Source organism: Melanotaenia boesemani, chromosome 14 (genome assembly GCF_017639745.1).
Source record: "Melanotaenia boesemani isolate fMelBoe1 chromosome 14, fMelBoe1.pri, whole genome shotgun sequence".
Classification (NCBI taxonomy): Eukaryota; Metazoa; Chordata; class Actinopteri; order Atheriniformes; family Melanotaeniidae; genus Melanotaenia; species Melanotaenia boesemani.
This window is the reverse complement of record NC_055695.1, coordinates 15,394,223-15,465,200: the sequence shown is the minus strand read 5'-3', so window position 1 is coordinate 15,465,200 and position 70,978 is coordinate 15,394,223. Positions and strand designations below refer to the sequence as shown.

Below are 70,978 nucleotides of genomic sequence, written 5' to 3'. Positions count from 1 at the left end.
ATATTATATAGATCAATACCGGATTTTGTTGTTCTTATTATTAAACAAAAGATTATTTTCGATTCATTGACAAAGCAAAAGCAAGTGCAACAGCCAGTGTTGTCAGGCTGATGTGTCAAAATATAGACTGAGCTTCCAGCAGGAAAGAAGACTGGATGCATGTCAAGGACAATTAGTGGACACAAACAAAAGCTTGAGACTGAGAATGATTGTTAACCTCCCAAACTGTTGATGTAAATTTTACTATTTAAAATAGCAACATCCTCTTTTACTGTAGAGCTGCATACAGCTTATTTATCGAGGCTGCATCTGTTGTATCTGCTCAGTCCCTAAATTAACCCAAGAAACAGATGTTTTGTGTGTTGAAGATTAAAATTACTCAAATTTTTACCTGTTGATGAAGAATTAGTTTATCTTTGAGCTAATAGTGTTCAGCTTTTAAGAGTCGGTGTTTATGTGACTCTATTGCTCGAACGGTGCACCCGGTATTATACAAAACACAGCTTGCTACAACTTTTCAGTTTGGATTTAGACCAGCTGCCTCCTCAACTTTGTTGAGCTTTGTGCTTGGCTGTTTGTGTTGTTGCTTGTTACTCAGTGCTGCAGAGTTTTGGTGGTGCAGGAGGACACTATTATTCTAAAAAGACACATGGGAAGAGATGAGCAAGTCAATGAATGGCATCCTGTTGCAACTCCATAGATTATCATCTATTCATGTCATTATTTTTTCCATTGAATAGAAGGTGTGACTGCTACACACACATCCCTCCATCTTTTTGTTCTCGTTGTACATTGAAGCTGCAAAGTTGTTGCTTTGTTATTAAATAGAGAAATCTTAATATTTAATTTCTTAAATATTAATCATGTTCTACACTGACTGAAATTATGCCAGCAATGAAGGAACACAGTGTTTTTTTTTTTTTCTTAAGCAGATTTTCTTTAAAGATAATATTTTTGCTGCATTTGTCACATTGGAAGGCAACAGAACATATGAATCAGCTAATGTTCACATTTCCTTTCTCAGTGTGGCACTGATTAAAACTTCATGTGCTTTTAGTATCACATTGCAGTTGACTATCTGTCCAAACAATCAGTACAAACGGATCCAGTCTCAGAAATCATTCAGCTACATCATATTGTCTGTAGCTTTTTTTTCGTCTTCTTTGCAGAATAATTCCAGTAAAAACTTTTCTTGGCTTTTGCTGATAAACAGGCTCATTCAGCTCATGCTGCTCTGCAGAAACATTTAGAACTCTGAAGCCATGCTACAAGAATAAACCAGGAATGTTGATCTTGTGGTAGAGATGAGCTGACTCCTGTTCTGCCAAACTTGTACTGCTTGTGTCCTTGCTCTCACCTTATTTGTAGAGAAGATTTTTAGAGAAGAAAATGTGTAGAGAAACTATAGGATCTGTTCAGCTTACACTGCATGCTTTCTGCTGAGTGACATTTGAAGCATGCTTGCACTAAATCAGCTGTGAGATTTCCTTTTTTCCCCCTACAAACCTGTATATTTTGAAGAGAAATGATCTTGTAGGATTTATTATTATTATTATTTTCTTAAATTCTATGAACACTTGACCTAACTGTGTCTTACAACATTGAATGTTGCTTTGCTATAATAAATTGTGTCATCTGATCTGTTGGGAAACAAAACATTGTCACTGTCCATTGGCGGTTTTTTGTCCTTGACACACCTACAGATTATTCTTGATCAACTTCCAATACAAAAAGAAAACTAAATTTAAAATTTTCCAAGGAATTTGGCTGGTGGATGAAAAGGGTTTCTGCACCTTGTATTGGTTTTTTCTCTCAAGTGTTTGAATTCTTTACATGTGTCTTCTAGATGCTGACATAAAGCGCAGTGTAAGCTCCAGTGGCAGATCTTTTCTCAGCTCAGAGTCAATGTAAGTAACATTTTTATCATCTACATCCTGCTTGCTAGAATCTCTTTCTTTGTTATCCTGGTAGCTAAATATTAAAATGAATGTGTCTTTTTTGCTGACATGGCTTTTCTAAATCTTGTTATTAATAGTTATAATCTCAGAAGAAAGGATAATCCTTAGGTCAAAGAACCCAAGGACTTTACCAGGAAGTTTCTTCTACTTCGGCTTTACTAATTTTGTACAGTTGTATACACCAGGTTGAGGATTTTGTGCTGGTTCTGTTAATTAGTACCAAGAAAAAAAACTTTAAAATAAAACAAGTTCTTGTGATTTCAAAGTCTCCCTTTTTTTCCCCCTCTGTTTTAAGCTCACCCACCTACCTCCACTCTAACTCAGCTGAGTCAGTAGCGATGGGTTTGCTCAGGCAGTTTGAGGGCATGCAGCTTCCTGCAGCCTCTGAGCTCGACTGGCTGGTCCCAGAACACGATGCTCCACAGAAGGTACGCTATCACAGCAGAATTTCATCTATCCACAGCTCAACACCCAGAAGATTAAACTAATTAAACATTAACTGATAACATGTTCAGCATAGAGACCAAGCCTAAACTTTGATCTTGCTGTCATGTAGCTTCTGCCCATTCCTGACTCTTTGCCGATCTCACCCGATGACGGGGAACACGCCGACATCTACAAGTTGAGGATCCGAGTCCGAGGCAACCTCGAGTGGGCACCGCCTCGACCGCAGATTATCTTCAACATTCACCCTGCCCCCAAGTGAGTGACGACCTGTCCTGTGTTTGTTTTGTTTGGTTTTGCTGCCCATTGGTTTCTGATTTTGTAATTGCCTTTTATGTGTTGATGCATCATCAATATAAATAAAATTATTTGCTAAGAATTTGCAAATGAAAACAGAATTGTAGATATAATTGATTAGGATAAAGTGTAAGATGCTAAACAAGACACAGCTTAGAGGAAACCGCCATACTTTGAATATACTATAAAGCTTAGTTATATTAGAAAAAGACACAAAACAGTGCCAACATTACCATCATCTCTGAGTTTAATTCTTAATTATTAATCGTAGTCATCCTTTATCGTCATGCCTCTTTTAAAGATGCTTTTCCACAAACTCCATCTGAGCCGTCTCTTCCCCGTTACTCCCCTAAAGTGTGTTTGTGTGCAGATGTGCACACTCCTGTGTGTGATGTGCTGCAGATCATGTCCTGATACTTTGGACTGCTGTCTATGATCAATACTGAGACACATGACCCAGTCAAAAGGGTCTGGTGACATCAGTACATTAATTTATTGCATCTGTGTGCAGAATTAAACAACATTTAAAGCCAATGACAAATATGATTCTTATATGTTTGGAGTTTAGACAAATAAGTTTTCTGTCTTTTTTATGTTTTCTGCAATTATCTGTGTTTTATTTCTGTTTTTAGGAGAAAGCTGTTTTGTTTAGAGTTACTGAGCAGATTGGTTCTGTTATTTATATGTTGATTTCCCTTTCAGGAGAAAGATAATTGTAGCTAAGCAGAATTATCGCTGCGCTGGCTGTGGTACCCGCATTGACCCAGGTAAGATCAGCAACCATAGAAACACTGCTTTAAATGGTGGAAAAATGTACAAAATAATCCCACTTCAACTTGATCTTTTGTCCTTTCCTCTCATGCCTGCAAATGCTGAGTGATTATTTGTATTTCTCTTGCAGATATAGTTCTATTCGTCCTCTTCTCTGTGTTTCCTGTCCACACAGATTATATCAAGCGACTGCGCTACTGTGAATACCTCGGCCGTTACTTCTGTCAGTGCTGCCATGAAAATGCTCAGGCTGTTGTTCCCGGCCGCGTGTTGAGGAAGTGGGATTTCAGCAAGTATTATGTCAGCAACTTTGCCCGGGACCTGCTGAGCAAGATCGCTGGAGATCCGCTGTTTAACCCCAGCGACATCAACAGCAGTCTTTACAAGAAGATCAAAGCTCTGGAGTCTGTCAGGGTGAGTTCAGACATAGCAACAAGATAAAGACTGTTTTCTGCATGTTTACTTATAAGTACCAGAGTCAGAGGACGCTGTGTACCAAGATTAGCTGATAGCAGTGGATTAAAAAACACCCACAATGCATAAAAACCCTACAGTGATGTGCTGAATGTGAGGTACCCTTAACTGTAAATAGCAAACTTGTGACCAGTTTGGTGGGAAGTCAAAATGAATAGAGACATTCAAGCCTTTAACAACTACCATGAACGCCTCTGTGTTGCTGTCTGGAGCTCCAAAAATTTAACTTTTATATAAAATAAAGTTGTTCTCGTTCACATATTTTTCTGTTTCTTTGGTCAAACAGTAAATGTGTTAGAAGGAAAAGAGTGGAAAACGAGGGTGAAGTGACAAAAAAGGAGACAAATATACACCACATAGAAAGCAACAGAAACAACTGCTCAATCAAAACAGAAAAAACAGATCTGTAAAAATAACAAATGATTTATGGCCTAGGAAATACAAAGCTAACAATCATCGGGAGCACCTACAGAAAGACAGACAAAAAAACAAAAAAAAAAACAGTGGTTGTGATGTGTGTGAAATTCTGACTAAAAAGCAACCCATTCCTGTCTTCTCATGATCCTTAAAGTCCTCTTTTATTCATGCTAATGTAATCTCATATGCATTTTAGGTTTTGAGGGTGCAGCTGTTCCACATGAAAAATCTCTTCAAGACCTGTCGCTTTGCTAAAGAGTAAGATTCTTGCAGTTTTTATTTATTTTTTCACTTTTAGTTATACAGTATTTGTGGGTAAAATAATGCGCCTCGCAAAGAAATCCATCATTGTTTGCTTCTGTGTTTTTTTCCTCAGGGTGTTGGACCAGTTCGACAGCCTGCCAGGTCACCTGACAGAAGACCTTCACCTCTTCTCTCTCAGTGACCTCACTGCTGTGCGCAACGGAGAACTGGCTCCCCGAATGAAAGCGCTGCTTAAGCTTGGTACCATGCATGTGGCTGGCTGTGTGGTAAGATGACCCCCATAGTTCTGGTATTTTCCTCCACTGTGGAGTTTATTAAATCGTATCAGGAGCTGTTTTGGTGCGCTACTTTAAACTCCGCTCACAACTTTCCATCTTTCTTTTCCCCAGCTGTGCCAGGCAAAGGGCTTTGTGTGTGAGTTCTGTGGCAACGATAAAGACATCATCTTTCCCTTCCAGCTGAGCAAGTGCCAGCGCTGTGAAGGTGAGCCCCCTCCAAGAGCCTCCTCATCCCGCATTTCCTTTCCACTTACCTGGAAAGACTGGATGATCCCCAATTCTCGTAGACTGGCAAAGGTCCTCTCCAAAGACAGGAGAGAGGGGGAGGGTGGAGAGGAAGAAGAGGGGGATGAAAAAGGAGTAGAGTCAAGGGATGTTGGTGAAGTGAGACATGATAGTGGAGGAAAAATTCGAGCTTTTGCTTCTTGGATACTGGTCAAGGCTATTTCCAAGAGTAAGGATAATAGGGAGGAACAGGACATGCCAGGGAGTGCAGAGTCAGAAAGGGAGGAGGTGGGGAGAGGAAATGGCCAACATAAACACAGTGAAGAGAGAGATGAACATGCAGGGAGAGAAAAAATGAACTTATTAAAAGTTTTACAAATAGACAAATTAAAGAAGAGCATCTCAAAACGAGATTTAAGAAGCAGCGACAACGAAATTTTCAGCAGTATGGAAAGTTTAGATGAAGCAGGACAAGAGAGGAAAAGGAGTAAGAAGCTGTCAGGATTAGCAAGTCGAGTCAGAAATTTCTCAAAAAGAGGGATAGATGATGAAAAAGAAGCAGAACTGAAAGAGGAAGATGGAAATGGAGAGTTTATAAAAAGATCATCGGGGAGAATAGAAGGAACAGAGGAGGAAGGAAACGTTTGGACAGAGGACAAAGCTGAGGCAGCAAAAACAGAGAAATTTACAGTCATGAAATTACTGAAGCCCCATCACCTAACTAATGTCTCCAGAGCGAGAAGCAAGGGAGATGAGGATAGAGGCAGTGGTGAAAGTGATGGGAAAAGAGAGGTGAATGCTGAGGAGGAGGAAGGCTGTAAAGATGCAGGAGCTGCAGTACAGACTAACTGGAGAGGTAACAAAACCCGCAAAGCCAGGAGAGTAACCAAAGGCAGGAAGGTGAAAGAGAGCGCTGGAGGAGATGAGAGCGCAGACAGAGACGACAGAGATGATAGTACTGACAGGTGGAGGAAAAACTGACAAATGTGTGTGAAGGTTCAAACAGTAAGAACATTTAGAATAGTTTGTCCAAGTTACCAAATTATTTGTATGGTACTCTGGTTTTATTTTCCACACACCTCTGCATTTTTTTTACTGGTGTTTTTGTTTTTTATTTTTACTATTTTAGCACTACATAATTATTATAATTAATTAGAAATTCTTGTCTGTTCAGTGAAATGCCACAGCCTGCTGCTGGGTAACATGCAACGTTTAGTTAGTTAAATCCAAACATCCTGAACTAAAATTTGAGGTTTTATGGGGGATTATAGAGGACTTTCCTAAATACCGTTTGTCAGTCTCACTCTTTTAACCATCTAGTGGTGTGACTCACTTTTACACTTCTTCCTTTCACTCCATTGATTTCCTTGCACTACAGTGGGATTGGTTTTGACTCTTTGCAGTTGCACAGTTGGTGGAGGGTAGATGTTTGGGCAGCTATCTGGTGGTGGATGTCTTTTAGTTTTGGCTCTGTGGTGCTTTCAGCACTTTGTTTCGGTTCTCTTCCAGTCTTGGCTGCTGTCTGTCACCTGAGAGGAATTGCTGCTAAATGATGTTACTGAAGTGTTGCATCACCCATTAATGTTTACGTTATAGTGTGCGTTGGTTACAAATTTCAGTTTAGGCAATTTTCTAATTTTGCTGCACATGTTAAACCTGAGCCAGTGGAGGTTTTCCACAGTTTAATTTCACACTAGTTCAACTCTGAAGTCAACAGAAATGTAGTTGTGTCAGTGTGGACTCTCCCTCCAGCTTAGGGGAAAGCCTCAAACTTGTTATGCTGTCTCAACTTTTCATGTTTTTATACATTCAAATTGATTGTCACTGTGCAGAGGTTTGTCAATGTTTGTATTTTATACCTTTTAGTTGTTGCTGTCCTGCCTTTTGTTTAGTTATGGTCCAATTTCACGTCGGCATGAAATAAACGTTATTTTTGAATTTGCGTTGCCTGTCATTTCATCAATCAGTTTCCACCTTCACTGTCTTTTTTTTCCCAATATGGAAAAGGTGTTTTCCACTTGATAAAACCTCTGAATTGAAGGACTGCAGAGTTGTGAAAGTCTGCTGGTCTGGTAGAGCCTGGCAGGTCTGGACAGGTTTACTTTGTGGTTTATGCCTCCCAGAATATGAGCAGATTCAGAACTGCTCCCTCCTTTCTGTCTCGCTGCCTTTGAACTCTGTGCCTTTTATACCACCACCTCTCATCACTCCTCCCTCGGGTCTCCTTGTGATTGGGTGCCCTGCTTGTGGATCATATCTTATTGTCAGCAAACTGGTTAAACTAGTTGACTGCTGTACTGTTAGCTGTCCTCTTCCTGTTACAGTGTGCTGTGAATGTGCTGAACAGTTTAATGATTCGACTCTTTTATTTTTACCCTCCTCAGAGTGCCACGCGTGTTACCATCGCAACTGCTGTCGAACAGGTAAAGACTGCCCTCGATGTCGGCGGCTGGCAGAGCGCAGAGAGAGGATGGCACGTAAAAACATGGAGGAACAAGAGGATGAGGGAGGCGGGACTTAGCGTCGGTAACAAAGGAAAGAAGAGCACAATGCGACCATGATTGTAGTCACTGGCTATTTCAGTTTCTGTTCCAGTCTTCTCAGACCTTCATGATGATACCTACTTAAAAAAAACAAACAAAAAAAAAACAACATTTTTTTAATCAGATTGCAAGGTGTGAAAGTTTTAACTACATAACTCATCAAGAGGAGCATGGCTTCTGTTGATTTCTGAGAATAATATTTTCTCTAAGCCCCTTTCAGACATGCACTTTAACTTTGCGACTGTGTCCTGCTTGAGGAATATTGTGTGATCACTGCATAAAAATCTGATTATGTTTATTTCCATGATGCGGAAATAATTTTACTGGATTTATTTGTTAAAATATATCTTTAAAAAGTATGTAATATTGGCTCACATGCATATTCTTGCTACTTAATTTGATCTAATTTTTCTGGAATAAGAAAACATTACTAAGTGTGACTTCCTGTCATTACCACTGAAAGAAATGGCTGCTAAAAGCAATCCCTTTCTTTTCTAAAAAAAATTATCTTTCAAACTGAACCGTTAGTTTTGCATATTCTCACCTGTTTTTCCTTCCAAATTTCTTCAGCTGAGCTGAATCATTTCTTTACAAATAGAGCGGCTGTGTTTGGTCAAAGCTGCTGCCTTATACCGTTATTCAGTGCTATCCATTTTGCAGCTTCATGTGCAACAAGAACCAAAGACTGTCTTAACTCATCAGCACTTGTGTATCGTGGTGTTTGTAGTAAAATCTAAACTATCCATAATCCAAAACAAGTATTTGGTCTGACGGTTCCCGAGTCTGATGCTTCTCCTTCCCTACAACCGCTGGAAAATGCTTGGTGGATTTTTATTAACTTGACTAAAGTTTGTTTTTGTGATCTAAAATAACAGATTGAGACTAGAAAATTAAAAATTTAGACCTTTTATGATGTGATTGATACTGTATTAAAATCATCCTGTTAGCTCAGTTTTTTAAATCTGAATATTCTAAAAATATTTAACTTGATGTTTCTTTTCTTTAGTCCTTATGTTCCTCTTTAAGCTCTTTTAGCCACGTTGTGTGTGCCTCTGGGACCAATGATCTTAGATTGACAGGAGTTTCACAGGAAAGCTGAATTTGCAGGACTGGACTTGTCTTAGTCAATGGTGCAAATATTTTAAATGAAACTGCAAACGCTTCTTTTTTGTGCTACCCTGTGTGAGTGTGGTTACTAATCTACACTGTGTGGTGATGAGTGTGTGTGTGCGCGAGCTCATGTCTACCTGCTGTGCTTGCAGCCATGCACAAATGGTTTGCACTAGTCTAATCAGCACTTGGCTGTTTGTCCGGTGAGTTGCACTGATCCTGTGGGTTTTTGTTGGGGGGGGGGGGTGGAGTTTGGATGTCACGCTAGGGAGTTTTCAGATGTTCGTTTTATGAACATTAACTGTCACTATTTCTGTGATGAAGTTCTTGTCATCTGGGTTTCAGTCCAAGATTATATTTGAATTAGTTTTTTTTTTCTCTAAAATTTTTAATTAGATTCAGCTGCTGTTGTAAAGTGGTTTCCAGCATTTTTGATTGTTATTGCTTCAATTTATTGCACAATATTTTTAATGTTGTCATCATTCTGTGACTTTGTGTAACACACATGGAGTTTAGGTGACTCAGTTCTACAAAAAGTAAAGGGGGGGGGGGGGGGGGGGGATCATATTTGGTAAACACTGTTTTTTTTGCTGCACAGAATAATCTCATGTGGAAACTGCTGGTCCACTCAATCTTTTTTTATTTTTTTTATTTTTTATTTTTTTTGTGGTTGATTCTAGGACCTCAGATCTAGTCAAATCGGTGGTTTTGTTTTTGTTATTTAAGTGAAATAAAAAAAAAAATCTATGGGAAAACAATGGTGTAAAATCCAGATTAGAAAATTAGTCATAGACTTTAATCCTACATACAAGTCCATGTACAAACACAAGCAGTGCATCTTCATAAACATACTGCTGAATGTAGGGAAACCTCATGAGATGAACCTTTGTCACAGTCATATACTGAGTTCTCACAAGTTGTAAGTCCTGCCCATGTTTTAAGTTTCTTTTAAACAACAGAACAAAATGATCAACCAACTCTGAAAAACCTCCTGAGCTCCTGTCCTTGGACTGCCTTTAATGTGGAGGAGTGATAAGGTTTTAGGTGCACTACAGATTTAAATGTCCATTATTAAAATATGTTTATTATTATTATGGTTTTCATGTCTTAATTTGCTTTGACTTTGTAATTGTGTTGATAATAAATGACTGGCAAGACTGTTAACAAGTGTCTGAATCAATGAGGCCATTTGTTCTATAGTAGGAGGAAAGTCGCTCACTCAGCTTTCTAGATCTCAGTGAGATTTAAGTAGCATAAAACATGAGATTTAGTTCAGTTAATGTGAGAGGAGGTAAAAACAGCATTCCTTTATTTGTATCCCAGTCTACCAAGTCTTTAGAAAATTGAGGCTTGAAAGTTTTCCATTAAGACACTTTTTAGCTGTTATTATCAGGTCACTGACATACTGGAAGTTTCTGCATTTTAATCAGCAGGGAAAAGAAACGTAGACAATAAAAGCTGTTTTTATAATGTATAAATATGTTTTTCCAGCCTGTTGTATAGATGACCTACTGTGCTTAAGTTTGAAGAGAAACACGACGCACTGCATTATAATGAAAGTGCAACCAGGTTACACATTCTGTGGACTTTTGTGACATCTAGTGGTGATATAATGAATTTTTAAAAAAGATTTTTATTTAGTTTTTTTTTTTTTTTTGTAGAGCCTCATATTTATAAACTAAAATCAGAGTAGCTGGGGAAGTCCAGGGAACAGAGAGTTTCAGAATTCTTTTTTTATCTGTACAGCTGCCACACTTCATCGAAGGTCAAAGATCAACCTTATTTACTTACTGAATATCCTGACTGTACACCGTCGCACAGCTCCAACCTCCTCATCAAGTTTGCAGATGACCCGACTTGGTGTGTCTCATCAACAATGACGTTGAGACTATAGGATTGGGGTGAACCGCCTGGTCTTGTGGTGTGAACGCAGCAATCTCTCTCTGAACGTGGAGAAGACGAAGGACATTGTTGTAGACTTAGGAGAATGCACCCCCAGCATGCACCTCTGGCTATTAATGGTGCTACCGTGGAGAGAGTGAGCAGCACCAAGTTCCTGGGTGTGCATTCACCGGGGACCACTCCTGGACCACATCACTGGCCAAGAAAGCCAACCAGCGTCCCTACTACTTCTGCAAACTGAGAAAAGCTAGAGCCCCAGCCCCTTTCATGTGCACCTTCTACAGAGCCATCAAGAGCATCCTGACACGAAGCATCACCGTGTGGTAGGACATCTGCTCCACATCCTACAGGAAGACCCTCCAAAGCATCGTGAGAGCAGCTGAGAAGCTCGTCTGTGCCTCTCTCCCCTCCCTGCAAAACATCTACACCCCTCTCCTCACTCGCAAAGCCCTCTCCATCACGAAACACCCCACCCACCCGTCACACAGCTTCTTCAGCTTGCTGCCGTCAGGAAGGAGACTTGAGTATTGTGATAGGTGGTGGGAAATGTTTAAATGTGACGCTGCTTTGGACTGCTATTAGATGCTCATATTGACAGATTTCAGTGCTTGACTTGGCACATGGTAGTAGCTGACAAATGAGACTTATGTACAGACACAAGCAGGACTTCAACATTTTTATTCCAAACTTTAGTCTTTCACATGAACTCATCAAGAATAGCTAATATTTTAATTTGGAAGACTTTTCCAGGAATGTATCAATCACTATTCCCTCACGTAGATCGTCATTTCAATATACACAGCAAGTTACTGATACAAGAAACAAGGATGATTCCAGTAATGTTTTAAACCCTGTACCCATAAATCAAGCTCTGTATTTATTATTCCATATCCAGATACTAATGATGGTGATGAAGCTCGCAACAATGAAGAGGATGTACAAGCCAAACAACAGACGGTCTATCACCATGCCAATCATTTGCCATTCCTGTGTGGTGTTGGATCCATGGAAGTATTTGTCCACCTGAAGACGGATGGCTGTGAGATCTCTGCTCAGCTTCTTCAGTTCGTCCAGGCTTGGCTCAGGTGGGGCTGCAGTGAAAGGAGGGGTCTTTATCGGATCATTTGAGATCCTCTGGTGCTGACCTCCTGAGATGTTGATCGAGTTGGTCTCCTTTGTAGGATCTGTCAAATACAAAGTGTAACCGTAAAGTTTATTATCCTTTTTGCTTTTTTACATTTAATCCATAAAATGTGATTTGATTAACTTTCTTGTTTATGTTGCTTCTGCATTAGAAATAACCGTATACCTTTAAAGGGTGGGTTGAAGAAGACAGTGACTCGATTGCTCTTCTTCTTTGGAGGGATACATACAACAACAGCTAAATAACGCAACACAAGGACACTGAGCCAGTGAGGCACTGCGCTGTACCGGCCGGAGCTGAACTGGATGTTAGTGATGAAGATAGTCTCCAGCAGGCTCGCCACCATCAGAGCCAGGCTGATGGAGAAAAATACATCTGCAGCAAACAACAACAAGGAGGATTCAGTACACTGCTCTCAGCATCATCCAGTACTCATACTTCTGATTTTAAGTATCCTGGTTTTCAGTTTCATCTTCATTTAATCCTCATCCGGAAAGGATGTTTACATTGTAACCGGAGAAACCGGCTGCTCATCTCCCTGTGATCATGTGTCTGTTATTTAAAACAGAGCATGAAAAAGTAAACATGCTGAATCAGTTTTCTAAAGAGTGGAGTCCAGCAGTAGCTTGGGATTTACAGTGAGTTGCAAATCTTAGGTTAATAAAACAAAACAAACAAAACAAACAAAAAAACAGAGTTTTTTATAGTCTTTAATTCAGCTTTTCCATTCAGTGGTCACCACAGTGAATCATCTGTCTCCTTCTAACCTCTGCATCGTCTTCTCTAACCACTAACTTCATGACTTCTTTTAATACATCCAAAAGTTTCCTCTTTGGCTTTCCTTACAGGTCTCCTGCCTGGTAGTTTACCATTATAACAATATATTCATCATTCCTCCTTTGCACATGGCCAAAACATCTATTATGTGCTGTCCCGCTGATTCTATCTGTCCTTGTCATTATCTCCAAACCCTACAACATCACTGGTATCACATCTTTTACACCCTTTCTATGATTTTTGCTGATACTGTTTCACACGTCACACTTTTCTCCACCCTGTTTGTACACAGTCTCTTCTCCTCTTTTCCAACACTCTCATTTGCCCTTGACTGTTGACAGAAAGGATTTATAATCCTCCACTTTCTTTATCTCAACTCAGAGTGCAGAAAATTAAAGAGCTGCTTCACAGAGTTGTGAGTTGTACTTTTCCCTTCTCGGGAAACCTACACTCTATAGTTTTGGTTACGTTTATTTTGAGGCTTCTGTAGTTTACTGAACAGCATCATATTTCAATCTTTCCTTTTGTTTGTTTACACTAGTTTTTCTGACATCACTTTTAGTCTCTTTCTGGTAATGCCGGTCTTTGCTGTCATTTAACATGGAGTGTCATCGTAGTTGTGCTACATCTCTTTGCAGCCAGTTTCCATGATGTTCCTTTCATCTGGTTTTATCTGTTTCCACCTGTTTTCATGGCTAAATCTGTTGCTTTTGCTTTGTTTTGAATCTCTGGTAATTTGTGTCTCTGCAATAATTTTCCTTTCACGTCTGACTGTCCTTGTCTTTGCTAAATTCCTTTTGTGGTGGATTTCTTTTATGTTTTATTTTTTGTGCTTCCTTGCTGTTTTAACCCTGGTTTTGCTGCTTTGGTGTTGTTTTCTGTGTCTAGGTGGTTGTTTCATTGTCTTGCCTTCATTGTTCACCATCACCATAACTGCTTTGGATGAGGGGTCTCAGACTCTTTGGACCCCTGAACCCCAAAGGCAGAAATTCATGAGTTTTCATCCTCTACTCTGGAGCTGTGACTCATCATGATTATTCACGTTAACCTTCTTTGGAAAAGATTCACAGGTGTCACTCACTGATAAGTGGCGTTGTCTCTCCAGTGACGGGCAGCAGGTCGTTCATGATGAGCAGGAAGACGGTGTAGCCCAGGATGAGGGTCATCTTAAAGGAGGATCTGTCCACACTTGCTGGAGGAAGAAGGAAGCTGAGGAGGTCCACGGCAATGAGGAAGCAGCTGGGGATCAAGAGGTTCACCACGTACAGGGTTGGTCTGCGTCGCAGGGTGAACTGAAGAAGAAACACAAACACTTAGGATTTCTTCCTTTCTTTCTTCCTTTGGTTGAGTTTAGTTTCCTGCTTTTCTTTCCCACTGGACCTTTAGTTTGCTGATTGCTGCTCTTTGGATGTTGAAGACTGAGATGTTGTCATCACCTTCTGATTTACACGTATTGTCACAGCAAACATTAAAAAGATTTGTGTGTGATGTCAACTTCATGCAGCTATCGATTAGCACTTGAGATAAAAAAAGAGAGTAAATAATCAGGAGTGTTTAAACTTACAAAGTATGTTATTTCAGAGTAGTTTCCCACATTTAATTCCAGTCCGGAAGGATCAACGTCGATGGTTACGAGCTCCCACTCCCCGTTGGTCCTCAACACAACTTTGGATTCCTGCAGTATTTGTTCTTTTGTGGTGCCTTGAACCATCTTTATATCAGAAGCTTGGATAACATTTATTTTTACAGTTTAATTAGTTGACAAAAGCATTTTATTCCCTTTTCTTTCTTTATTTTTCTTTTTATTCAATCATATCCACTCAAGAATGTTGTGTTTTAACAGTAAAAAACAAAAAAAAAAAAAAACAGACTTTGTTAAATGTTGGTAACAATAAACAAATTATCACACAGTTCAAATATCAATTTGACTTACCAAAGTGTAGATATGAGCCAAAGGTCAGCGAACAATTTTGGATATCAAAGGGAAAAGTGTAGATTCCTAACTGGCATGAGGTGACCACCTTGATTGGCCTGTCGTCATATACATGACCTGTGTTGTTTAAATAGACATACGGAGTTTGGGAAGACCTGTCCCCATCTACGCTGGAATCAAAAAGAAAAAAAAAAAGACAAAGCAATACAATTAGTCAGTTACTGATTTACTGTTTTAATTTAATGTTCCATTTTTTTAAATAAATTATTAAATATGATTTAATATATTTAGTTTTAGCAGATAATCATATAAAACTAACTCAATTAGGATACTTTGAAGATCTATAGTAAAAAGTGTCCATAATAAGTGTCATGTTGGTTTTCTGATTTTGGACAAAATCCCACAGAAAACATTATCATGATTTGAACTTACAGCTCTGAGATGTAGATGTCTGGAACCCAAAGGTTTTCCCGAGGAACAGAGACTCTATTAGTTCCACACTCCTTTTCATCCCAGCTCAGTCCTGCTATTTTCCACTCCTACGTTATGACAAACAAAACCAAAGAGATGTGCAGCCCAGATAAACCTTCACCAGCATGTTCACTTAAGTCAGCAAAGAAATGCTACACGATAAATATTAAAGATGAATCAGCATTAGCGCTTAATATTTTCAGACATAACACAATAAATAATATTTACAACTATATAATTATTCATCTAATAACAGTAACTGTACTCAGGATTGGTTTTACATGCTTATTGTTATTGGACAATCACATGTTTCCACATTGTACTGTAGAGCATACCAGGACCTGCCATAAAACGGTAGTCAGGGTTTGGGTCTTTTCATCCTGTAAATGTGAGAAATTTTAAATGAATTAATTTCAGATTAATTCAAATATTCATAATATATTAAATAAAGATTTTAAACAGAAAACAGAGGAAGTCACTGATTCTGAAACAAGGAGCAATAAAAAAAAATTTTTTAATTGCAATATAGTGACTACATCCCCTGCAAGTTAAAAACGTTAAAAATTTAGACTGTGTAGACTCACCACTCCTAAAATTCCCACCACAATGATAGAGATGGTGACGTCAATTGGACTTGAAAAGTTGGTTACAGGGCGGAACAGATTTTTTGGGAATAAGTTATTTGCAAGTTCCTTAAACAGGGAGTCAGGAGTTGGGCTTGTGCAGTTAAAAGCCCCCAAAAAACCTTCAGTTGAAAAAAGAAAAATCATACTGACAACATATTTCAAATATTTGCACAAACATGTTTGCCCTTACCAAGAGATGATGGGATGGATTTAATTCAAATTAAATAAAATATCAGTTCCCAAGAAGTTCCCAAGTTGTAGTTAAAAATAATCCAATTAAATACCAGTTTACTATCTTCTTGTAAGTAATATTAAATGTAATAGTTTGAATATATATATTTTTATTGTTGTGTAAAACAACATGTAACACATGTTAAGAAATGGAGAAATCAGAGCAGACATGTTATATAATAACACCTCAGTTACAAATCTTAATACTTCAGATAACCTGTAATTTCAAAGAATAAATGTTTAAAGTATTTGTTGTCTTACCCTGAAGAAGCATGAAGGAGACGATGAAGAGCTCAACATGTTTTAATTCTGCCATTTTTAGTTTCAAGTCATCCGTCTGCCCCCATCAAATGAAGATGTTCTGCTGATGTCACACGATTTCATCAGGATGTATTAACTCCTCCAGAGCTAATATTGACTTAGCAATGTAAACCATTGGACCGCATGACTTCAGTAACTTCTAATTCATCTGTAGGTTGCGTGCAAAGATTCCCACATCTGTTCACTGTTTTTATAACAAATGTTTGGTTTCACGACATGTTTTTAAAAAGGCTTTAGGTGTATTCTTGTTATGTAAATCAACAAGTAAAGACGATACTGTACTTTTGGTGGAAATGTTTTGTTTAGTCATTAATGCTGTGACCAACTTATTTAGTTTCTTTATGTGGTGACAAAAATATTAAAGACTGTTTGAGGGGAACCTCATTTAAAAACAAAAACAAAACAAAACAAACAAAAAAAAACATACAGTCCTTTAAGGACTAGTTAAATTCGGTTAACCAAGCTTAATTCCAGGCACATAAATTGGACTGTGTGATTCTGCTTGATGGTTCTGTACTGGGGCTCCAGGGGGCGGTTGCTCAAAAAATTTAATCCGGATTTATCCGGATTTGGGAATCCCATTTTATTAGGATGGTGGATCACGTAATCCGGCTTACTTTTATCCCGGTTGTTCAAAGCAGCACTGGATTGGATCACCCTGAGCCAGAATCCTGTTTTTCAGGATCACCAAATCTGGATTTCCAGCATGTAAAACAATGTGGTCTTCCAGCTATGTGAAGAACAACAGGTAGATGAACCGGTATGGGGTTACTTAGCGACAACACACAGCAAACATGAACATCCACTTCTATGTATTATTGTATGGCTTCCTATCGGAGCCACAACAAATATAAAACTAATTCATTAACAACTACATTGTGGATATTCTGGAAACATCTTCACAAAGGTGCAATATCCCTCTTTGTGACAAGGTTACTTATGCACCTGAGCCCCATGGTGAGGAACCGGACCGACCTCTGGCATTCTGTCAGAACAAGGGACTGACTGGACGTGTAGTAAGGGATGCAATTTTAGATATTATTTTTGAGCAGCGCTGACTGACGGGAAAATCTCTTATTTTATGTGTGTTTGTTATAGAACTTGTTTGGGGGTGTATTTTGTGGGGTACAAGATGATGTTATGTTTTATTCTTGCTTTACTATGCTGAAAGGCTTAATAGGTGGCCTATGCCTATTTTAACCACTTTATCCCTATAACGGTTAAACAAGTCAGATGCAACATATAAATATTAGCATATGTACTGACTACAAAGATACTATTGATTGTTCAAATCTGAGGTTTCACTGCATTTTCCTCCTGAAATCCGCCTTGTAATCATACCCTCTGTTGGGATCAGGGTAATCCTGTTTTCTTGGATCAAAGTTATCTGGATCCTACTCAAAAGTTTTGAACAACCCAAACTGAGGATTTTATCCAGATAACAACTAGGATTGGATTACCTGATCCAAGCCGATTTTGGAATCTGGCTCTCTCTTTTGAACAACCCATTTTGATCCTATCAGATAACCAAAATCCGATCGGATTATGATTGAACAATTGGGCCCAGATGATCATTGGCAGTTAACAGGTAGTGTTTACCATATTAGCATGTTAGCATTTTGTTTAAATGTATTGAAAATATGGTAAACTGAGGCAGATGGTGATAATTTTGGAGGTATGTAGTGATGTGTTGCATGTTTTAATTCTTGGTAAACGCATTGAAAGTTACGTTTTAAAAAGTTTTCCATTACAAACGAATTGTTTAAAGAAATGTATACATCCACACAAAACCAGTGAAAATGCTGTAGTATATCTGCTAAGGCCTGGTACCCACACACGGATTTTTTAAACTCTGATGAGATTTTTTTTATCTGTTCGAGACACATGAAGAAAAAAAAAATAAATCCAGCATTTAACTGTTTTTATCATACTGTGTGTTGTGTGCTCCGATAATCTGAGCACATGACAACACACACATAACAACTCTGTACCGCAACTGATCTAGAATCTAACAAAAACAAAGAAGAAAAACCATGGCAACAACCAGCAAAACGATGAAGAAGAACCATGGCAACAACTGGAAAACATGACACCCAGCATGGAAGAGGATATACAACACGAGGGAATGATGGTGGTCTTGGGACTATTGTTAACAAAAAATCCAGAACTGAAAAAAATAACAGACTGAAGACAGTGTGAACACAGACTTTATATCCTACCTTGATCCCCAGCCAGCTCGCTCTCTGATTGGCTACATTTTGTTCGACGTCACAATCCACACAGACACAACTCAGGAGTCGTCGGCTTTCCTCACGCGTCAAGAGTTTTGGTCATAAATATTGAACACGCTCATTACTTCGGATTATCGACTACAACCCATTTCGGAGCCAATTATCGGGACGAATTCGATCTTAACACACCTCAGACCAAATGATCATTTTAGAGAAAATTTTATAATACTCAAGATAATTGGGCGTTTGCCATCCTTGGTCAGGAAGGGGCAAAATCAGGACAAAACAGCCCAATAATCTTTATACGTGTTTATAGCTTAAGCCTGTAAGTGGCTCCAGAAAAGGCTGGTTCCATGTAGACAAAACATCCAAACAATAAAAACTTTACTGGGTACACCTAAACTCGTGTCCCTGTGGACATGGCCACAGTCTGGAGGTGTGCTTTTGGTCCACAGAGGTGACAAATGGTTTTTGGCCCAGCAACACAAAAGAATTCCAATTGGCTTTTGGAAAAACGCTAAGTCAACAAGAATGGTGCTTTCAATCCATCCGTCAATCCATCCATCCATCAATCCATCCATCCATGGAAAAAATGAAAGCATCAAATGACGACAGAAACATAATTTATTAATGTATCATTTATCTCTAGTTAATCCAGTTTGATCTCTGAATTCTAATAAAGATAAACAGACATTTAAGAGCTTCCTACTGTATGATACCAGCTTAATAGTACATATTATCTATTGTTTAATTTTTTAGAGCATTATTATGTAAAAGCATTGCATTTAATTTACTTTGTTTATTCACTAAGGCTTGTGCAGTTATGAAGGGCTGATCCAGATGCACCACATAATGATGATAACCAGAGCGTAACAGGTGATAAGCAGCAGGTAGACACGGAAGAGCAAGTAGTCAAGGACGTATCCTACATGGCACCACTGGTCCTGCAGCTCACTCTCCTTCTGCAGGGAGGTAAGGTGAGCACGTAGATCCCTCAGATACTGACAGATCTGCTGCAGCTCAGGCAGAGACACTGCCCCTTCTGAATGGCCATGTTGAAAAGAAAAAACACTTGATTAAATGGGTGAGTTCAAACTTGTTACACATCTTATCTGGTAAAAAAAATTAAAAACTCTAAAAAAAAAACACAAAAACATTGATGTTAAACTTAACTAAAGTAACAGCAACAGATAGTATTTTTTAAGGTCAGGCCAGTTAGGAGCTAAAGTTGGTGAAAAACATAAACTTTTCTTTCCTGACTGATTACCTTCATTGTTGGTGTGCCTGTCAGGTGTTTGGCTGACTGGCTGGTTGACTGGTTGAATGATCCATGGGCCTGAGCTGCCATTTGAGCTTTCAGGTTTATCTTCTTGCACTTTAGAAGGTGGTGGAACATGTTCTGGCCAGCGGTAACAGATGAGATTTGCTATATGTTTGAGGATAACCACTCTAACCCAGTTTGGTACTTCCTGATACTTCATGGAGCTATGATGGAGGACATTTGTAATGATAACTGTCTCCAGCAGACTGATGACCATGAGAGCCAAACACACAGAGAAATAGATACCTAAAATGGAGAACAGATTGACAAACTTGTACATAATAAAGCTTTAATTAGACTGAAACAGTTGTTGGTCTGTTAGTAGTATTTTTTTAAAGCACTGAGATTTTTAGTTTCTGTTTGTTTTTTTTCATATTTCCCTTCCAAAAACCATCAGATTTTATTATTATTATTATTCCTAACTCATTTCATATGAATGAGCGCATTACATGATCATCTCTGACCTATGATTGGAGTGCCGTTTGCCGTGCTGGGTAGCAGGTCGTTCATGATGAGCAGGAAGACAGTGTAGCCCAGGATGAGGGTCATTTTAAAGGAGGCGCGGTCGACGCTGTGGGGGGGCAGGTAGAAGGACAAGATGTCAATAAGCATGAGGAAAGAGCTGGGGATCAGCAGGTTGACCACGTAAAGCACTGGACTCCGCTTTATCACCACCTAGTGAACGAGAGAAATACATACAGAGGATGTGTTTACTATCTTTATCTGTACAAGTTTTATTCATTTTTGCAAGTTGTACTTTCAGTTAAAAGCACATGACGTAACTTTCTGACCTTAAAACTTCGTGTTTAAGACTTGCCTGAAGGCAAAATGCCATCTATTATTTGCATTTCTGGAGCCATGACTGTCCAGCATTGGCCCGAGGCTGAGACACCGCAATATACAACTTTTTCTCCTCTGACGCTGTGTGACGTTGCAGCCGAGATTCGCTTTATGCACAATGGCACATGCTAGCAAAAGGATACAGTATAACCACACTGCCCATTTTGATTGTGCACCATAGCTGACTCAGCAAAGTAATGCAAGAAGATATTTTCAGAAGAAGAGAAGAAAAGAAAGAGAAGAGATAAGACAAGAGTCAAGACAAGGCGGTCTTTAACTTGGTGGTGGAGCTAACAGTACAGGTAGGATGCAAGATGGATGCCGAATTAGCCGTCGATAGGGGAGCGTCTCTGAGAAAATTGCAAAAGTTCTGTAGTGCGTCTTTAAAGTAGGGTTTCTTCTGACCCAGAAAGTTATGACGTCCCATTCATCGATCCCAAACTGCAGAATTGAGGTTTCACCCAGTATGTCCACCAGTTCCCACTCTCCACTGGCTTCAAGGTAACGCTTTGAGTTTCCAGACATCTCTTTGAAGGTCAGAGCTGGACTCACTCTCACGTCACGTACTGTCAAAGAGAAAAACAATGAGAGGGAAAACAACATTTTTGTTCTCTTTCTTCTTTTATATTTATCATACCTACTATGTTTATAGTTAGCATTGAGTTCAGTTTGTCTAAGCTAGTTGAAAACCTCATGTTTGTGTCAATGCTAAAGTTTTTCTTACTGGTGTGCATGTAGGAGCCAAATGTGAAGGTGCAATTCTGCACGTCAAATGGAAAACTAAAGATCTCCAGGTTGCAGGCTGAGACAAGCCGCAGCATCCTGTCCCAGCGGATATGACCTGTGTGGTTCACATAGACGTAAGGACACGCCTGGGAAACATCATCATCCACACTTGGGTGGGGTGGAGGTGGAGGAATCAGGTAGGAAGAGAAGCACAATGATTACTCAACGTAGACAGTAGAAGAAGTAAAATCAATGTTCTGAAATTTTAATAATGAAAGCAGTAATTAGAAATATTAAAAGTCTGTCTGAGCAAGAACTTTTGCTAATAATCTCATCTTTGTTGTACTGTCTGGTTCTCATGAAAATGCATTCAAAACAGAGTTGACTGCATGAGACTGCAGTCTGTTTGCACAATTTAGAGCATTTGCAGATTTTTCTGCAAGAAGTTTGAGCTGGTCGTATTGAGTTTAGGGTCCATTCACGACAAGCAACCCCCTCTGGTGTTGCCTTGGAGACTGATGAATATGCTGGGATGTCAGTGAGCAATAACGCAGCTGGTTCACAAGCCCAGGACACATTATTTGTCATTTTATTAGTGCTCCAGGTTGTTCTCCTAATTTAGGAGGGACCTTCAGGTCTTTGAATGGTCCCTGGCCTGTTAGTATCCCTGACTCTCTTTTCTTCCAGATCTATATCACCTGTTAGTTAGTCTACAAATGGTGTGAAACATGAATTAAGTTTTTATTTTTTTAAATTTTTTAAGGATCAAACTGCTTTTTCATTGTAAATGCATCTATCTCTCTTCTGCTGTTTGGCTTGTGGTACTGTTATACTGCATGCACCACCAGAAGTCTCACATTTACATTGTGTGCTTAGGACCATCATTTATAAAAGATATTTTACAGTTAAAGAACTTACAACTCATATACAATGATATCCGGAGACCACAGCTCTTTCACGGGGAGAGAAATCCTGGTGATACCATCGCACTCATCGGGGTTCCAAACCAGGAACTCGTTGTGCCAAAACTGCAGCAAGTTAACCAGAAATAATACAGTTCAAACATATCTGAGAGCCTTTTTTGTTTAAAAAGTCTTATTTTGTGTTACATTTCATGATAGTGTATTGTGTGTGTTAGTATTACTCACAATTCTTAACCACAAGAATGTAGTGAGTATCTGGGCTTTTTCATTCTGAAAAACAGTAAACAGAAAATAACTCTCAGCTGATGAAGACTTCAGCCCCTCAAACATGTTGAAGCTAAATCAATGTCTAGTAATACATTTTGCTAAAGACACTCACCACCCCAAGGACTGCATACAAGGTGAAGGAGATGTTGGCAATAGTCGGGTTGCTGAGGTTTACTGCCGGTCTGAAGGGTTGAAGGTCAAATACAGCCTGAATGGACTCATAAGTTGGACCTCCACTGTGGCCTTCTTTACAAGTCAGGATGCTACGACATACAGACACTGAGCACAAACATAAATCTAGTAAATTATTTATTTTTACCCCAACTTTAATTTCAGTTGAATTGATCAGTTTTCTTGTGCTCAAGTTTCTTTTTTCCAGCAAGAACAAAAATCTTTCCACAAACTTTTACAAATTAATGTTACTTTAAAGGAAAATGAGCTTTGAATAATTCCTTCAGCAATTAAACAGAATAATGATAATTAAATTAGTTAAAAGATTACTTGCATTTTAAATCAGAACTAAACAAAACATGTTAAGCTTACAAAATCAACTTTTATTACAACAGTTTCAACCTGGAACAGGAAGTATGATCTATGCTGCAATGAAGCACAACCCTGCTCAACATGAAAGTTGGATTAGAGTTGTTGTTGGAAAATCATTTAAAAACGTGAATGCATAACATAAAACAGGTTAACAATACCTGACAGTAGGAGTAATATTGTGATGAAGCCAAAACTCTGCTGAGACTGCATCATGTTGGAAGATTCTTACAGATGGAATATCGTCCACAAGCACAAATCTAATAGTGTCAAAGAAAAAAGCTCCTCTTAACCATGTCTGCTACCTCAAGGGACATAATCATTTATTAAGTCCCTGTGGACATTAATTCCTCTGGGAATTAACTGTACCTTAACTACAAGCCTAATCCTGGCACATAGCACAATCCTAACCAAAACCTCAACTTTTATCAATTTAAAGGTAAATCACTGAATTTAGTTTGTCTTGTAGAAATCTGTGATTTTAAAGGGTTAGGTCTGTTTTTGTGTCATATTCGGTCATATACAATGTTGACAATTTACTCAAAGATTAATATGCATCCACTTCCCAACATTTATGTTACAAACTGAGTCAGGTGGGCTATTATAAACAGTGTGAGTACATGTAGGCCACATGAACAGAAATAAACAGAAACAAGAAAACTCAAATGAAAAACAACCCTAGGGCATCACAGAACTTGTTGTTTAACACCTTCGGTGATCATTCAGCCATTTTATTTTTCAACACCTCTTCCTGTGGGAAGTGCAGTTTGTTCCATTACCCAGTTTTATTTATTCTGTCACACTTTTCTCATTAAAGAACCAAGCATGTCACCAAAACCTGCCCTCAAACAAAGACTTTGATTATTAATATCAAATACTTTGACCTCAATGGGCGATTTACAGAGGTTCATTACAACTAGTGTTGTGGAATTTTATTATCAAAGATCACACACTAAGTGAGAATCAAACAAAGTATTTTTATTAAGAGCTGATCAGCAATGAGAGTCACACAGTCAAACAGCTTTGGCTGAGCGAGTCCGCAGGAACACACATGGGCTTGGTTAATATAGACTCGCATGACGTGATGGCATCAAGGTCGTTGGTTGAAAATCTTCAGTACATTGTCTGCACCTGGTACAATGTTTTCTAAAGACTGTTATCAGCATCTGTGCTGGGGAGGAGAGCTCACTAAATATTATCTGGGTACAAGTCGCTCTCTTCCTCAGTGAAGCATAAGTCAAGGTTGTTAATAATACAAAGAGTAAATTATAGAGTATAAGGGCTATGTGTATAAATTTTCCATTACAATCCACCCCTTTGATTAAAATGAACCATATTAATCACACATAAAGAGAAAATTTACTCAAAGAACTCCAAATCACCAGAATCAACATCATAGTAGGGAGAGGAATCCACTGGAGCATAATGATGAACATGGAAATTGAACTTTCTATTAATGAAAACTGTCTAATAGGGTATGGCATGTGGCACCAGTCCACAAACATAGCAGCTGCCATTTGTCAATTTATGAGCTGACATGTTTGCAACCTGCCACCAAAGATTATCGGTGTGGTCATGATGATCAGGGTGTGGTCGTCTCGGCGGTGCCTCCTTAAGGAGGGTGCTTCTGTCCCCTGCAGTCGTCTGGCGGGTTGGGACGGAGCTGGGGTGCGTTGTGTTGGGCGAGGACCGGTTGGATCCAGGTACCAGAAGAGGAGTGTGATGAGAAGGATGGTGCACTTCATGTCGCCACGTGGGGGTAGACTACCTCACACGGGGCTGACCTCAGGGATTATTCTGCCCTGTGGTTGAGAGGTCAGCTGGTGGAGCTGGGGTTGGTGGATCTTGGAACCTCCTACAGTGGGATGCATGGATCCACGTGGACCTTTCAGCAACCTTCACCACTGTGTGAGTGACCAACAGGACCTGGAAGGGACCCAGCCACCTTTTAGACCGCATGTGCTTCCTCCTCGTCTCTCTGACCAGGACCCAGTCCGCAGGAACCAGGGAATGGAAGGACCCGATGCTGGGCATGGCAGGCCTTCCTTAACCACAGTGTACCTGTGAGAGCTTCTGAAGGGGTCAGTTATTTGGAGTGACTGCGTTAGTTTCTCCTTTTGCAGGTCTCCATTAGCATAGTAAACAAAGATAAACCAACAATGTTATTTGTGGGTCCTTATTTGCTGTAAAGAGGATCTCTTCTAAGTTTAAAATCTTCTACTTTCCTCAGTCCTTCATCAGTTACTTCGAAGTAGGTTTGTCACTCTAAGGTTAAGTGCATCATTTCCTGGGGTAAAACAGCACTTTGTTCATTTTTACTTACATATATCATGCTGCACAACCAATATGCATAACCAATATAAAAAAAAACATATGCAGTGAATTTATTTCATATTTTATCCATCATCCCCCTTGTTGAGACATGGCAAGGCCCATGGCTCAATATTGCTGACATTTGTGACCATCGTAAAAAAAGAAAGTTAAGTAGTGCTATAGGATGAAATTGGCAGCTAACTTTGTGAAAAAGGAGGAGGTTCAGATGAAGGAGGCTGTAAACCTGGGCTGCCGTGGGAACCTGCTGGGGGAGGATAGAGCACTGCGTTCAGATCAAGGTCATCCTCCTGTTCCTTGATCATGAATTCCATTTCTCCCTTATTCTTTGTCTGTTGCCTTTACTTTAATGTCTATAATCAACAGGTGCATAATGGAATACGTAATTTATCAACAAAAAGACCCTATGTATGAATATCTTATATTATCCCAGGAAAGAGTAAAATTATTCATAAAACATTAAAATTCTTGTATGTTTGAATCCTGAAGTTGCCTGTTTCTGGCTTCCCCCTGTAAAAACAATCCTCATCAGCACAAGTACATGTGTACATGGTGATAATTTTCTCCACCTGTAAGAGTTTATCCCAAAATGTCATAAGGGACAATATCATGTTTGATTATAAAATGCACATACACATAATTTACAAAAGAGATTCAGTGTAGACGTCTCCTCCTCCTGTAAACAGATTATCAGTCCTGCTTTTCATGAAAATAAATGTGTGTAACTGTTAATGGCAGCAGAATTAACAACGTTATAAAACACAGCAATCAGCCTTTTGTGGAAGCAATCCTGGATAAAATCCTGCTGGAAGAAAAGTTCATTTAATATCAGTCCATCAGTTGTCTGTCTTCAGGTCAGAGTCAGAAAACTTTGTCAAAGTCACGTCAGTAGTGCTGCGCAGAAAGACCGAATCAGAGCAGGTCAATTTTCCTGCATTCATGAGGATCCTTTAAAGTTCATTCTAAAATTGTTTGGAAAACATTAATTGTTTTGGAGATGTTTATTAATGCTTCCAACTCCAAGATGATATGGACGGAAACCCAATTTAAATGTCTTTTAATGTGTCCAGCATCAGCCAAATTTGCTCGAGCAGTGCTTTTCTCTTTTAGTCTTTTACAAACCCCTTTTTTCATTATTATTATTTTTATAAGAGAATCAGTTTAAAATATCCATGGATATCAGGCCAATATGAAATAGGTTTTATTGTCTTCCGTTATCTCAGTATTCATTTTATAGTACATTTTCTTGTTGTAATGTAGAGCTAACAATGACCTAAAAGTAATTTTATATGCCTCAACATTTGTTGTTTTAGTTTTTTAAGGTTTTCTTTGTTTTACTGAAAGTAATTTGCGCACAGTTAGGTGTGATGACAGTTAAAACAGGAGCTCCTTTAATTTCATTTAAATTTCATTTATACAGCTGCATTTTCTTTAGGTCTTAGGAAGTTCCCTCTAAGCAATTTATTTATTGATTCATCTGTTTTCAGACAGATGTCAGATTCTTAGTTTGCTTGACTGGAAAATAAATCTATTATGCCTTCAGTTTGTATCTTTAAAACTCTTTCAGATTCAGTTCTTGCTCAATATAAATTATAGATACAGTACCAAGAGTGTTAAAACCTTAACTTAAGCCATTTGTATATAAAAAAAAAGTTAGAACCCAGAGACACACGAACAGTTTTGGTGCAAATCACGCACACACTTAAAGTTCTCAGGAAATCAGGGGACTTGCAGTTTGCATCACCACAGAGAACAAACAGGGAAACTGCTGTTCGGTATTTACAGAAATGCACATAAGGATCAGTATTTTGGCATTTCCACCTCTGGCAGGAAGGTTTTACTCACTCTCACTGCTTCAGCTGCAGGAATGAGAGAGATACCATCTTATCAGATCCTGGGTCAACGGTTAGACGGGTAATCTGGAGGAAATATAAATTCATGTGTCAGTGAGTAACAATTAGGATGCGTCTGAAGGGATTAAATAAATAAAACATTATTTTCATCTGGTTTTACTCATTTCTCTTTCTTTTTAAAAACAATGAGTTGATCAGTGTTGGATAACTGAGGAAAGGTTGTTGCCACCAGCTCACTAAACATCTTCTGTTCTTTTTAAATCATGAAAACAAAACAAGACAGGGTTAGTAGCTCATCATGTCATGTTGTCATGTCGTCAGTAGCAAGCAGGTACTTCATTGCAGTGAGCGTGCGTGTGTTTGTTCATGTAAATGTGTGTGTACATGTATGTGTCTCTTGTTCCAGCAGTGAACTCGTCTTATGTGTATGAAATGTCTAGAAATGAAGCTTACTTCTGTTTACTCTTTAGCACTTTCTTTCCATAAAAAGATGTAGATCTGTTTAACTGCAATGTAGGATTTTGAATGAAATCATTAATTATTTGTGATATGAAATCAGAACAATCTCACCATCATTATGTTAACTGGTCACATGACTGCTTCCATCCCTGAGTCAGCTCTGCCGTGGACCAGTCAGGTGGCAAACCGCCTTTTGATTTTTATGGCCAATGACCCTTCTCACCACATGGATGTTCTCTCTCTGGTCAGTAGAACCGGATGGTTTTCCAACCTCGGGCCCCCAGCACCCACCTCTCTGTTCGCCCCTCAGAGCCCAGCGGCCACGCCACCTCGGAGCTGGTTGAAGAGCTCTTGTCCTGGTTTGTCCTCTGAATAAACGCATGATCAGGAGCATTGTGGAGGATGGTGTTCTACCATCCAAAAGCAGATGTTTACACGTCCATCAAACATCTGGTTTCAGTCTCTTTGAAACTCGAAGCAGAGGAAATGCTGGAGTATCTTCTGTCTTTGTTTCTTGAATCATATAGAGCATCAGGTGGAGCTGGTAGGGGTGGGCATCAGTGTCAGTTCGTAGGACATGGTGGTGATAGAAAGTTATATATATATATATATCTATATATATATATCAGTGGGTCTCTGCTGACTTTTATCCTGGCGGAAGAACTGAGTCGGGTCAGGTATGCAGCCTGTGAGCTTCAGGAGAGGGTGTCTCCGACAGAGACGGAGGGAGGGGGAAAAGAAGAAAAAGGAAAATAGGGTTAATATTTATCCTACACAGTGTGTGTGTTTGTGTCTGAGGAAAATTGCAAATGTTTTCTCTCAGAGATTTGATTGTGCTAAAAATAAATTCTCCCATGTATGTGTGTGTATAAGCAAAAGCATTCTTCATTGTAAGCAAAGTGTCGTTCGGATTTAACAGATCTCATTTCCTTTAAGGTAAAAATTGTTCATGTTTGACAAGTTTAAAAGAACACACAAAATAAGTAGAAAGAAAGCAATAAAATTAAAGTATTGCAATGAAGGTGTCCATAAGAAAAGAATGAGATTCTTATAAAAATATTTTATAATGCAAATACAAGTCAGCTGAGACTCAAAAAACTATAGTTTTTCAGATAAACTTATGGATAAAATGTTCTAGTTTTCTTTCCAAACAGACAACCAGCTTTTACAACCCGAAAGTGTCCTTGTGTGTATTAAGTATTCTGGAGCAGAGCAAAACATTTCCTCAGCCTGATCAGATCATTTTACATTATCTGGATCTTTTCCAGGCGTAATTTTAGCATCTCCTTCTAATTTAGTTTTTACTGTTAAAAGTACCCATTTTATTTCTTCATGAGATTTCTCAATCCTACTTAAACTGTTAGACAGAGCTTCATTATTACCAGCAACGTGTCCTCTCTCTCCGCTGCTTCGGAATGTGAGAGAATCTCCAGCCACACACACACACACTCACACACTCTCTGCTTTGACCCTTTTTTTTTTTTTTGCTATCTTCTTATTTGGTTTCATTATTCTTTCCTTTTATGCTTCAGCTATACAATTATTTTATTTATTATATAAAATATCACAATGCTTTATGCAAAATCACCTCCTTCTGAGCTGCTGCTGTCCGGTTCTAGAATAGGACAGCGGAGTAAGCTTGAGGGTTAATCCTACACTTTCAGGTTCTCTACACACAATTTTTATATATATTTTCTTCCCACAATTATTGTTGTAATTATATATTTATATTAATGTTTATATTTATATTTATAAATTATTATTCATAAGACATTAGACAAACATAAAACATACAACGGGGTACCCCAAAAGTAGAAAGGGACTCGAACTCTTTTTTTTTACTCACAGGAGGACTCCAACCTCCTGCGGTGACGACTTTAACCTCACTATCAAAGGGGACTCAAACCCCAATATCTCACAAGAGGACTCTAACCTCCTGCGGTGAGGACTGGCACCTCACTTTTCCAGGGACTGGAACCCTGTTACTTGTAGGGGACTGGCACCCCTATCCTTAAAGGGACTGAAAACCCTTTTATGTATTTATTTATTTATTTATTTATTTTTCCTTGTTACATATTGGGGAGTCCCATTCACCCTCCTTCTCCTTCACAGCTGTGTTTCCCATTGCAGCTAGGACGTCTCCCGCTGGATTTTTCTTCTTTGAGCAGCCCAAACTCAGGCACAAAAATTGACTAAAACGCCTATTATTACCACCGAAGTTTTCACTTCAGTGCCGGACTAACCCTACCCTACCGCAGCAGAGTAGATCTACCTTGCCTTCACAAGATAGTGGGACCACTACCCTATTTTCATAAGATAGTGAGAAAAGGGTGGTAAATGGGAGCCCGATATGAAAACTTCTCACCGTGTGTGATTGTGGGTGCTGCTCCACACGCAGGCTTCGTTCTGGATATCAGTGGTGTCTGAACGGAGTCCCTCCGCCGTCCCCTGACGGTTAAGGCTGACCCAGGGGCTGAAGTATCCTTCAGGATGCGCAGTCACGGGTTCTGGTCCTCCGGTCAGTCACTCAAGATATCCTGTTCGTGACGCCAAGATTGTTGTGGAATTTTATTATCAAAGATCACACACTAAGTGAGAATCAAACAAAGTATTTTTATTAAGAGCTGATCAGCAATGAGAGTCACACAGTCAAACAGCTTTGGCTGAGCGAGTCCGCAGGAACACACATGGGCTTGGTTAATATAGACTCGCATGACGTGATGGCATCAAGGTCGTTGGTTGAAAATCTTCAGTACATTGTCTGCACCTGGTACAATGTTTTCTAAAGACTGTTATCAGCATCTGTGCTGGGGAGGAGAGCTCACTAAATATTATCTGGGTACAAGTCGCTCTCTTCCTCAGTGAAGCATAAGTCAAGGTTGTTAATAATACAAAGAGTAAATTATAGAGTATAAGGGCTATGTGTATAAATTTTCCATTACACTAGCCGAGGTGGTTCAGGCATCGGATAAGGATCTCGGACTGTTCTAACTTTCCTCATCAGAGAGAACTTAACCATCTCCTCAGAGTATTTAAAAAAAGAAAGACTTTTGTCACTTCATAACCATTATAATCATATATAAATACACACACACACACACACACACACACCCACACACACACACACACACACACACACACACACACACACACACACACATATATATATATATATATATATATATATAATATGTATGTAATATGTATATGTATATATATAATTTTAATTTAAATTTTTTTTACCTAGGGTGCCACTGTACACCTGACTAACAGGTCTACAGATGAAAACTAGCTTTTGGCTAATTCTGGCATATTCCAGGTTTGCTGTTGTTAATATGTACTGTCCTGGTAAGTAAGAAAGTAAGTACATAAGCAAGTAAATAAATAGATAAATAGATAAATAAATAAATAAATAAATAAACAAATAAATAAATAAATAAATAAATAAATGAATAAATAAATACACTGAATGCCATTTATCCTTTGTTAACAATTCAGTTATTTTGGTTTTTGATACATCTCTGGGTGGTCATACATTAGTAGACACAACAACTGAATAAACTGAATAAATTATTCAAGTTATCCGTAGATATAGAAAGATTATTACTTTGCTTTAAGCCATTATAATAGTGTGGTGAAAATCTCTCATTGCGACAGCCCTTGCTTTCTGTCTGAGTGGATAATTTATCTTTTTGTGACTGACTAAAATAAAGTCACACATCTTCCTTCTCAGTTATTTGCAGGTTTGATTTGTTTGTTATTACATTAGCTTTGAAAACTGAACTCAAACTAAATTAACAATATGCTTATTTGTAGTTTCTGTTTGTGTGTCCTGGTCAAATATTATAAGCACACATCCTCAGTGAGCTTAAATAAGTTTGTTTAAACATTAAACACAATGAACAAATGTGATGGAAAACTTTATTGTCTGTTAATTTAAACGAAATATTGATACATGGAAATCTTTCCAATGTCTAATTAGAAGTTTTTAAACCATGCTCTTTTTTTTATCATCATCCATTTAAATAAATGCAATAATTTATATTAAATTAACACACAAGAGACTATTTCCATAGAAGCAATGGCATGTTTGTTTGGTCGCTTAAATAACATTACATTTCTACACAACCAATTGAACATACTACATGCTAAGAGACTCTGAACTGGGATTCACTGTTTATAAGCTGTGTTCTCGTAGAAGTCTAACTACAGCATTAGCTTGTTGTTATTTACTGCATATAACTGGGTGGTTCACATAACTTACAAATTACTCAAAAAGTAACTGGCAAACAGCATCAGTACCAAAATAACAAAGCATAACATCATATAGGAGGCCCTTAACAATATATTTGAATTTACGTGTCTTCACCTAAGCGGCTAAAAAAAAAAACATGTTTTATGGCCTTTTTCCTTATTTGACCTTAATTAAGATATAAGGTAACTTGTAACATGCATGACAGGTGTTGTCCTGCTAGACATCTCCAGGACAGGGTTCAGCTGTTATTTGTTAAAGAACGTTAAAGAAAAAACTTTTGTTACTTAATTAAATCTTTAGTTTTTTACCCATACCGGTGTAAACATTTTAAAACAGGACAGAAAATAACCACCAAAACATGAAATGAAAGTGAAGATGGATGGAAGGTGTTGCATGACAGACTCAAAATAATATCACTGTTTGTGGTAGGAGTTCACCCAGATAAAAATGATGGTGATGAAGCTGACTACAAGGAAGAAGATGTAAAAGATGAATAGTAGGCGGTCTATGATAAAACCGATCTGGATCCATTCGTCTGAGCTGGAGCTTCCTTTCAGCTGCTGGACCACCTGAAGGTGGATGGCTTGAAGATCCGTGTTCAGGTTCCTCAGCACCTGCAGGGTCTTGTCCTCATTCAGCAGCTCCATCTGCTCTGGAGTCTCGTTGTCTTTGGCTGTTAAAGAGGAATCCTTCATTTCTGTTGCAGAGTAAACAAAACTTGAGGTAATCAAATATTTAAGGGTTTTTATCAATTTAAAGGTAGCTGCTGAACAAAAGTCAAATCTTTGGTATGTACCGTATTTTACCTTGTGCATCAGGATTTTCAATCACAATGTCTTCTTTTCTTGGCTCTGGAGGAAGTCGTACAAGTCGGCCCAAAACATGAAGAACAAACACTCTGATCCAGCGAGGAGGTGGATCATAATGAGCAGAGCCGCACAGGAGGTTGGTAATGAAGATGGTCTCCAGTAGACTGGCAACCATCATAATCAGGCAGAGAGACAGGAACACATCTAGAAAAAAGAGGTATAAAAAAAAATCCAAGAATGTCAAGGTATTATAATTCATTATGCAAAGAAAACAATTCATTAAAAATAAAGAAATACAGAAAACAGCAAGCTATTCAGCTGCATTGGGCATGAACAGAGTTTAGCTCTTGGGTTTGGTATCTAGGTTAGCGGAGCCCAGTTTCCCCAGAATGTCCACATGTAGAAAATATAACAGTTCTACAATCCATGGTTATAAATTGTCAGGTGGAATTATATTTCGAGCATCCACTTGATGTGATGAAAACCTCAAACCATCCATCTATATACTATTTCCTGCTTATTCCCATGTAGCCAAATGAATGGTGCTGAATGCCATCAAGCAAACCGAAGCTGAGCATATGAAAGTCTATATTCTCAGACTTTTATCATATAATTAGAATGTTATGGACAAAGATGTGACATGTTCTCATGAGGCTGAGCAAAAACTAAAACTGACTTATGAGCGGTATGGTGTTTCCAGTTATGGGCAGCAGGTTGTTTGTACTGAGCAGGAAGACAGTGTAGCCCAGGACGAGCGTCATCTTGAAAATGGACCGGTCAATGTCTTGGGGGGGCAATATGAAGCTGAAGAGATCCACTGTGATTAGGAAACCGCTCGGGATCAGGAGGTTCACCACATACAACATAGCATGGCGGCGAACAGAGATCTGTAGCAGAGTTGAGACATTTACAGCACATAGTAAACCTTTATTTATTTATAGTTTATTTATTTATAACAATTTAAATGGTCATTATGTAAAATAATGGTATTAAACTTTCAATGTCTTACAAAGAAACGAATCTCATCATATCCGTCTCCATCTAACGTGGGTATGACAGATTTCTTTGCATTAATTCCAATCAGTTCCCATTCACCCATAGTTGACATTACGTCTATAGATGCCTGAAATATGTCTTCTGGAGTACTGTCGAGCGCCAGCTGTATGGCACTGGCTGAAAGAGATAAAGTCAACATTTTGGGTTAGACAAACCTGCTCGTTACAGTTACATCAAATTACAGTAAAAACTGGATTCCCCCGTTTATTGGAGGGATGAAAATCAAAGGCTCATTTCATCTTTTACTTACAAGGGTGTATGTAAGAGTTAAAGCTCAATGAGCAGTTCTGAGTATCAAATGGAAACAAGTAGATTTCAAGACTGCAGGAGCTGACAACTCTGACAGGCTTTTCATCATAAACAAAGCCGTCACAGTTAAGGTAGGTATATGGAACGGATGGAGCAGAGTTTTTCTCCATGCTGCAGGATGATAAGAGACAAATAGTACAATAAGTTTAATGATCACATGGTCCCTTGTAACGTAAAATATATAACCATCTCTACAAAATGTCAAACTCCAGGGTTGCTGACAAACAGCAGCAGAAAAGAACTTCAACCTTTTTAACTGTTATTTAGATTTTGGAGGAGTTCGGGGGTTAATCACCTGACATGGTCACTTTTTTGTGGCAGGGAACTTTTGTTTTCTTGTTTTTTAATCTGTGAGAATGATTGCTTTCTAACCATCTAACCAAATATCCAACTCACCCCTTTCAGTGGTTACCATATCTACTGTATCTTGATGCATCTTGGTTGGTTTGTATTTGTTGTGTTTCATGTTTGCGCTGTCTAAATACTTCTTGTTAGATGTTATTACACTGATAAAAGCCAGAAAAAACAAAACATACTTGCCAAGTTTTTTTTTTTTATTGTGTTATTAAGATGCTAGATGAGTTTTTACTGGATTAATAACTGTTAAAGTTGGACTGTAAACATTATGAGAGGAGCACAAAAAGCATTAAGCATGTTAATATTTTTTTCTTTGTGTAGATGGAATAAAGAGCCAAAAACAGTGACAGACCACAGATTTTTTTTACATCAGCATGAGCGGTGTTAAAGATCGCACAAATGGTTACTGTAATGAAACGTAGTATGTTTCATGGTGCTGTTACTCTTTCACCACTGGAGCCTTCAAACTATAGTAAGTAGATGGTCAAAGAAGACGACTTACAATTCATTGATGACTATATCTGGTACCCAGAGATTGTTTCGTGGAACTGCAATCCATACCGAACCACACTCTTCTGGTGTCCACACAGAAAATTCATTTTTCCATGACTGCCCACAACACACAGAAACATCAGCAACTCTTTTTTGTTTTCAGCATTTAATGCTTTTTTCTTATTTGCCTGATTTCTTAGACTTCATAGTGATGGATATTGTAAAGTAGACAGTAAAAATGGACTTACTAGCGCTTGCCAGATATATGTGGTTAAGACCTGAGCCTTCTCATCCTGAACAAGACAAAAAAAACAAAAAAAGAAAAAGAAAAAAGAATGAAACCTATCATTACAGATATATTAATGGCTTAATAAATAGAAAACTTTAATCACACATTTTCTTACCACGCCCAAAATGCCAAACAAGACGAAGGACAAGCTGACAACAGTCGGGGTTGACATATTCACAACTGGTCGAATAGAGCTCAGGTTGAAGACTGTTTGGAGACCACCCAAGAGTGAAGGTGGGTTAGGTTGAGAGCAGCTCAGCCTGGCAGAACTGAATGGGGCTAAAGATGAAAGAAGAAAAAAAATCCAATGACTTCTTTTTTTTTTTGCAAAACAGACATTTGCTGCAACACTTAACACTAAATAATTTTTTTTCCCCAACTGTAATTATATCCACAACAGAGTCTTTGCAGACATATAAGTATCCTGCATTGCATCAGCATCATGGAGAGAAAATTTGTAATAATGGCTCATCAGTGTTTATAAGTAAATCTGTGTATTTTCATCCTTCATAGAGGACCCAGAATGAATTAGGAATAGGAATTAGGTTTGTGACCTGGGGATGTTAACAGGATTTCAAACTGAAAAAGATAAAAAAAAAAAGCACTGATCAAATATTTTACCATGTTTTCTGCTTTGCTGTTAATAAGACTAGACAGGCGATCAAATTTTTAAAAAAATCTTCAGTTTGAATGGCTAAATTAAAAAGATCAGATTGACAGTTAGGAGAAAAATTCTAAAGCTTTAGGTTTAGTTGCACATGCAGGAATCTCTTAGCCTATAACTCTTATAACAGGAATGTGAAAACATACTCTTAAAAATAAAAAAGTAGGATATGCATTAAATACTGTAAGAGAAATGGCATCCTATAGCAGTTATACTTACCACTGATGAGCAGAGAGGTGAGGATGAATAGAAGTTTAGAAGACTTGACTTTCATCGGGCAGCACTAAAAACATTAACATGGATCAACAGTGGTTGTAGTTTGAGAGGTGTTCAAGTGGTGAAGGCTGTCTTGTAAAGTTCACACAGATTTGAGATTGTACTTTCTCATTTCACGATAGAAACAATTGCATTTTAAGTCTTTAGAAATCCAGAGGAAGACTTAGTGCTGCTGTCCAGCAGCACAGATGTGGAAGTTGTCACCTGTGTTTCTTTTTCTTAAAACCTCAAAGTACGATCCATCACAAGCCATCACCCACTTTGTAACATGTTTAGAAAATGCCAAATAATGTCATTATTATTATTGATTAGAGTGGGAAAAAAATCCACTTTAATGAAAAAAAAATTAATCTTAAGATTTAAGATTCAAGAGAAATATTCAGCTAATTAATAAACATGAGTTTAGATAAAAATGATTTAACTTGTAATAAGTGGATGAAATCTTAATGGAAAAAACATTTTAATGATGCAGCATAAGATAATATTTTAGATAAAGCTGACTGGGAGTGTTGTCTTTTTTCCAAACACCAGTACCTGACCTCTCTGATACTGCTGTGTTTCACTGGGAAAACAGAAGCATTGGTGTGTTAGATGCCCACTGGAGTGTCGGTTATAATAACTGCATTTTTAACACGCAAAGTTGCATTCACACAAGTAAACATGTTCAGTTAAATAAATTTCAGGGAAAAGCTGAATGAAATTTTACAAGTAATTTTATTTTCGATACAGTGGTTTCCTCCATTTAAAATGGCACAATATAACACAATACTGATCCTAAACAAAGCTAAAACTCTAATAAGAATCTATTTCACAATTATTTTGGCTCCAAGAAAGCAGGATTTGAAATATTTTCAACTTATTACAACATGCTGGTCAAATTCGAACAAATCTTTGAATTACTAGTTTCATAGATAGAGCCCCTCCAAACACACACACACATCATTTGTCTACTTATTGTATGAATTCACCCAGAGCACGATGATGGTAATGAAGCTGACTGATATGAAGAGGATGTAGAGGCCAAACAGCAGGCGGTCTATGATGAAACCCACCTGGATCCAGTCCTCTGAGCTTTGGGTCCCTTTCTGCTTCTGCTCCACCTCATCACGGATAGCACTGAGGACCGTACTCAGACTCTTCAGCTCCTGCAGGGCCTTGTCATCCCCAGCTGGATCCTTGTTCTCCAGAGGACCCTCATCAGATTTGTCCTTTGTCTTCACAGAGCTGGTCCCTGGTTCTGTTTATAAGTGACAAAGGGAAGAATATTAGTAAACAGTCATGAGAAAGAAAAAGGAGAAAATGTACTTTTTGTGGCTTAAGTATTGGATTTTAAATGTTCAGTCTCATGTTTTTCTGCAGGCTGGAAGGGTTGTGTCCTACATGTACTGCAGCAACCTTTCTAGTGAGTTTAACTTCACCACTTTGGCCTGCAGCCTCAATGCTATTTTTGCTTTAAACATATTCTATGAGCACAACATAACCTCAGATGAATCATTGCACATACAACACCAACTGCAAGCGAAGAGGGAGGCTGGAATTGACTTGAATTGCATTAAGGACAATAACAATCACAACCTCAACTCTGTAAGGAAACACCAAACAGGACGGTTTGCAGCCTTTTGGCAGCTGAACTTATACCTCTGTATAGCACTTTTGATGACAGCATATGGATCCTTTAACTGCATACCTTGGTGTGTTGGCTTTCTAGTTGTTTTTGGCATACAAACAAGAAAGCCCAACATTTTCAGGACAAGTACTTGGATCCATCGAGGGACGGGAGAGAAGTTAGCCGAGCGGCACAACAGGTTGGTGATGAGGATTGTCTCCAGTAGACTGGCCACCATCAGAGCCAGACAGAGAGAGAAGAACACATCTGGTAGAAAGAGATGAGAGATCCACAATGAATGAAGTCTTACAAAGTCAGAATGTGGATAATTCATATGTCAACACCTTAAATCTACTAAATGCAGCATTAATGTTAACTTATATTAATTCTTGTCATGATGGCTCTTCATGGACAGAAAGATCAAGACGTAATAGAGTTTACTTTTCATAATAGATGCACAACATATCAATGTGTTTAGTTTATATGCCAGTCGTACAGGCTAATAATAAACTTAAAAGTGAGATGAATAAAGAGAGTTTAAACAAGCTCATATTTATTCTTCAGTGTTCTGTACTTTGCTATTAACTTGGTCTTCTCAGTGACTTAACTGATTTGCATGCAGTAATAAAGTGCTGAAGGAGAAACGTATTAAATGCAAAACTTCAAAGAGGCACTGTGCTTAGATCTTTGTAAGACGGGAAAGTTACGCTTTCATGGGAATCTTTGAACAGGCCGTATTCCCTGTGTCTCATACTGACTTATGAGAGGTATGGTGCTTCCAGTGACGGGCAGCAGGTCATTCATGATGAGCAGGAAGACGGAGTAGCCCAGGATGAGGGTCATCTTGAAGGAAGATCGGTCAATAGTCTGTGGAGGAAGCAGGAAGCTGAAGAGGTCCACCATGATGAGGAAGCAGCTGGGGATCAGCAGGTTCACCACATACATGGTGGCCCGACGCCTCACTCTGATCTGAACAGAAAAGGTCAGGTACTGTTACGTTGTTTGATATTGTTGTCATAAATCAGCCATGTAACTTTACTACAACTGCTCAAATAATTAAGATGAATTAACAACATAACAAGTGTACCCAGTAAATGTTTAAATTTTGTGCATTAATTGCACTATACAGCATTTTCACTGCAATTTCTAAAGATCACAGTCAACTTACAGTAAATACAAGCTTGTCCGTGTAAAGAAGTGTGGTGTCATTATTGAAACGTTTGTGGGCGGTGATGTCTACCAGTTCCCATTCACCCATAGTGGTCATCACGTTCTTTGAGAGCTCTGTGGTTTCATTTGCGGGTCTTCCAAGTAAAATCCTTATATCCAGCGCTGTGGGGAGAAGGTCAAAAGAGCTGAGCGCAGGAGCCCACATCTACTTCAAGGTGACACAGTCAAAGTTTTCTAGGGTTTTCTAATCTTCTTCAAAGTAGACAATAAAAACAACTTTAAACTGCATGAAGGTTGTGTTATTGCAGATTGCGTTCATGGTGTATCAGCCCTTATAATCTGGCAAATATGTGAAACCAGTCGTTTTCTGTTATTTTGATATTCTTGTTCGAAGCTATACTCACCATAGTAGATGTAGGAGTTGAAAGTCAAAGTGCACTCTTGTACGTCAAATGGGAAGGTGTAGATATTGAGGTTACATGAGCTCACAACTCTGACAGGCTGAGAGTCATACACCGTACCATCACTATACAAGTACACGTATGGAACAGATGGTGCTTTGTTTTCTTCCATACTGCAAAAGCAAAGTGAGCAGATGTGTTAAAGCTGCACAGCACCCCCAATAAAAGCATCTGATTTGTAAGTTCAAAACAAAGCTACTGTAAATAAATTGCATTTATAATTTGATATTCCACATATTATTGGAGACTAGTACATTTCTATCAGTGGTCACATAGTTTGCTTTGTTTACACTGGATTTAAATGGAAAACAGCATATTAAACCACAAATTTAAAGCTTTTCAGGGTTTGGGTTCACATACACCCAAATGGACAAATTCAAGTTTTTTTTTTAAAGATTTTATTGAACAAAAATGTTTTCTAACAGTGTCTCCAGATAATTGCATACTGGGCTGTGTGTATAGCTTGTGTGTGCATGTTTTGAGATGAAACTCACAACTCGTTGATCACAATATCTGGAAGCCAAAACTTCTCCTTGGGAAGAGAAATCTTGTCGGTACCACACTGGATTGGGTCCCAGCTGATAAACTCATTCAACCAATACTACAACAACAAAACTGGTGTCAGTGTTGGAGTGGAAGTGCCATCTTCACTGATTGTAATCACAAAATATAATATTACAGCTAATTCTAAAAAGAAATTGAAATGAATGATTTAAATACATACGTAGCTTTGCCAAATGTAAGTCATCAGGAGCTGAGCCTTTTCATCCTAGAACACAAGACAAATGACTGACAAACTTGGATATTACTGTAAAAGAAAGTGAAATCTTTCTTTTCATCGACTGACAGCTGAACATACCACTCCAAGTATCCCGTACAAAGTGAAGTACACGCTGATGTTGGTGTACGTCATTGGGTCGAGGACCGGCCGTATGGCATTGAGGTCAAACACAGGGGTCAGAGCACTCAGCAAGCTGGGCTGTTCTGGCCGGGAGCAGTTGATCTTCATGGTGCTGCACGCTGGAGCTGATGAGAGGATTTAAAGTCTTACAATATTCAACATACAGCAGATCCTTTTGCAGCTTGTCTTTTTGTCACTACTGGTATCCTGCTGGTGAAAGAAACTCACAACATGCATGTTGTAAAAGTAAAAAGCTTACCCGGCATGAAAATAATGAACAGAACCAGCGTGGGCACCACTGACAGAAGAAGCCACTAGAATTTAAAAAAGTATATGTGATGGAGTTATTAAAAATTATAGAGATGAATTTTCATAGATAATGCTCAATTCCAACTGAGGAATATCTTTTCATGACATGCTGATTGAGCAGCAGGATAAGATACTTACCTTCACGGATTTATCCGTCGATGCCATGATGTGAGTGAAATAGTTGTATTTCTATTGTTGTCAGGTGATCAGTTTCTCATGGCTAAGGACCATAGAATAAGTATCTTCATCAAAACATTGCTTCATTTACAACTTGAACAGAACAACCTTCAAAACAAATAGCAATACTGGACAGAGAGCATACCTGTGACTTACCTGGCCCTCCTACTCTTGTAAGACTAAAGTCACCCTTCATGGTCCAGATATACATACACAGTATAACCAGAGCGTGATGTGGACAACTCGCTTGCAAATGATGTGGCAGATGCAAAAGGCCAGGCAGAGCAGTTGCTTTCCTTCTATTTGTTTTCATATGAGGTGAATACAAACCACAGTTTATGTCATGTATCTCAGTGTGTGACTTCCAGGGGGTTGAAGACAGACCACAGTGGTATCACAGTCACACCTGCTGGTCGTAGGCAAATCAACAGTGGAGGTCATGTGAGACACAGGCGTCCTTCGGTTTCAGCCCCAAACCCCTGCCAGCCAACCTTTTTGCATTTTATGTAACATGTTTTTCAGAATCTGTCCAGCCAGTTGTACCAGTGTTACCCTACAAAACTAAATGTGAACTAAAATTATTTTCAATTTATACTCCATTTAAATTGTGAACTATTCGTTGAATGTTGGACCATTTGTGACTTCATATATTTATTTTTGCTTAGAAAAACTGTGTAGGCAGTAACTAATGTTGTACCATTACTTTTACATATAAATATGCTAACAAAAAAAGAAATCATTAAGCAATAATTAGTTAAAAAATTATCCAAGTGACTTCCATTCATTACTATATCTTATTTAAAGGTCACTTTAATGACAACTGTGGACCTTCATCCTCTTATTTAGTGATGTACCAATACAAGAAAGTAGCCAGATTCACTTTTATATTTTATTCATTTGCAAATATCAAAAACAGCAGCAATGCCTTCAGCCAAACATGAAAACTTATATCAAAGAAGAGGAAAACTGTAAGAGGAAACAGAAAGTCAGGAGGAAACATCTGCTTTGCTAATAAGATCATTCAAGCTAACCTATACATATAAGCTGATAAAAGCCTGACTTAAAAGCAAAACAAGATCACTTTTTTCTACAGAGTCCTAGCTTACAGCCCTGACAGTGATCTGGCTGATGGGGATTGTTGCCATCGTAGCTTCTGAAATGCCTTTTTTTCCCACCAGTGTTTTCATGGTAGCAGTTTTCTCTTATTTTCTCCATCAAGTTGTCCATGAGGACGGCGATGCTGTCAGATTCGATGTTGGGCTTCTCCATTGGAGCATCGCTGCAGTTCTTGCACTTCTGATAGAGGGGCCTCATCTTGACGATACCGTTCCCATTCATCAGCCGCATGTGGAAGAGCACCATCACTCGGTTGGAACTCCAACCTCTGCCACAGCTGCTGCATCTGAACCTAGAAAATGACAGAAATGATTGTTTTCTGTAAATAACGCACATCCATGGTAAAGCAGTAATGTGGGTTTTATACATAGTTCAAAGAAAAGTCTGAAAACCCATCGACCTGTGAAGTGAGTGAAAATGGAAAAGAGATGAAGAGGAGCTATGGGAGCCGCCCCACCACACACACACACACACACACACACGCACGCACACACACACACACACACACACACACACACACACACACACACACACACACACACACACACACACACACACACACAAACACACCCCTTTCCTGTTTACATCAAGCCAATTACTTTTTTCACCATTAAAGTTTTGAGTGTCTAAAAGTTATTTAATTATTTATTTGTGTGTGTGCTAACGCATTAAGTTTTCTGTGGGGTGTGTATGACACAAAAAGCTCTTCATTCTAATACAATTTAATTAGTAAAACATTGGGACATACATCTTAATAGACAAAATGCAACTATAGTTGATATGATCGTTAAATGTAGTCCTGATCATACAAACCAGCTGCTGTAACTGTATCCAAAATACTCACCTTGCACATGTGTTATTGACGCACTGCCTCCAGCCAAAGTGCGGACGGTTTGGCACAATATGTTCATCAAACTCCAAATTCCAAGAGTGTTTCAGCTGCTTCGCTTTATTCTGAAAAATATTTGTCCACTTTGACGATTCCATCCTTTCGAGGTCGGAGGTGATGTTGGTTGAGGGCGAAACAGAACAGCTGATCAGTACTGTTGACAAACAGCTTGTGAGACTGATCAGCAGTAATGTGGGTTTTATACATAGTTCAAAGGGGTGTGGGACTGACTGAGGCGTTTTTTATAATATCAGAAAATCAAAACTTAACACTGTGCACCGGGTTTCCTTAAGTTTCGATTTACTTTTGCACTGAGATTAGGAAAGTGAAGCAGAAGATTGGAGGAGAAATGAAACTGCAACACGCTCCGAGGGAAGCTGTATGCAACACTGACACCTGCTGGTCACAAACTCGTCCTCGCTCGTAATTTTTGTGTTAAATTCTAATTATTTTGATAAATAAGTGAAAGACCCAGTATGGTTTATTTGACAAGACATTTTAACCAAAAGGACCTTATGACAGTGTATCCCCTCTGGCAAATGTTTTTAAAGGAAAAACAGACCAAACACACAACAGAGATTTATGTTTGTTTTTCCTTTCGATTTAGTTTATTTATTTATTTTTTCTCTATTTCCGTTTAACATAGTTTCGTTTTTTGCTCGGAAGTACAGAATATTAATGTTTGAAACAATGGTGGTTTACAGTAAGATACATCAGTTACTTAAGCAAGCTGCTATTTTCTACAGAACCTGGGTTATGAGTATTTTTTTACATGCACTAATACATGAGACCGTAACAGAACACGTCATTCTCAATTATTAAGTGCAAAAATGGTATTTCCATTTTGTGCAATTATTACAGAAACTTGTGCAATATTAATGAGAATTCGTGACTTTCAACTGCATGATTGCACATATTTGTCCCGAATACCTACCAAATATATTAGGCAGACTGTACAACAAGACAGGGCAGAGGATACAATTTGAACTTGACAAATGCAGGTGACTAGATTGATTAGTACTATAACAATAATATTGATTTAAAGAACACCAGTGATAGACAGTAATGATATGTTTTGTGTGTATTGTTAGCCTTGTAAGGTTCATTTATTCAAAGAGACACTATTTTTATTGTTAGGTGACCTTGCTGTTGACTCTTGGTGGAGGGTATCATCTGTGTTGTGATGCATACCGTTACAGACAACTGTGTGTTGAGTTTATGAGAGACTCCACACCAACCCTATAGGTAAAGTTTCCTTCATCCAACATAACTCCAACTTTGACTGTGGTTCTAAGAACGCATTATTTGTAATGAAAGAAGAAACATATCCCTCATGTATGATGCCAGTGTCATGTTTGCTGCTCTGCTGGGCCTCCAGTCCCTCATCAAGCTCATCTGCTCCACCTGTGGCACCCTTCATTATCACACTACATGCCCCTGTGCTCTGCCCTACCTAAACCCTCTCCCATTCATGCGTTCCTGCCAGATGGTCAGCACTCTTGCCTTGTTGATATCCAGCGCTTTCTCGTTTCCAGATTCCAGTGTTCGACCCTACTACAGCCCTCGGACTTTTTGTGCCTTATCCCCTGTCGGGCTGTTCCTGCCTCTCCTGGATTTTGACCTGCTTCTTGCCTCTTTGTGTATGACCCTTGGCTTTATAATCGCTACACCTTTGGATTGTGGATCTCCCCTGACGGAGCCTTTGCCCTGCATCACCTAAGGAACTCCCTGCTGGACTGCACCCTGCGCCTCTCCTCCATTCCCCGGTTTCAATAAATGATATTGTATTCAAATCTTAATCACTGAGTGTGTGGCTGAATTTCCGGGTCTCTGGGGAGACCTCCATTACAGCCAGTAAGTAATATTTTACAATATCTTACTGCTTCCATGTTAATTTCACAAACACAACTTTTACTGGGATTCAAGCAAATAAAAGGAATGACTTAGTAATACACAAAAAGACAAACTTTAAATTTCTCCCAGGAGAATGGTGCATGTTGGAAATTTAAAAAAAGGAATCGACTCATTTAACTCAGTAATTCAGTTACAGCAATATGTTATTTGTACCTAACCCTAACCAATGACCTGCTGATGAAGATGATTGGTAATGAATGTGATCACATCATGTGTAACTATTAGTCTCAGTAATAGCATGCAAATACTTTCCCCTCCCCCTTTGGGATATCTTTTAGATTCACCCTTCACAAACAGTAATCACCCTTCTGGGTTACTGACACAGTTCCAAACAATATGGAATTTAGCATGAGAAAATGTCGTATTGTGCATATTATATTTCATCATTAGGTTTGTATTTATTATGACTGATGTAGTCTCCATAGCTCAGTGCTGGATCTCTTGGAATAATTCTAATATTTGCAGTTTATGCAGCGTTTGAACTGTGTAGACTACATCAGTCAAAACAAACACAAAGATAACAGTTTAAATTGCATATAAAGATATTTGCTCATGTAGAATATTAAATAATTCCAAGAGTTTAAGTTTGTATGTTTCATTAAATACATCTGTAAATTATTTCTAGTAATAAGCGGAGACATTATGAAGACTTTTTAGGAACACAGTGTGGAGAATTTAATAATTTTCCAATATAATCTATAAAGACAAAGTTGTTTGAATACATTTAATTTAATTAAACAATGTGTATGAGGAGAGTAATTCGGTGGAAATTTGAGGTAGAGAATTTAAATACTTTTTTTGAAAACAGCAGCCTACACTTACTACTGGAAACTACTTCAAATTTATCCTGTTAAGAAAACTCTTGAGAGATTCAAGATAAAGATAAATTTATTTTTCCATTGTTTTCATACCAAACAATTTGGTCAGATATGGAAAGCTTTTTATGTGCCAAACTAAGGGTTAATGTCCAAATTTTATTTCTTTGATGTTATGTTATATTGTATAGTGAATGGATTATCAAATGATGTGAATTATATTATTCAACTATTAATTATATTCGTCAAATTTCATATTCACAAATGTAAATGGGCTGGATATAAACCCCTCTTTTAGTTGTTTATTGTGGATCTAAAAACCTATGCCATCTCAACTGAAAATGTAAAGAACCAAAAAGCAACTAGAACCCTTGATATCTTGAAGGAACTGTACATTGTTTATGTTTATATTGGGAAAAAATAAAACCTCCCTCTTTGTAACTATTATCATCTATCCTTTGTTTTGTTCATTGTATGTTATTCATGTTCTTCATTGTATGTATCATTTTGTCTGTGATTTAAAAAAAAAAAAAAAAAAAAAAAAAAAAAAAAACTTACTACCGGAAACCGGAAACCCTCATTTCCGGTTCCGGTAGTTAAAAAAAAGTTGCTAAGGCTAAAAAGACGTTGCTAAGGTAACGGATATAACTGTATACAACAACAAGACTAGCTTGTTAGCAACTATCTGCCTTTTTTCTTTTACCTATATCTCACACTCACACGCCATGGAGGAGTCAGATACATACTTAATACGACCTAACTACCAGCACAAGTGAGTTGGCCAAATTAAGCATTTCGTTTCGCAAAGTTCAAGCCTGGCACATTTATCGCTAACGATAGCTTCTAACTTTTTAGGGGGTGTTCAAAATTGATCTTGCATTTTTGTTGTTGTCCAGTAACAAAATTATATAATGATACTGCTTCAAGATGATCCTTATTATTGGACTCAGTCTTTATAAATGCAATTACAAATTTAACGACAATATGCGAGTGTAATTAATTAATCGGTTTATTATCTGCAAGAATTGCGGGAATATATTCGGTGGAAATGTAAACATCAAGATTTTTTTCGTTGGCTACTTAAGTTGGTTATCAAAACATGTTGAAGTTAAAGTTATATTGCAAAAGTAGCCTTTCCGTGCAGGGTAATGTGTGTGAATTAAAGCTCTTTAGTAAGCCTCTAATATCTTAAGTTTTCATCTGTTTGTGGGTCTTTTTGCCTTTAGTTTCGTCTCGAGCAAGTCAAATGAAACTAGCAGAATTTAGACTCAACAACTGAATTAACCATTGCAGAATATTCTGCAGCCATGCGATGGTTCGGCGACCCGTCCAGGTTGTACCCTGCCTCTCGTCTAGCTGGGCCTGGGATAAGCTCCAAAGACCCCCGCATTGGAATAAGCGGGTATAGACAATGGATAGATAGAGAATATTACATTGTTTTATAACGTCCAAACATTGTTCAAACAACTTCGCTCCATTTTAATATGAAGTCCGCAGACATATTCCTATACATTTATATGAATTTATAGGTCTACATCTATATTTTGTCATCAATAAACATTGTCATCCATTCCCATACCAACTGCCAATGTTGTCTTTTGTGTTTGGCCACACATTTTAGTGCTGCTCACCATTACTTTTTTCTTTTTCAAAATGAACCAAATTGTTGATTTGGCTACTCTTTGCTATTACAGATTTAGTTATTCTGGTCTCTTTACTTTCATTTGACTCCTTTGACTGAGAGAAGCAACTTAATGCAAACACCCCGCTTCAGCTGTAGACCTGTCCTTTTGATGTTAAAATAATATAACTGTCCTTAAAACAACTTTGCTTCTAAATATTAAAGAACTGTAATTCCTTCCTGCCTTTGGGTTCAATTTAAAGACAAGAGTTTGCACTTTGAGCTGATAATTTGCATATATCTGCAACTTGAATATAAGGAGTATACATGTAAGCTATAGTCTACTGTATTTAAAATAAATATAGTCGAATATTTTGTGTCATTAATAAAAACGTTTAAAAAATTCTTTTAAAGATTTTAATGTTCCTTGATGCAATTCAGAGGGAAGCTGATGATTTGTGGGATCTTCTGTCACTGAAGTTAATTTTTCTATTCTTGCTCATCATTGTTCAAACTTCCAGGTTTAAGACAGCTATTGTAAAGGAATATATTCGGGAAATAGTGAGAGATCGGCTCTCTGGAGTTCAGTATGACCCACAGGAAGTGGCCAAGCTGTCCTCTTCACTGGCAGACTGCATTAAGGACAAAGTGAAGAGTGAGTGATGTTTGCTCTCTCATTTTTGCTTCTTTCTGAGGAAATTTAACATCTTGTCCAAAATTAATACACAACAAAAAAGCATTCACCAACAAGAAAATAAAATTCAAATTTTAGATTTTTTTTACATTTATGCTTTAAATAGTCAAGACTGGAAGTACAGAACCAGAATTATGATAATAAAAATGAATCATAAAAATGATAATAGAAGAATAAAGCTGACAGTATTAATTTCTGTTTTTTTCCCTTTACAGCTCTAAACTTCAGTTAAACATCTTATTGAATTAGATTAATTTCTTACAATTATAGTTTTACAATATTTGAATAATTTATAGTAAATATAGCATATTTTCTTCTTTTAACTTGTTTCTCTTTGTGCTCAGATGCAGGATTTGACAGATATAAACTTGTTGTGCAAGTAGTCATTGGAGAGCAACGGGGTCAAGGAGTCAAGTAAGTTAGCATTAAACTTTGGTTAACTCAAAATAGATGTTATTATTTATTACTTTATTGTTTTGTTTTCATTTAAACAAAGTTGTTTCTTGTGCTGTTCAACACTACGAGGTAACCAAATATGGAAAAACTGAATTTTTGCAAAAAACACATCACTACAGAAGATTACATGGATGATTTAGTGTATAGTGCATATTGTGAACTGTCCAGGTCAAATAAAAGCCAAAAGACCAATGACAATAGGCCTCATCATCCAATATCTTCTAATGAATCTTCTTATAATCTTTTTTAAGTTATACATAAGAAGTTTTTTTTACATAATCCCTCTGTCAGATTTGTGAATGTGTTCATAGACTGACAAAAATCTTAGTATATTTCTTTTTAGACTGATGAATTCCAATCTCTTGTAAGTTAAAAGGACAGACCAGCTGCCCTTCTTTGCATAAATAAATGGCCGCAAACCCATAAAAGGCCAAGATGTATGTAAAAAATAGCTGGTCAGTGATGTTAGTAACCAGATGACCAGGGCATAACTCAGATTTCCTGATAAAACTAATCATTATAATAAGGAAACATTCATGTAGCAAATTATTAAATAATGCATTTAGCAGGTCGATCTGGGAGTCACTGGTGACTTGGACATTTATGGAGGGATTTTTATTGCAGTTGAGAGAAAGGATCTTGTGTGTGTGCAGACTGTTGGAACCAATGGTTTTAGGAAGACCAGCAGTAGAATAACTATGTCTTGTCTGCGACTTGTTCTTCAATGAATGGAAAAATAGTTTAATTTTCCACTGAGGGAAATTTTAATGTTAGGACCCAATTTGCAATTTCTTGTAATTTATTTTGACTTAACAAAATGCTCAGTAAAATACCCAAAAGTTCATTTAAAAATCTGGCAGAACATTACTGTAGTTTCATTATTGTATTTTATGAGCAGAACAGCAGAAAACAAAATAAATGCTGACTTTAGTCAAACATGTCAGCACTCAAATGTCCGTAAGAATGCTCCTGAGGGTTCATATAAGAAGATTTGTGTAAATGCCTAAATCTTCATAAAAAGTGTATAAGTGGGATTTAAGAACAAATTTGTTTGTAAGAGGTGAATGACTCTGTTTCTGATAGTTTTTTCTAGCAGTACTAGCATAGCTCATTAAGATAGCAAATGAAAATTTTTAACATTAATCCTGAAGACATTTAAAAAAATAACCAGAAATTCAGCGCGATTTTACACAGTGACTGACACTGAGTATGTTTCTCGATATTTCCTTAATCATTCTTGCCGAGTGATTATGGTTTTCCTTTAGTCTCATTCAGGCAGTTTTTCAGTTGCAGCATCCATTATACTCTTAAACCATCACATCAGGGTTTACCGCAATGCAATGAGATGTACTCTATTTTTTAGTCAGTAAATACTTCTAAGTTGAGATTTTGATGTAAAATGTATTGAAGAAAGTATCAGGCAGACTGGAAGTTGATTCCAGGGTGTTTGATAATATTTCATCTTCTAGTTTTGTAAAAAGTCTGTATATTTGTCTTCATTAGTTCTCTTATTGTTTACTAAGCTCCATTGCTTTAATTTAGATTTAATCTGTTTAGGGAAAGGAAGTGCAAAAACTCCTAGCATCATTGGGGATTAAAAGGCAGGCAAGCAACCACACTGTTGTTTTCTACTAAAAAAAAATTATATATATATATATATATATATATATATATATATATATATATATATATCAAAGGATGCATTTGTGCATAGCGCCTGACACAAACTCACCAGGTGCAACTTTTGTGTGTTTCCAGCATGTCCTCCAGGTGTTTTTGGGATGCTGACACCGACAGCTATGCAGAAGATGTTTTCATGAACGTAAGTCTGCAGTCATATGGGAGGGTGTGGGCAGTCTTGTATGAGACCCATTTTAAAGCCATTGTGTTTCACTCCACAGGACAGCTTGTTCTGTGTGGCAGCAGTTTTTGGAAGCTATTACTACTGAGGACTAAAGTATGGATGGAAGAGAAATCACTCATGAAGTTATGTGAGGGGAACATTTGGGAGACAGCCTGCTGTTAGCTTTTCTTTTTCTGAGGTATTTAAGAATGTAACAGCTTCATTGTTAAGAGATATTTATCACTTCTTCTCTGAATGGCATCTGAGCTGCTGAAGAATCTCTGTGGGAGTAGAAGACTTGACAAGATGGTTATTCTTGAATCAGACCTCCTATTATGGTGTGGCTAATTTGGGTATTACCTGAAAAAAATATGGCTTTTTTCAGGTCTGAACCAGTCAACACTAAAAATTGTTAAAAAGTCTTTTCATAAAATGGGATTACTGAACAAGCCACCTGACTCAATCTAGTAAAACGTCACCTGCATTAGTAGTTATTAGGGATTAAATGCACAACAGCTCAGGGACAAAACCCTTCAGTGTCTTTGGTTAGACACTGAAGCTACAGCAGAGGTCAGTATTTGTCCAATTGTCTGCATCACTTATTCATTCAGTTTTTAAACAAATATTTATCACAGTCAGAGCTTGACATGTCTTAGGGAAAATCTTTTGCATGCCAGTTTGATATTTATTTATTTTTCCTTGAAAGTAACTGGCTGTAATAATAAAAAAAACTTATTTCATTGTTCATAGCATTTTATTATATATATGTTCCAAGCTGAAATGTTGAGTATTTGCAGATCTTTTCTGAATAAACTAAATGTATACTGAAAACTTCTTGAAATTGGTAATTTAAATCAAATTCCTATTTAGGGAATTATGCCTGGCTTAAAAAGAAGACTGATAACTGAAGAGAATTGACAACAGAAATTCAATAGAAATGTTTCTTTTTAAGTATAACTGTCACAGTTTTTCCATAATTTTGTGATAGCTTAAGCTGATCTTGGTTATATCTTCATGCACCTGTATGAAAGCAGTAGAAGAAACAGAAATGTCACGTGCCCACTGATAGAATTGGCTTTCTGAGTTTATATCCTTTTAATGGCATCATCTCACTGTGTACCTGTCCCTACCTGTTTATGCCATGTCTGCAAGACTGTCATCCTTCATACCAGTGAATTGTAAAATGATTATTCTCATACTGTAAAGTAACTGTTGCTGGAATCACTGACTTCAGTTTTTTGTATGACAATCATCAACTAAAACTCAGAATTACAGCAACCCAGTTTTAGAGTTTTTTTTTTCCTCTGAAACATTTAGCAGGAACTGTTTATATCATTATAATTCATTGTTTTCCCCATCTGAAGCAAAGATACACCAGCAACTATGCTTCAGACATGCTTATCCAAAAAAAAGTGTAAATGAGTCGTTCCTAAAAACAAAGCCGATAGAGTCATATTATAGCTGCAAGGTGCATTTCTGCACAGGTCATTCTGGAGGAAGTAGCTGCCTGTTATTACTGATCAGCTGACTCCCTTCTGCCATCACCTCTGCAGTCAGTGTGTGTTGTCAGTGTGTAATCTGGTTTCTCTTAACTTTTAGTGAGAGATTGATCTGCAAATTGTGTTAGCCACTGACAGCTAATGAGCTGGTGTCAACACAACATCTGCTGGCTGTAACACAATGCTGTCTTTGCTCATGGTCATGCCCCTGGCTAAAACTGGCTGCCTGGCCTATGGTCAAGCATGTGAATGAAATCTTTGTTAGTATATATCTTACAAAACACCGAAATGAGTCTTTATCCATGGGTAGGTGATGGGTGTGGTGGGCTGCTATTTTTCTGGTGCACAGGGAAATTAAAAATTCTCTTGTTACAAGCTTGTAAATCAAAACAGACGAGGAAGCTTGGCCCAGATAATGTAATCAAAGTTGCTGGAAAATATAGAAGTGATAGATACTTGTCAAATATGAGGAGTGCATCTGGCTCCTTACTGTCAGCACATACTGTCTGTGATGGAACATGTTTATCTGCAGTCTTTCATTTGTTTTTCATGTGCTTTAGTGCAGCAGAAATTTGGTGGAAGTCAAAGTCAAATGTTAAATGTGTTATGTGTTGGGATTTAATTTCCCAGTCTGTTTTCATAACAGTAAATCAGTTTTGTTTGATCTGATCTGGAGTAAAGGGGAAGGTACTGCTGTACCTATTTGCTTAGTGAAATACAGGTGGCGACTTCTTTTGGGGTGGGCAGTGGTACATATTGTTGCTCTGATGGATTGAGTTTTGATGACTGTGGCGGCCAGTGTGGAGTTAGATTACAGTTATTTCATTGTCATGAAAAACAAAAAAACCATTTCAGGTAATTTTAGCTTTGTGATGTAGTCAATTTTCCGGCTGGAAGCATCCATCAGAAGATGGGTACACTGTGGTCATAAAGGAATGGACATGGTCACCAACAATACTCAGGTAGGCTGCGGAGTTTAAACAATGCCATGTTTATAACAAGGGGGCCAAAGTGTACCAACAAAATATCTCCTACATCATTACACCACTAGCAGCAGAATGAACTATTGATACAAGGCAGGATGAAGCCATGCTTTCACGTTTGAATGTTGAATCTAAAATTGAGAATCAACAGACCCGGCAACATTTTTTTCTTTCTTCCGTTGACCAATTTAATCTTTTCATTAGCTTTTGAATTGAAGTCTCAATTTCCTGTTCTTAGCTGATAAGAGTGGCACCCAGTGTGGTCTTTTGCTGCTGTAGCCCATCTGCTTCAAGGTGGGCTGTGTGATACCGTACCGTGGTTGGAATGAATAGCTATTTAAGTTGATGTTGCCTTTCTTTTATCTCCAACCAGTCTGCACATTCTCCTCTGACATCAATAAGGTGTATTGGTCCAGAAAACTGCTGCTCACTAGATATTTTCTCTCTTTCAGAGCATTCTCTGTAAACTCTGCCTTTGAGCGGAAATGAGTAGGTGAGGTGATGAAATTAGCTGAATCAATTAGTCAAATGACTCCTAAGATGATTACTTGTACATACACACCACAGAGTTTTGCAGCTGTTTCCGGTTCTAAAGCTAAGCGGAGTGGTGATTAAATCTTTAGAAACTTGCAAATATTCTTTGACAATGGTAAATCCTAAAAATGTGCCATTATTATACGTGTAGCAAATAGCGGTTCTAACGATACTAATCTTTTATAAAACCCCGATCTCATGGATTGCACTATGGAGTGCATTTTCTGTGCATGCAGCTCATCTACACAGAGGAAAATAAATATTTCCTACAAAAGTGTAATCTACAAAATATTTTGTTTGTTAGTCAGATTTAGGGAAATGTTTCTAAAACTATGCATCAATCAGTTTAATTACTCCTTTTCTATTCTGTAAATGTGATAGATGTTACTGTGCTTAATATCAGCCTAAAGAAAAACAATGTGGGATGTATTTTCATCTCTTATCACAATGTCAACTGAAAGAAGAAATTAGATGAGTCATTCCTCCCATTTGTTAAATCAAATTGGCATTTCACTGCAGGATTAATTGTCTAGAGACCAAGTCAGACAGCAAGACAAAGAATGCAATATTTTAAGTAGAAAGTCATAAAATTGTAATAAATACACATTAAATTTGTATTTTTTTTAATTAAATAATTGCTATTTCTATTTTAGATGAAAAATGTATTAAAAACCACACCAAAAATACAGCAAGTACATACAATTTTTATTGCATACGGAAATGTGTGAACGAGTATTCGTAAAATTCTATACAAACAAATACATACTGGACAGAATATTAATCTATTTTTAACATCTGTAGTTTCATACTAATTCATCCTTATCTTAGACTCCTAGAAGTAGGTCCATATTTCTGTCTATCCTGCTGAGTATCCCAAAATCCTCCATGGGAACATTTTTCAATGGAGGATGTTGCCATCACCACATAGGAATGCTGCACAGTCCCTGGCTTCCATGCAGACCTTGACCCCAAAAGTTCAATCAGTACTTCAGAACCATAGGATTTTGTCCTTTTGCAAACTGTTATCTTTTAGTGACTGTCATGTCACTCTGACCCACAGGCCTGACAGCTAAACAAAACAAAATAAGCAACATAAACACACATACAGAAAAGCTTTAGCCAGCATGGAACCATCATGCTGCAAAGTGAAAGTGTTTACCTCTTTACTATTTTGCTGCCCTGCAGAAATCCACTATGCACTTAATATCTACTGATACTACTGATAAATAATGATTAGATTCTCCACCATGGGAACTTCTCTTCCCATTTCCCCTTCATTTTGTATGATAGTGATCTAATCTTCACCAGGCAACAGAGATTAAAATATGTTTTGTATTGAGCCTGATAAAACTTTGAAAGACTTTTTCTTAACAGAAAAAAAAAAATGTTTGGTCACAATGTGATGCAGGATGCTTTGTGTTGTTTTGTCTTCCAGCAGTCAATAAAAAACTCACTTGAATAGTCTAAAGTGTCTAAATTATTTCAGAATCTGTTTGTGCAGTCTCTTTCACAGCTGCTCTTTATAATTTAAGCAGCTGTTTTGATGTTGTTTCTCCTTGTGAATTCACGATTACAGATGCTGACAGCTGGATGTTTGTCTCTCAGGGGGTTCACCACAGTCATGGAAGTGCCTGCATATCCTCCATGATATCCTGCTCTGCCCTTCCTGTACTTAGTTGGCTTGGATGCATTATTAGCAGGTATCAGAGGACAGGGGGCTGTGACTGATTTGATGAGCAGAAGTAACTTAAATACATAAAATGCCTTACCCAAAGCCAAAATAAAGCCATTGCTTTTACAAACTTATTGCTCTTACCAACTGAATGAGCAGGGATTTTACTGTAAAATCCAGCTCTTAAACAGATTGCTGCATATCAACTCAAGCCTTTCAATTTATTCACCTAATTTAAAAAAAGGGCGCTGGTAACAAAATGGATGTAAAAAATGAAGAGGCTGCTAATTACCATGGACTAACCTGCCTGTGTGAGAATTGTTCCTCTGATTTGGATCTATTTTCTGAGCAGTAACAACCCAATTACAGCATCAAAACCAACTATGCATTTATCTTATTAATGAATATTTTATATGAAGCCAAAGTCTAATCTAAGTGATTTCTTTGTGACACAAGTAATGCATTGTCTTATTACAGGGAACATGGACTCCAACCCACGCACATCACTCATCAAATCCACAGTGGAAAACAGTCCCCAACAAATATTTTATTCATTCCTGCTTGAATAATGCTTTTTAAACATCACTGCAATGCCCTTTTAAGCAATAATTTATTATTATTTTCTTGTGTTTTAGTGAATCATTACTTTGAACCATTGTTAAAAATTCAAACCTTGACTGACACGGTTGAGCATTGAGCATGACAGGAGAGGAAGTTGGAGGCTGGTGTGAACTGGTCTTCTGTTTTTCATGGGATTTGTTCACAACAGCTATGAAACATCATCAGTCTGATCTTTTGGAAGGTAAAATTCTCCTTATTATTCCTTGTTTAAAGTATTTTAGTCAACCAGAAATAAATATATTATTACAGAATGAACCAACTGAACCTCTTTATGGGTCAGAAGTTCGAATATTATACAGTCTTAGATTAGTAAAATGCCCAAAACACCATAAAACTTACTGCCACGTGTGACATGTGATTACTAAAATGCTTGGTTGCCAGTTGTTTTTACTGTTTACCTTTCTCACAGTTAATGTCATCATGTGTTATTTAAACCGTCCACTTAAGCTCTTCTTAAGTGTATTGCCTATTTCCCATAAGTGTGTGATTAAGCAGGTTGATTGATTTTCCTGATTAAAACTTGCCTCTTGAGACAAAGTTGTTTTTCTGCTGTAAAGCCAACATGAATATCTGCCTTTCAACCAAATATGTTCGTAAACAAGAAGATGAATAACGTTGGATGGATAATCACCATGAAGGTTAAAATGAATGGACCTACTGCTTGAGAGTTAATAAACCTGGTCGATGTATATTTTAGCTTTTATCCTTTTTTAAACATCTCACTCTTGTGCACCAGGATCACATTGATATTGTTTGGTCTTGTTCAGATGGATTGCTAATTGGTGTAATTTTCACAGTCAACACAGGTTAGACTTAATGATTTTAGTTTTGTCCTGTTCAGATCTGGTTTGGGCTGATTGTTGATTACTGGCTCAAATATAAAGACATTTTATGATTCATTAACAAAGTTTTTCAGTTCAGCATCATGATTTTCTTTTTTTTTGTCTCCACTTCTTCAAAATATTACAAAATGTCTGCAGCTGCAAAGAAAATAATTGATTTGATTTATCAGTTGACAATGTTAACATTCTTATTAAGGTAACTTCTTTTCTAGGCCAATAGTAATGAATGTTGTTTTGTCAAAGTCTGTAAATGTAATGCATGATGAGTGGGGCTGCTGGGGTCAGCATTGTGATTAGTTTTTTTAATATTCTCATGGTTGACTCTGTAGCCAGGCCATTTTGATGAGCCAATATACAAGTTTTCCTTCCATAATTCTACATGTCTATTAAATTGCCTAAAATTACATGAACAATTTATTTTTCATTTTATAATGGGATGAGGAGCACCCATGTATTCAGGTGGTCTGATTATGAGCCTCCGCTGACACGGATCAGAAACAGAAGTGAAAATGGAGTGAACGCTGTTTCTTTGATTCAGAAATATTCATTTCACTCTGCAAATTGCACATTATCATTTAATTAGCTTGAAGGATTTCCATAAAAATGATTGTCTGACAGAATTTAAATATGCAGCTTTTCTGCATCTACAGCACTTGTAATGATTCACATTTTCAAAGTTCTCAATCCCTGTGAGAACCTTTTCAATACATTTTTGTAACTGCACAAAAAGGGGGTCATTTTAAAACACAACAATTTACTTTAACAAACCAAACAAAGAGTTTTGAGAACATGGACATATCTTTGTACAGAGAAAACTTTTTTCTATTTTCATACTTTTTTGTCAAACTATTAAGACTGGAGCATGTAACGCAAATGGTAATGTCTACATTTACTGAATCTCTTGCTCATACAATGAAAATCAAACTCACTCAGTGGCTTTATTTATAAATGAGCTATAGTTACTGGAGTGCAGTCAGTTGAAGGGTAGAGCAATTTCCAGGATGTCTACTAAGAGCTAGTCATCAGTATAATTAGGGAAAATAACTGGTTACAGTTTGTTTGTTCTTCTTTTTGTGCTTTTCCATTTAAATTATATTTCTTTTCAATAACATAACATGTTATTTAGCAAGCCTGTGCTGACTTCTTGAAAGTCTGGTGTGTGACAGACCCCCTGTAGGAACCTCTGGGAAAGGAAATAATTTATTGTTCACTGTCACATTTCACCCATGATTAGCCCCAGTGCGACATGGTCACACCTTATTATCACACAATGTCAGGCCACTACTTTAGGTACATCCCATAGAGTAATCATATTACATCATTTTATTCCCTTTGGGATGCAGATGGAAAGCAGGAGAATATCAGGTGCAATCATTTTAGCTGCCACCTTCCTTGGAGCTATGTTATCAAGTGCTTCACGCCCCTGGTAGGCTCACCCAATGTAAACAGGTCTCTAGGTGAGGGGCCAGACTAATTGCAGTTCTACAGATCCCTCTGATGAGAAACAACACTGAAACAACAGGGGCTCAGAGTAGGACCGTTACTCCTCTGCATCAAGAAAAGCCAGATGAGGTGGCTCAGGCATCTGGTCAGGATTCCATCTGATGAGGCATTCTGGGCACGCCCCACCGGGAGGAGACTCTGTTGCACACCCAGGACACGCTTAAAAGACAACGTCTCTTGACTTAGCTGGGAACGCCTTAGGATCCCCCCCAGATGAACTGGAAGAAGTAGCTGGGAGAGGGATGTCTGGGCTTTCCTGCTTATGCTGCTGTCCTCACAACCTGATCCTGGAAAAGCGAAAGGGAACGGGTCGATTTCATGTGTATAGTTTTTGTTACCACAGTTCCTGATTTCAGCCGTGCTTTTCCTTTAAACCATCTCAGTTCTTTCATCTTCTTCCAGTTCTTAACTGTATCAGGGATCAATAAGTGCTGCATTCCTGGATTTTGACCAACATCTGGTGTAAGATTAAGTTTGACTTTGTTTTGCTTTTTCCAACTTGTCCTGACTTGGCTAACACATTAATCTGGACTACTTGTGATGTTATATGTACTATTTATTTATTTAACCAGATATACAGTTAGATTATACTCATTTTCTAAACCTAAGCAGACATGCATATGATACACAGGCCTCCACCTGCTAAAGTTTTTTTTTACATCTTAAAATAATGTTTCTCTTATCACAGAAGACTCCCCTGATTATACTGTAGTTCAAAGAACACATAAAGAGGTTCATAAAAGACGTCCATTGATATCTAGGTTAAAATAAGGTTTATCAGCTCAGATTTCACCAGGAATGGCAGAATAAATAGAAACTGCTTTTTCTAACATGTTATTACTGTATTTTTGACAACTAAAATGATATGTGAAATTTTCTTTTGGGTTATTTAGCAATGAGCCAGAAATCCATACTAAAATCTTAGTTGGTTTCCTCTGGGAGTAAAGCATTATTTACAGACTGAGATATGTATATTACGTATTAACAACCATTTGTGTAGTATAAAAATGAAGCAATAAGGGCTAAATTACTTGGACTGAAAGTGCTCTAAATTTAGCCAGACATATTCGTGGTGATACGAGTGTTAAAAGTAAAATATTAGCATAAAAGAAAGGAGGATATTGCTATATTGTTCATGCCACAGATAAATGATCCTTACAAATAATAACTTGATGTAAAGGTGACCAATCGGACTTTCCAAAGATGTAGAATTGAACACCAATTGGTATTATCAAGAAAGAGAAACAAGTGACTAAAACCAGATTTCTTTAGTTTTTGTGCTAAGTTTCGAAGCAACATAGAAGTCATGTTTAGCGCTCTCTGGGTTGTTCTTCCCGAATAGGCTACATACCACCGAATCATAGTTATTGATTACATCTATAATGTCTCAAAAAGTAATTAAATGTTTTATCTTAGACTAAACTTGGTCATACCTGAAATATGCCACTGTCTGAATCCTTAATAATGCTTTGGTAATTAAATGTAATTTGGGATTTTGCAGCAACATTAATAGACCCATCAGTGACGTCCTGATTGTTGCCTGCCACAGCTGACAGTGTGGGATGTCTGAAAAGCATTTATTTGCATATAGAGTGGAAAAGTGACATCCTTTTACAAAATGTCACTGAAAACCAGACATAAACATCCCTCTTGAGCTTTTTTCATCTACTTAAATGCTAATTTCCACAAATGACCATTAGCACTGAGAACATTTTTTCCAAGAATAAGGAACAACTCAGTGGAAAACCTTGAGTGTAATTTTTTTAAATACAGATAAACCTCCTCTTGACCTTCTCTAAGAGGAATGTGTGAAAAAATAACCATCATGGCAAAGATCAATTTTAGTTGTTGCGTACAGACTATCAACCAGTCAAGATGCCGTCACCTTCAAGATCACTGAGACATTATGCAGTTTCACAACATCATTTATTAACTGTTAGTACCTAGAGGCTCATACTAAACAGATAATGCAAGCAGTTGCGGTAGAAATAATGATTAATTTTAGGGCCTTAACAGACATGCTTAGTGCAATAATACAAGTGGTACAGGACGGCATCACTGGCTACCGTGAAATAAGCTCAAATTTTTAATAGCAACACCAGTGCAGTCGTGACGTCAAACAAAATACTTTTAGCTTCATTTGGGATTGTTGAGCTGGTGAGAAGGTGTTTTCAGACACAGAAGTGGATATTTTCACTGACTGGAATCGCGGATTGGATCGATGACATGCCCGCTTGGCAGGTGTTGGGGCAAGAAAAACCAAATCATTTTATCAATCCACCCATACCTGCTTCATTCTCTGCAAGGTCACTACAGTGTGTTCAGACACACATGAGGGTGTTAGCTCACCCTGGACATGGTTGCCAGGCCAACATAAAGAGAATCACACTCTCAATCACATTGCAATCTCCTTAGATTCACCAGTTTATTTAAAATGCATGCCCTTGACTGGAAACTGGAGCACAATTTAATTAGAATCACAATTGAATGCATGCCTTTGGACCGGAGACCAGAGCACCTAGAGAGAGGAAAAAAAGGAAGAAGAAGAAGAAGAAGAAGAAGAAGAAGAAAAACACATCTCTACACAGTCACTATAAATGACTAACACTCCGAAATCATTTTATGATTCAAAGTATGGAACAGTTTTTCGGGACCACACGCAGCTAGCATTATTGAGTCCACTTTTGTGATAGTTTAGTTAACAATTAATTAATTAAAAATTCTCTTGAGAGTGACAATTAAAAGACAGAGCCCAAGAGCATACACAGTGGAGTCATTTGTTAACTTTATTTTAAGATGCAGACAAAATACAGATTTGTTATAGAAACAGACTACACCCTCCCAGCAGAGCTGGCTGTAACATACCGTCTTACAAGGTTAGACTGTTAATTCCATAACAGTCTAACCTTGTCTTGGCATTTGGCCAGACAGCACTTGACACTGTAATCATTATTTTTTTAAGGAGCTTGTGGGGATTTACGACAATACAGGTCATGTTTTTAGATCACTATACAATGTGTTTAGAATGTTAAACACAAAAGACCTTCAAATTTAATGCAATCATCATTAATTCAAAGTCTATCTTGTTACCCCAAACCCTGTCTCGCATGTGCAGACCATTCTCCACAGTGTTGTGTCAGCACTGGAAAGTAATCTGGATGCACAGACTTTTGGGGGACTAAACGAAAAACAACAACAAAACTGTTTTTGCATTCACATAGCCATGGTTAAGGCAGGCTTTACACCAACACAGAGCTTTAAAGCTTGATGATAGGTAGAGCTGATATTAGAATGGTAGAGAGTCTCAAGATCAGACACATAATCAATCATGTTTATGAAAGGCTGAACTGTCCTCAACCTTCCTCAGCAAGCTACACAGGCTAGCGAAGTGATTGAAGTACCCCTGTAAATTTATGCTGAGTAGGAGCTTGTCTTGGTGCGGGCAGACATGTTAACATGCTCCTGCAAACATTTTTTTCTGTAGATATTTGCAACCAAAGTGGAAAAAAGAGCTAACTGGGCTTTCCTTACTTATACCATCTAAGCCAAAATTTACCAGTAAGTGGGTTGCAACTGTAGATATTCTTGCTGTTTTAAAGGAGATTTTGAAAGTGGTATCATACAGGAAGTAGATGTTAAGATCTAAAATGGAAAGCTGAATGGGTAGCCCAAGACCTTAGTATGTGTTTCTAAAAGCTTCAAGTGGTGAAGCACTTGTCAGCCATGTCTGAGACCTCACACAATTAAAAAAAGAGGATGCAGTATTAGTTCCGCTTAAGTTCAGGTTCATACTGCAGATCTGGTCCCTTATGCAGCTTCATGCCACAATGGAGAGGTACTACTGCCTGACAGTCTGGAAAAAGTAGCATGTTTCTGCATTATCTAAAACTAGATCACCCAGCTTGTACTCCCTAAAACTCTAATGTTTATATATTGTCTGTTCTGCAGATATGCAGTAAATGGAGTCCTAAGCTCTTGTTTTTCGTAGCTGCACATCTTGTTATCTGAGGTTAAGATTTACTGACCAGTTGATTTATGGCCCAGTGATATGGTTATAAAGACGTAGGCATGTGATGCACAAATAAATATGACAAATAAGTGGTTATTTTCCACAGGTCCTGTGTTTGACCTTCTGTCCCACAATCTGTTCATATGGTGGAATCACAAATGCTGTGAGTCGTAGCCAGAATGCAGAGCAATAACCCAGTGGTTGAATAATTTACTTATCAGGCAATATCAAAATATGCTGTGTGAATAACATAACCCATGCACAATAAGTTTGCTGCTCCTTTATATCTTTATAAAGATTAAAATATGAACTGACTTGTTAGCTCATAGCCCTTTTATAACAAGACTTTGTAGCAATGAAACCTAATAAAGGTGGGAATGTTGTATTATGAAGATCAATTTTGATTAGCAAACCTAAATTGTCTGCAGACAGAACAAAGCCAGGGACTCAACTTCATTAACAGAGATTAGAGGAAAAGAAGGTTTAAGGGAAGAGATTAAACTGCAGTTATATTTTTTACAGCTAGACAAAAAATATGCTAGAGAGACCTGTTGAATTGAAGTCAAAAACACAGTGCTAAGTTCACACTGCTTCTATTCAACCACTTCCTCCCGTACCCCTCTGCTGGGCCCTCAAGAGGTCATAAAGTTCAGATTCACTCTCATAATGTATTTTTGTGAACCAAGAGCTCCCATGCAAGTATTAAGAAGAAGGCACTTTAATAACATTGATGATTGGTTTGTGAAAAAAGACATATTTTAAACATATATATACTTAGCGTAGTTCTTTGTCCACAGAACGTAGTTGTCTGAACTTTAATTGCTGAGAGCTGCAGACAGACCATACCCATGTCAGGTATATTGTGAATGGGTGAAAGATGAATAAATGTTTCTTTGGACCTACAAGCTGCATTTAATAAGTAGTTTATTTATGTCAACCTCATGCTGGAGTTTCATATTCAAGATGTGCACTTTGGGTTGAGAAAAAGGTGGATTCTCTCAGTAAAAGGGTGTAATTCAAGCTCCTGAAAAGCTTTTTAGGCAATCATACAAAATTGCCAGATTTCATGAAGTACCCTCATTATTACCTATCTGTAAGTAAGAAATAACACATTGTGCTTCTCAGATTGATACTTGTGCCATGAAAATGTTGTGAATGTTCCACCATTTCTTTTAGAGGCTTGTCAGGTGCAATAGTATCCTGAGTTAAATATAGATGAGGAGAAAACATCTGCACTACAATATGAATTAGGAGAAGGAGCTTAAAGGTGGGTACATTTCCATTACATACTGTGAAATAATTAGAAATGATCTTTATATGTTTAATTAAGTTAGTTGTGATTACTGGTGTATGTAATTAATTAAATCTGTTCCCTTTATTAAGTTGAGCAGCTGTTAAATTAAAAATATTTTAGGATAATGCTCATTCTTTTTGTCTATAATTGTTAAGAAGATTGTTTATATTAAACTGTTTCCGGTAGGTTGGTGGTCCAATTACATGGCCTGGTTGAGCTATATCTGTTGCTCAACTCCAAGCTTTGTTTTGGTTACAAGGAACCTGAAAGTTTTTCAGCATACTTTAGGTTAGGCAAACAATGGGTCAGATTTTGACACAGTCCCAGCTTGTTATTAACACACTTTGTATTCATGCCATGTAAACATGTCCACAAGCTCCACTGAAATTTAAAGCTTTTAAACTCAGATAATTAACATCCACTCAGTCTACAAATGTAAATAGCAATGTGCAGGAATCTGAGCAGCTGTTGCACATCAGGGTCAGTAAACTATGTTGCGTATCTTGTTACTTGGAATTGTTATTCAATTTCTGCCTTTGAGGCCCATCTTTCTCTTCTTACTCCTCCCCATGTTTTCCTTCTCTATAAGATTTGACTATTCTGATCAACTTTTTAGCCTGACAAAAGTAAAGCAAGACTGAAGACCATTGTAGCAGGCACATGCACCAGGGCACTTCAGCATGCAACACTGCATGATGCTCCTTTGCTTTCTTTATAGCAGGGTAAACAAAAGACAGTCAACAGCAAGAGATGAAAAATCCTCCACTAATCTGAAAACAAACACTTCAGGCTTTATTTATTTGTTACAAACCATGAGGTAGATAAAATTCACATATTAAATCTGCTAAATCTGCTTCACAAAAGTTAACAATTGCTAGAACAAGTAAAATCAGGAGCCAGGGTTACTGTTCACCCTGACCTAACATCTGTTGCTAAGCATCTATCTGTATTTGGTTACAGAGCCCCAGTTTTGCTGCACTTTATGCTACAAACTTACAAAATTCTAATCAAATTCTTCAAAACGTCAATGTAACTTTTCATGCTTAAAATCTCAAAAGTAACTTTACATAAACAATTCGACCTGCACAGTTAAACTAAGGCCAAGGTATAGGAGGCATAGCAGTTATACCGTCAAACTAGCCCATTATACTCATTAAGCTTTTCTTTTTACTAACTAATTGGTAAATAAGATGCTTGATAAGTTTTTTTAATTAAACATAGCTTTTTGGCTTTTGAAAGCACTAAATACAAGGAAAACTTAGATGCCCGATCTTCCATTTATTAATGCAAAAGCAGCAAAGTGTAATCGTAATTTGGAAGCAATTCACTGAGATGCATCTTAGCATGCATCAGCGTTCTAACTGGTGAATTATAGACTGAGTTATAAAGCCAGCAAAGATTCACACGTCAAGTGATTTGTGTCATGTCCACTTGGAAATTTCAGAAGTTTCAGTTCTCTCTAAAACTAACCATTATATTTTTTTAATTAATACTTATACTTATAATTAGGGATGTAACGATGCACTCAAGCCACAATTCGATTCAATTCACGATTCTAAAGTCACGATTTAGATCTTTTTCTATTTTTTTTAAACAAAATTAGTAGTAGCTATTTCAGTTTGTTTTTATTTGAACATCTGGCCTTTTGTCCTTGTATCAAACTATAACTCTGTTGTTTTACTAACAGAACTTAACACCAAAAAAAAAAAAAAAAAAAATTATTATAGATGATATGGAAATGATCACAAATCCTTTTATGACCAAAAGATGTTCTTTTAATTTGTTTGAACTTTCATCAAATTGAACTTGTCTTAAAGACAGAACTTCAGAACTTGTTATACAATCTAGCTGTAAATAAAACATCTCACATTTGAATACCAAAAAGTAAACTAGCACTTATTTAATATGTTTTTCTTTAGCAATACCAGCATGTCTGTGTTGTAATATTTGCAAAGTCACAACGGCCTCCTGCACTTCACTTGGTTCAGAATTGAGTTGGTGCTCAGCTTCTCTCGCAGAGGTAACACCAAATTCAGATTTCTAAAAAACACCCGTAATACCTTTGTTTCCGGACTGCTGATGATAAAAAATTTAAATAAGCTTCATAAATAAGGAGGATAAAGGAGTTTTTGTTGACTTTGGTTTACTGCTGTAGCAAATAACCTACATGCCCCAAATCATCTTCTCATAATAATTCCTCAGGACCCTCCGTTAGGGAAAGGCTGATCTAACAGACTGTGTTTGCAGCATTGCCTCAGGCTATAGCTCAAACTACCGTATGCTTCATTTAGGCTTTTATCAGACTTGATAGAAGTAAACTTGTGCTAAGATTGCTCAGACCAAGTCTGTTTGATTGCTGCACAAAAGCAGTTTCTTCCCAAATGCTGTCAAACTGATGAAAGTCTCCTACTACAGACACAAACTGCACTTTTTCAAGCTGCTGAACTTTAATGCTGCTATTACAGAAACCCTGCTCAGGCATTTACACCGAGACATGACTGTTACCTTTTCTTCTTCTCATGTTTTCATGATCTAAATGAGAATACAGTACTTTTTAGTCCTTAACAAGTTCCCAGCTTTTTCTTTAGGACAAATGTCCTGTGTTTTATGTCCCTTTTAATTTTTTATGGGCTTTATTTTTAACCTGGCTCCTGACAAAAGTTCAACAGGTCTCTTTAACTGATTTGTTGAGATATTTTTGTCTAGCTTTAGAGAAGTGTAATTGCAGTTTAATCTCTTCCCTTAAACCTTATTTTCCTCTAATGTCTCTGTTAATTAAGTTGAGCCCCTGGCTTTGTTTAGACTGTAGGCTATTTAGATTTGTTTCTCAAAACTGATATTTTTAATACAACATTTCCACCTTTATTAAGTTTCATTGCCACAAAGTCTTGTTATAAAGGGCTATGAGCTAACAAGTCAGTTTGTGTTTTAATCTTGTATGTATGTGTTATGTTATTTACACAGCATAAGCAGACGTTTCAAGGCTTTATATTTCAATAGTTTCCAATTAATGTTCCTGAGAAGGACTAAGTGCAGAAGATCTCTGTATCCATCATGTTTTTGTCATTTAATTCCGTCCAGCACAGCCTTGGTTTGATGTAATGAGACTGAACACTTATTAACACATATATCACAGTATTGCAAGGTCCACAAAAGTTTAGTATGCAAGTCAACCTCTTTTCAGTTCAGCAAGCTTAGGTCTTTTTTTCTTTTAAATAATGGAGAAATGTGTGGTAGTTTGTGGTAATTTAAAGGAATTCTGTTTTGGAAAACAGATACTGATTCACCTCAGTGAACCTTTTTGTTTTATTGCCTTCTTGATTAATCTGGCTGGACTAGGACTTCATATAATTTGACTGTGAACATTGAGACTTTATTCTCTCAAATATAAGCAGCCTTAAATAGTAGTTACTATACCACATAACCAGAGGTGGCTGTGTATAGTCATAGCTGCAGCCTTTTGATAAATAGTTTGTTGGTTAAAGCAGCAGCCAGACACATACACTAGACTCAAGTATGTACACTCTAGTGAGTGTGCAGGTACCTGCAGATACTTTCTCTTCACTGAATAATTTAAAGTTATGCAGGTTCATGCTGTCAAAGTTCTAAATCTAAATGAGGCATGAATCGAAATGTTAGAGGTCTGCATTTCCAGTGTCACAGTCACAAATTTCACAGTTGACGAACAAGCACTCTAAAGCAGAGTCGAGGAGGATTTCTTTGCAAAGCAATACCGCGGATCCTTTGGCATTTGAGTGTTATGATTCTGCCTTCTCCTATAAAAGATGGAGTTACTTGATTCGAGTCCAAGTGTTGGTGTTTCTGTGGCAGAGGAGAGCAGGGTTTGTAAGTAAGGTGTAGGCTTCACTGTGTCTAACAAAGCAGAGGCATTCTACAAACCAGTGATGTGTGGAGGTGGATAATAAACTTCAGGTAACACTGGATGAGCGCACATCAATAACTGCTTCTGCAAACAAATACAATATACAGGAAGGGGAAATAGGGAAAGACAAACCCCCTGAGGTGAGGCAGTGACCATGACAACAAAAGAGCCCATGGCAATGCTGCAGGTCTAATTTTCAGGTTCAGTGTGCAGCATCTGGCTTTGCACCCAAGCATTAGAAGAACCTAGAATACGTGCTTCATCAGAGGAGCACATCATCAACCTCTTAAACTCTGTACTAATTTTCTACATTAATGATTTGGCAAAAAAAAATAATCCATAAGAATTAGGTTAAGCTTGTTAGAGCCATATGTTTGTCTAACAACATAGTTCAAGTTAAGGGTTGCTTTGTTCTAAACTAGCATGTGCTTCAATGAAAGTTATTAGAATAAAGTTTGGCTGTGTCGAAGCGAAACATGCTGAAATGACTAAGGGAATAGTCTTTGGCAGGCTTGGAAAGGACTTGCATGCTCCAACTTGGGCAACTGAAGAAAGTGGAGTTGGGGAGGAGGTGGGGTGTGCAATGCACGGTCTGTTAAGAGAAGTGTATCACAAGAGAAATTTAAAAGTGATGGAAAACAGAATGATTTGTTGGGCAGAGCAGTGACACCATGATTGACGTGAAAGGTTTGGCAGCGTAGAAAAGAAGGGAGTGGCAAGAAGAAAACCCCGAGTGGCAAGATTGGTCAGATCCATCGTACTGAACTTTCACTGATGTCTGTCCATGGCAGAGCTGCTCATTTGGCTGAATTTTCCTTAAGTTTTATTTATTTATTTATTATGCCAGATGAAAGGATGCTGTGATCATCTGCCAACGGTGTCTTTCATCCAGCTTTTTTTTGTTTAAATGCTGCTCAGCTTGCCAGGGTGTTCTGTTTTTACACATGTAACCAACTGTTGAACTGGTCACCTTTAATTTCCATACTATCCCCTTTGATGGTTTTGCTCTGTTGTTGCAGCCTAAGCATGACCTGTTTCACTTGCTGTCCTTTAATTGCACTCTGTGGGTTCACAGCAAGACAGCAACAGGTTCCAAAATGTCAATTTTAGAGTCATTTGTTGATTTATAGTGCTGAGATACTATAAATATTAAAACTCATAAATTAAAGCTAAAAGTCTGAACTTGAAGACCATATTTATACCATAAGATAACCACCACCTGAAAATGTTTCATGACTAGTTTAAATAAGAACAACTGTACAGAAAAGTATAGGTATACATTTATAATTATGCAGTCACCAAACTGAAACCTTTACAAATAAGAAGTTGTTATTCTGTAATAAAATCTGGTACATTTACATGAAAAGGAAAGTTTGAATTCAGAGCATTTGTTGTACAATATTCTACAAACAGGCAATGAGAAAGCGTTGGTTAGTACTAACGCTATAAACTAGTTAGGATTTGAAAAGTTTAGATGATATACATGACCAGTGACCAAAAGATTTACTTTGAATTGGTTGTTAGAACACATGGACTAATGAAGGAAGGATAACAAATGTTCTGTATGGTCAGGAAAGATTTTTAAAGCAAGTTAAAAATGTTTCAGAGCTCATTTGGATGCCTGAAGTGATTTGGATATTCTGTTCTTAAACCAGTCTGGTCTCCCTTTGTTTAAAGCATTCATGGCTGACACCCTGACATTGATCTTTTACATTGTTTGTAGACATATTCCACCAGGGCTTGTTAGGATGTTTGTGCTCTGAACTGGCCCTGTGTTTGGTTTTGGGTTTATTAATTTCCATAAACTGTCCACCTGTCACACAGGAAGAAAATGTATTGCAATACTTGCAGTGGAGATAACTATGTTGTTCCATGATCAACAGCACCATCTGCACTGTGTACACTTGCTGTATTTCAGCTCACCGTGACACTGTGTCTCTGCTCTGTTACTCTCCCCTGTTTGATGTAGGTCCAGAGCTGCACAGGAGAGAAGCTACACACTCCCCAGCGGCATACACATCAAACATGGGAAAGTGAGAACATCTAAAGGGGAATGACTACTTTAGTTTGTCACAACAGTTTGAGATATTGAGGCTACAGTAGATAAAGTTCAGATACTGGGGATACTCACCCGTGGTGTGGATTGCTTGTTGTACTCTTCGTATGCTTTTATACAAAAACAGCACAAGTTTTATAAGCCCAGAGAGGGGAAAAAACACTCACAGCAATCTAGACGTGTGGTAAACATGATTTTGAATCTGTTTTCAAGCAAGATTAAAATTGGAAAAACATCATACATGTATTGTACTTTACCAGTGATAATTCTGCCCATCAAGTCCACACAAAAGTTTGAGGTCATTACATTTTCAGAGCTTTACATAACAAGACGAAGTACAGAATGTAAATAAACATTAAACAACAGCAGAAACACACATACATCAGTACATAAACACAGTGTTGTTACACAAACAGCAACATCCTACTATTCATGGATCACAAATTTGATACAGATAACTATTTACTTTACATACACAATAGTTTAGCATTTATATGAAGGACTGCTGAAATGAGACATTCAGTTTTCCATTTTCATTTATAATCCACATGATAATCCACTACAGCTGCACACGGACAGTTTGTATTATACAGATGAAGCTTTTTACAATAACATTTCTTTTGTTTTTGAATGGTGACGTAAATTTCCAATCTCTTATAGCAACTTTTGCAGTGATTATTCCACTCAAGTTCAACCCATGTTGACAGCTGCAGGGTTTTTGGGCTCTGCAATATTTAAATATACATTACACTCAAATTCAATAAAGCACTTACAAACTGTTTTCATTTATCCAGACTTCACTCTGGGAAACTGAAGCAGGCATTCAGGGGCACATTCATGAATCATGTCATAAAGCTTGATAGATGCACAACTGCAAGTCTTTTTCAGGTGTGTTTAGAAAAGCTTCAAGGTCGTATGTGACTGCTGAGTGAACAGTTAGCTTTTCAGTAGTAAATAAGACATGCACTTTGACAGTTTCAGTACAATAGCGTGCCTGTTTTTCTACAATCCCTCCACTAAAGACAGGTGACGAATGCAGTGGCTTAGAACTGTCTTTTTCAACAGAATACCTTTGTGCCGACAATATGTCCCCTTCACATAACCTCCGTATTTTTCAGCCTGAAAAAGTGGTCTCATCCTTGATTTTCCCTTCTCCATCCTCTGCCTCAGCTTCAACAACAGCAGCTCCGTTGCTGAGGGGTGCATCGCTTAGGGTGCTGCGGAGTGTCACTCGGGTGACACTGAGAGAGTGTTTTCTAGGATTTTTGTGATGTTGCCGATGGCACATGACCTCCTTGAACATTTCTCTAAAGCGTGTGGACATGAGGTTGTACAGAATTGGGTTGACTGCTGAGCTGAGGTAGAAAAATACTCCAGAGATGATGTGCACATACTCAAATATTTCCCGGTAGTTGTCAGTCCAGTCATTGATGAAACTCCACATGAGGCGGTCAGTGTGAAATGGGGCCCAGCATATCCCAAAAACAACCACTAAAACAACTGTAAGACAGTAAGAGAGACAAGGACACCATGAGTCACGTGTGGTGAGGATCTCAAAGCAACACATAGATAAACGCTGCCAGCATGTTCTGTCTACTATCAATCAAACTCTCTCTTCGAAGGTTTCCTCAATGAAGCAGTATGTCATTGTTTATTCTGAACTCCGAGCTTTTTATTCAGTCTGGTATATTAGGATCAAAGGCGTTCACGACTGGAAAGTGTGCCTTTTACATTTGTGTAGATCCCAGTGCTCCTCCTGAACCGCCCCTTGGTTTTAGAGAGACTCTCACCAAAGCTTAACAGAAGGATTAAAACGCCATCTTGACTTGATATCATCATAATCCAAAAAGAGAATGAAGACAAAGGAAATTTTTATAACAATCTCAGATTTTTACCTCTTTCACTGCAGTTTTAGAGTTATTTGGT

At 37.7% G+C, this 70,978-nt stretch overlaps 6 protein-coding genes and 1 long non-coding RNA gene across 10 annotated transcripts in view; 3 read left to right on the top strand and 4 right to left on the bottom strand.

Moving 5' to 3' along the window:
• Positions 1-9,328, top strand: part of rubcn (rubicon autophagy regulator) — an 18,807-nt gene extending 9,479 nt beyond the window's left edge. For all 4 annotated transcript variants that reach the window (XM_042005476.1, XM_042005475.1, XM_042005478.1 and 1 more), the window contains 9 exons: positions 1,847-1,907; positions 2,254-2,386; positions 2,515-2,660; positions 3,402-3,466; positions 3,646-3,884; positions 4,558-4,619; positions 4,738-4,891; positions 5,015-5,108; positions 7,513-9,328. In XM_042005476.1, coding sequence (XP_041861410.1) covers positions 1,847-1,907; positions 2,254-2,386; positions 2,515-2,660; positions 3,402-3,466; positions 3,646-3,884; positions 4,558-4,619; positions 4,738-4,891; positions 5,015-5,108; positions 7,513-7,649 — 1,091 coding nt within the window. In that variant the 3' untranslated portion in view covers positions 7,650-9,328. The remainder of the gene's footprint in view (positions 1-1,846; positions 1,908-2,253; positions 2,387-2,514; positions 2,661-3,401; positions 3,467-3,645; positions 3,885-4,557; positions 4,620-4,737; positions 4,892-5,014; positions 5,109-7,512) is intronic.
• Positions 9,329-11,215: 1,887 nt separating this feature from the next.
• LOC121653051 lies at positions 11,216-23,250 on the bottom strand. The gene is made up of 19 exons (XM_042006259.1): positions 23,196-23,250; positions 22,607-22,773; positions 22,453-22,497; positions 22,223-22,332; positions 21,303-21,472; positions 20,984-21,144; positions 20,203-20,413; positions 19,685-19,984; positions 19,250-19,456; positions 17,647-17,702; positions 16,127-16,202; positions 15,593-15,753; positions 15,344-15,388; positions 14,970-15,076; positions 14,538-14,707; positions 14,169-14,329; positions 13,686-13,896; positions 11,993-12,202; positions 11,216-11,867 (listed from the first exon to the last, which is right to left on the bottom strand). The coding sequence occupies exons 1-19, from the start codon at positions 23,248-23,250 to the stop codon at positions 11,548-11,550; spliced, it is 2,943 nt and encodes a 980-aa protein (XP_041862193.1). The 3' UTR covers positions 11,216-11,547.
• A 7,101-nt stretch (positions 23,251-30,351) lies between these two features.
• LOC121652609 lies at positions 30,352-52,801 on the top strand. The gene is made up of 3 exons (XR_006012639.1): positions 30,352-30,436; positions 36,235-36,242; positions 52,790-52,801. It is a non-coding gene; the product is annotated as an uncharacterized LOC121652609 (long non-coding RNA).
• Positions 31,651-40,967, bottom strand: LOC121652605. The gene is made up of 20 exons (XM_042005479.1): positions 40,954-40,967; positions 40,770-40,851; positions 40,582-40,636; positions 40,281-40,447; positions 40,146-40,190; positions 39,916-40,022; positions 39,365-39,534; positions 38,959-39,122; positions 38,549-38,759; positions 37,872-38,057; positions 37,237-37,421; positions 36,128-36,191; positions 35,360-35,523; positions 35,204-35,248; positions 34,966-35,072; positions 34,048-34,217; positions 33,751-33,914; positions 33,418-33,628; positions 32,739-32,945; positions 31,651-32,629 (listed from the first exon to the last, which is right to left on the bottom strand). Exons 2-20 carry the CDS (start codon positions 40,794-40,796, stop codon positions 32,346-32,348), a joined length of 2,733 nt encoding a protein of 910 aa, XP_041861413.1. The 5' UTR covers positions 40,797-40,851; positions 40,954-40,967; the 3' UTR covers positions 31,651-32,345.
• Positions 41,684-43,044, bottom strand: LOC121652606 (receptor-transporting protein 3-like). Its single transcript, XM_042005480.1, has 2 exons — positions 42,769-43,044; positions 41,684-42,216 (listed from the first exon to the last, which is right to left on the bottom strand). Exons 1-2 carry the CDS (start codon positions 42,909-42,911, stop codon positions 41,886-41,888), a joined length of 474 nt encoding a protein of 157 aa, XP_041861414.1. The 5' UTR covers positions 42,912-43,044; the 3' UTR covers positions 41,684-41,885.
• On the top strand, positions 46,140-51,437 carry dynlt2b (dynein light chain Tctex-type 2B). The gene is made up of 5 exons (XM_042005481.1): positions 46,140-46,314; positions 47,685-47,818; positions 48,202-48,271; positions 50,072-50,135; positions 50,215-51,437. The coding sequence occupies exons 1-5, from the start codon at positions 46,268-46,270 to the stop codon at positions 50,260-50,262; spliced, it is 363 nt and encodes a 120-aa protein (XP_041861415.1). The 5' UTR covers positions 46,140-46,267; the 3' UTR covers positions 50,263-51,437.
• A 17,273-nt stretch (positions 52,802-70,074) lies between the features above and the next one.
• Positions 70,075-70,978, bottom strand: part of nmur1a (neuromedin U receptor 1a) — a 5,972-nt gene continuing 5,068 nt past the window's right edge. Inside the window, exon 2 of the mRNA XM_042006591.1 lies at positions 70,075-70,552. Within this exon, the coding sequence (XP_041862525.1) occupies positions 70,167-70,552 (386 nt within the window). The 3' untranslated portion in view covers positions 70,075-70,166. The remainder of the gene's footprint in view (positions 70,553-70,978) is intronic.

Excerpts from the sequence above, each read along its gene's own strand:
- LOC121653051 (XM_042006259.1), bottom strand. The coding sequence starts at position 23,250 with ATGATGCAGTCTCAGCAGAGTTTTGGCTTCATCACAATATTACTCCTA. Across the intron at positions 22,333-22,452 it reads CATTCTTGTGGTTAAGAATT|TTTTGGCACAACGAGTTCCT; the intron begins GTGAGTAATACT and ends AACTTGCTGCAG. Across the intron at positions 16,203-17,646 it reads CCAAAATCGGCTTGGATCAG|ACGGATGACTTGAAACTAAA; the intron begins GTAATCCAATCC and ends TGATGGGGGCAG.
- LOC121652605 (XM_042005479.1), bottom strand. The coding sequence starts at position 40,796 with ATGGCATCGACGGATAAATCCGTGAAG. Across the intron at positions 36,192-37,236 it reads GCTCAGAGGACTGGATCCAG|TGCTGCCCGATGAAAGTCAA; the intron begins GTGGGTTTCATC and ends TAATGTTTTTAG. Across the intron at positions 32,946-33,417 it reads AAACACCATACCGCTCATAA|ATGTGTTCCTGTCTCTCTGC; the intron begins GTCAGTTTTAGT and ends TCTTTTTTCTAG.
- LOC121652606 (XM_042005480.1), bottom strand. The coding sequence starts at position 42,911 with ATGGAATCGTCAAAGTGGACAAATATTTTTCAGAATAAAGCGAAGCAG. Across the intron at positions 42,217-42,768 it reads GTCAATAACACATGTGCAAG|GTTCAGATGCAGCAGCTGTG; the intron begins GTGAGTATTTTG and ends GTCATTTTCTAG.
- dynlt2b (XM_042005481.1), top strand. The coding sequence starts at position 46,268 with ATGGAGGAGTCAGATACATACTTAATACGACCTAACTACCAGCACAA. Across the intron at positions 46,315-47,684 it reads CGACCTAACTACCAGCACAA|GTTTAAGACAGCTATTGTAA; the intron begins GTGAGTTGGCCA and ends TCAAACTTCCAG. Across the intron at positions 50,136-50,214 it reads CAGAAGATGTTTTCATGAAC|GACAGCTTGTTCTGTGTGGC; the intron begins GTAAGTCTGCAG and ends TTCACTCCACAG.